The sequence below is a fragment of the Piliocolobus tephrosceles genome, chromosome 4 (genome assembly GCF_002776525.5).
Source record: "Piliocolobus tephrosceles isolate RC106 chromosome 4, ASM277652v3, whole genome shotgun sequence".
Taxonomy (NCBI): Eukaryota; Metazoa; Chordata; class Mammalia; order Primates; family Cercopithecidae; genus Piliocolobus; species Piliocolobus tephrosceles.
In genome coordinates, this window is record NC_045437.1 from 74,261,822 (window position 1) to 74,333,910 (window position 72,089).

Below are 72,089 nucleotides of genomic sequence, written 5' to 3' on the forward strand. Positions count from 1 at the left end.
CAGTCTCATAAAAAACAAAATGACTTCATCTGACCACTGTAAGACCATCCTTAATTTTGCCTGTCTTTACACTAATATAACATTTAATCCTGATCTAAAATGTAGAAGTTTTTTGTTTTGAGACAGTCTCGCTCTGTCGCAGGCTAGAGTGCAGTGGTATGATCTTGGCTCATTGCAATCTCCGCCTCCCAGGTTCAAGTGACTCTCCTGCCTCAGCCTCCCGAGCAGCTGGGACTACAGGCACATGCCACCACACCCAGCTAATTTTTGTGTTTTTAGTAGAGACAGGGTTTCACCATGTTGGCCAGGATGGTCTCGATTTCCTGACCTCGTGATCCCAAAGTGCTGGGATTGCAGGCGTGAGCCACCACGCCTGGCTGAATTCTTTTTTAAGTAGAAGCAGTTTCCAACTTGGGGAAAAAAATTATTATTATTACTTTGAGACTTTTTGTTTTCATTGCTTCATCAAAATGTTCTTAAACTTTTTCTAAATTGAAATGGAGTCTTGTTATGCTGCCCAGGCTGGTCTTGAATTCTTGGCTCAAGCTATCCTCCTGCCTCAGCCTCGCAAGTAGCTGGGGTTACAAGCACCACCACACCTGGTTTCTTTTTCTACTGGGAGCAGAAATACAACAACAACTAGCACAGTTTTGTGCCATCTGTATTGATTCACTCTAAAACATGAGCAGTTTGATCTACTGTTGCTTTTGCACCATCACGGCAAATGTCAACACAGTGAAAAAGGTAGATAACATCTTGTCTTATTATGAAAATGGTTTTAGCCAGGTACAGTGGCTCCTGCTTATAATCCTAGCACTTTGGGAGGGAGCCCAAGAGGGTGGATTGCTTAAGCTCAGGAATTTGAGACCAGCCTGGGCAACACAGCAAAACCCCATTTCTACAAAAAAAAAAAAAAAAAAATACAGAAAATTTAGCCAGGCATAGTAGTGCACGCCTGTAGTCCCAGCTACTTGGGAGGCTAAAGGTGGAAGGATGGCTTGAGCCTAGGAGGTTGAGACTGCAGTGAACCATGATTGTGCCACCGTAATCTAGCCTGGGTGACAGAGTGAGATCCAGTCCAAAAAAGGAGAAGAAAAAGGAAAAAAAAAAAGACAAGAAAATGGTTTTAAACCTCCTGGATCTCTTGAAAGGGGACCCACGGATGTCTGCAGACCACTCTTTGAGAACCACTGCTCTAATAAGCCTATAATTCTTTGTACAGGGAGGGAAGATAATGGCTGGGGGGATAGTGGAGAAGAACTCTTTAAAAACAATCCCGAAAATTGAGGAAAAGCTACTTTGAATATTAATGAGTGTTTAATTCATTTAGCTTTCCTTACAGCTTGACTGATTTTAGGTAGTTTCTTTCTTTAGTTCTCTACCTTGCTTCTGGCCCTGATCTGAGTTTGGCCCTCAATAAGTAGTTTCATCAGAGTCATGATTAGGCAAACTGTGGATGAAATTTCGCAGTTCTGACTACAGTAGCAAATACCTATGAGGGCTTGAGCCCCTTCAGTAATCTAAAGTAAAGGGAAATCTCATGATCACCCGATATTATATACCTCTTTATGTATTTTGTCTATACTAGAATGTAAGATCCTTGAAATAGATTAGGTTTGTTCACTGCTTTATCCTCAGTCCCAAGGGTGGTACCTGACTCATATATAGGCACTCAGCAAATATTTATTGAATGAATGAATGAATGTACCCCATATGAACCTACACAAGGAATAAGCTTAAAATAATGTAACATTATTTTTTGAACACATCCAGATGAGTGTTTCAAAATAATTTAACTTAGAGAGGTTACAATCATTTTATAGTGATGCTGCAACTATCGTTCAGAGTGTTTTTTGAACATCAGAGAGGAGGTAATGGGAAATATGCCACATTTGGATTCAGAAAGACTTTAGTTAGAATCCTGGTCCCAGCAATTACCACTGAAACGAAATTGGGCAGTGACTTAACCTCTCAGATAATCTCCTTAATTGTAAAACTGAAGGAGAAGAAACTATCTCATAGAGACATTGTAAGAATAAAATTAAAGGAAACTACATTTGTGATTGTATCTAGCACACTGCCTAGCAAATAGAAAATAACAAGCACGGGTTAAATGCTAGTGTCTAGACAGTTGGAATTGGGCTATCATCCTTTGATTCCATCTTCCCTTGATAACAATATCACAAGTTGTCCCTCCCCAGTTACCAGTCCATATGCTTTGCATTGAGCTTCAGATCTAGGTTTAGTGACCTGAGTCTAAACAATCAGTGCATCATTCCCCTGAACATACTACTCCCCTGTGCAAGATGACCACAAATCTCAGTCAGTACCAATGAGAGTCAGTGAAATTCTTGTTGGGAATCTTGGGAAAGAGCCTCTCTCTTTTCCACTAGACTTAAACCTGAAAAGATGCAGACAGGAGCTGCTTCAGCCATCCTAGAATCACAGAGAAGACCCTTCTTGAGAACAGAACACAAACAGCAGAAGTCAGAGGTGAGAGATAACAAAGGAAGAACTAGGCTCAGTGAACAACACTTGAGCCCCAACCAAGTAATGCCTGAAGCCAAGCTGGTCTTTGAAGTTATGTGAATCAGTAAGTTTCCTTTTTTTTTTTTTTTTTTGTAACTTAGCTTGAGTTGAGTTGTCTGACATTAACAATAGAAAAGTACAGTCTGATCCAGTATTTTTTGCTTGTTCATAGACTCAACCTAGATTTGCACAGACAATTATGGTTCAATGTTAATGCTGCTGCTGAGAGCAGAAACATAAAGCCAAAGTCTGTCCTGAAGTATTTTAAATTCCTGTGGCCTTAAGGAAACCACAAGTCAAGGAAGCCAAAGTCAAGGAAGCCACAAGTCAAGATTCTCATAGCATTTGGTTAATATTTAGATCAGGCATTCCTGACAAAAGAAAATACAGTAATTTCAAACTTGAAGTCTTTAGACCTTTAGGGATGTGCAATTACTAATATTAGAAATATTAGTAATAGCTTGAGGCACTTCAAGCTATTACCAATGTTTCTAAAAAGCCTAAAACCAGTTGCATATGTTCCTTTAATGAGGTTAACTAAAACATATATTTTTTTTTTCTATTGATAGAATGATGTCTACTCCATGCATTTACAATGGTTATCTCTTGCTAATCGGAAGCTCTTTTTTTTTTTTTTTTTTTTGAGATGGAGTCTCTCTTTCTTGCCCAGGCTGGAATACAGTGGCGCGATCTCAGCTCACTGCAACCTCTGCCTCTGGGGTTCAAGTGGTTCTCCTGCCTCAGCCTCCTGAGTAGCTGGGATTACAGGCACCCATCACCAAGCCTGGCTAATTTTGTATTTTTAGTAGAGATGGGGTTTCACCATTTTGGCCAGGCTGGTCTTGAACTCCTGATTTCAGGTGATCTGCCTGCCTCGGCCTTCCAAAGTGCTGGGATTACAGGCATGAGTCACCACGCCCTGCCCAGAAGCTCTTAATATCAGATACATAGATACCTACATAGATAGCTAGCTAGCAAGATATCCTTGATTGATTTTCCAAATGAGGAGATTATTTAGTTAATAAATGCTATATGATAGGTAAAATATTCCAATACACAGGGTCCCATGGTGGGAAGAGAGGTGAATAATAAAAAGGGTCTTCAGCATTTGGTGATGAAAAGAAGAAAATGCTAATGTAAGAGGCTAGCCCTCTTTCTTTACAGCTATTTGTTGGTGGTCGGGGGAGGGTGGCATGGAGAACACACAATTCAATAAAGTACACAGTGATTTTAAAAGCACTATGCTTTAGGGGCAAGATATATTAAAGCCACAATCCAATAGCATTTTGGGATGATTCTGGTTATTCAACAAATAACTGTCAAGGGTCCACAATGGCACTGGAGAGGAAAGATAATATAGAAAAGAGCAAGACAAGTTTATCAAGAAACTCCGAGTTTTGTGGTTATGGTCACGTATTGTTCTGTAACATTCTCTTGTGGATCATGGCATTCTCCTTCCTCATGCTTTCAGATATAGCTGAAGTGATGTCTTCTACATGGCCTATTCCTAAAGAAAATTTAAAAACCCTGTGCCAGAATGTACTAGTAAACGTTCATAGGTCAAACCCGGGTTTGACCATGGATTAATTGAAATTACTGATCTGTGTACTCAAACCTTAACAATACACTCAAATCACTCTTCAGAATCACACACTAAATAACAACACCCTTGGTACATTCATACAATGGAGTAACACTGAGCAAGAAAAAACTGACACTTGCCACAATGTGGATGAATCTCAAAACCTTCATGCTAAGTGAAAGAAGCTAAACTGAAAGACCACATATTGAATGATCTCACTTATTTGTTATTCTGGAAAAGACGAAACATTTAGAAACAATAAATAGACCAGGGGTTTAAAGCAGGGAGAAGGGATTGACTACAAAAAGGCATAAGGGGATTTTTGGAGTTGATAAAAATATCCTATATATTGATTGTGGTGGTAGTTATATGGGTATGTATGTACTTTTGTCAAAACTCAGAACTGTATATCTAAAAAATTTTTTTACTATGTAAACATTTTACATAGTTAAGGCCGGTTGCGGTGGCTCACGCCTATAATCCCAGCACTTTGGGAGGCGGAGGCGGGTGGATCACGAGGTCAGGAGTTCAAGATCAGCCTGGCCAAGATGGTGAAACCCCGTCTCTACTAAAAATACAAAAATTAGCTGGGCGCAGTGGCAGGTGCCTGTAATCCCAACTACTCGGGAGGCTGAGACAGGAGAATCGCTTGAACTCGGGGGGCAGAGGTTACAATGAGCCGAGAACAAGCGACTGTACTCCAGCCTGTATAGCAAAGTGAGACACTGTCTCCAAAAAAAAAAAAAAAAAAGTTACAGAGTTAAAATTTTCTCTGTCGTTATATTATCTAACTGTGTGTGTGTGTGTGTGTGTGTGTGTGTAAGGCCATAAACAGTGTGTATCTAGTCATCATCTAAGTCAGAGTAAGTTCAACAAGATCATAGTAAGAAAAGGTGTTCAAGAAAAATTCAAACACTAGAGTTCTGGAAGTTCATAAAGATGACTATGGGAAATGTTTCTCTTGAAACCAAAGGAATTATAACTGAAGGCTGAAACTGAAGCATGAAACTAATAAAATAATAAAGTTTGGGGAATGGTAGCATTGGTGGGAACAGTACTATTGGTGGGAACAGTACTATTGCCTAAAATAGTTTTTTTTAATTATCAGAAGAAAAATTTTAGAGTAAAAACCTGACCCTGTATTAAATTTTTATTTTGTCAAGATATACCTAGCCGAGATGAACCCCAAACTAAAGTGGGCCTGAAAGATGAAAATCATTTTATTTCAGCTACTGGGAATCAGTCCCTTGCTTTCCTTCTGACTTTCTAGAGGGATAATAGCATAGTATTTTCTCAAAATCTTCATTAGAAAGAGCTGCAAGAATGTCAGTAAAGCAGAGAAACTATAAATAATATTAATTTTAAATGTATTATTTATAAATGAAGTACTGAGACTGCAAGGGGGTTAAGAGAGTGAGAAAACTAGCCTGAAGATGCATTGTAGAAAAACCTTCACTACAATTTGACTAAGGTTTTGGCACATAAGGATGTGGGAGGGAAAGTCTCTGCTGCTTCAATATGAAGCTACTTTTCTAAATGTAGCTACACCCTCATTTCAAGTTCACCACCCAGTGGCTCATCTCTTCTTACCTGATGCCTCCCTCAGAGACACAGAATGGAAATAAAGTGAAAAGTAATTCCTCCCCAGCTCCTTTTCCTATTCATAAACTTCAAGGCTTAATCTATTTTAAAAACTTTTAAATTTTTTTATTGATTCATAATATTTGTACATATTTATGTACCACATGGGGTATTTTGTCACATGCATAGAATGTGTAATGATCAAGTCAGGGTATTTGAATCCATTACCTCAAGTATTTATCATTTCTATGTTGTGGGAATATTTCAAGTCCTCTTCATAGCTATTTTGAAATATATAAAACATTGTTGTTAATTACAGTCACCCTACTCTGCTATCAAACATTATAACTTATTCTATCTAACTGTACATTTCTACCCATTAACCAACCTCTCTTCATCTCCACCCTTCCCATCCTCTGGTAGCTACCTTTCTACTCTTTTTTTTTCTTTTTCCTTGATGGAGTTTCGCTCTTGTTGCCCAGGCTGGAGTGCAATGGCATGATCTCAGCTCACTGCAACCTCCACCTCCCAGGTTCAAGCGATTCTCCTGCATCAACCTCCTAAGTAGCTGGGACTACAGGCGTGCGCCACCATGCCTGGCTAATTTTGTATTTTTAGTAGAGACGGGGTTTCTCTATGTTGGTCACACTGGTCTCAAACTCCCGACCTCAGGCGATCCGCCTGCCTTGGCCTCCCAAAGGGCTCAGATTACAGGCATGAGCCACCGTACCTGGCCTATTCTACTCTTTATGTCCATGAAATCAGTTTTTTTTTGCTCCCACATACGAGTGAGAATGTGTGATACTTGTCTTTCAGTACCTGGCTTATTTCACTTAACATCATGACCTCTAGATCCAACCATGTTGCTGCAAATGACATGATTTTATTTTCTTCTATGATCAAATAGTATTCCATTGTGTACATATAGCACATTTTCTTTGTCTATTCATCCTTTGATGGACATTTAGGTTTGATTCCATATCTTTGCTATTATAAAAAGTGCAGCAATAAACATGCAAGTGCAGGTATCGCTTTGATATAGTGATTTCATTTCCTTCGGATAAATGCCCAGTAGTAGAATTTCTGGATTGTATGGTAGTTCTACTTTTTGTTTGTTTGTTTGTTTTTGTGAAATCTCCATAGTGGTTGTACTAACTTATATTCCCACCAACAGTATATAAGAGTTCCCTTTTCTCTGCATCCTCAGAAGCATCTGTTAGTTTTTTGTCTTTTTTTTTTTTTTTTTTGAGTCAGCCTCTCACTCCGTGGCCCAGGCTGGAGGGCAGTGGTGCAATCTCGGCTCACTACAAGCTCTGCCTCCTGGGTTCACGCCGTTCTCCTGCCTCAGCCTTTCAAGTAGCTGGGACTACAGGTGCCCGCCATCACGCCCAGCTAATTTTTGTATTTTTAGTTGAGACAGGGTTCCACCAAGTTAGCCAGGATGGTCTCCATCTTCTGACCTCGTGATCCGCCCATCTCGGCCTCTCAAAGTGCTGGGATTATAAGCATGAGCCACCGCGCCCAGCCCTTGCCTTTTTAATAATAGCCGTTCTAACTGGGTAAGATGATATCTCATTGTGGTTTTGATTTGCATTTCCCTGATGATTAATGATGTTGAGCATTTTTTCATGTACCTGTTGGACATTTGTACGACTTCTTTTCAGAAATGTCTATTCATGTCCTTTGCCCACGTTTCAGTGGGGATTATATGGGTTTTGCTTTTTACTACTGAGTTAGAGTTCCTTGCATGTTCTGGACATTAGTCTTTTCTCAGATGCATAGTTTACAAATATTTTATCCCATCCAACAGGTTGTCTCTTCACTGTTGTTTCTGTTGCTATGCAGAAGCTTTTCATAATAGTTTAATATAGTTCTATTTGTCTATGTTTTAGTTGTCTGTGCTTTTGAAGTCTTAGCTATAAAATCTTTGCCTAGACCAATGTCCTGAGGTGTTTGCTCTGTGTTTTCTTCCCGTAGTTTTAGAGTTTTAGGCCTACTTTTGTATATAATAAGAAACAGGGGTCCAGTTTCATTCTTCTGCATGTGGATATCCAATTTTCCCGGTACCATTTATTGAAGAGGGTGTCCTTTCCCCAATGTATGTTCCTGGCACCCTTGTCAAAAATTAGTTCGTTATAAATATGTGAATTTATTTCTGGATTCTCTATTCTGTTACATTGGCATATATGTCTGTTTCTATAACAATACCATGCTGTTTTGCTTAATAGAGCTTTGCAATATATTTTTGAGTCAGGTAGTGTGATGGCTCCAGCTTTGTTCTTTTTTCCTCAGGATTGCTTTGGCTATTCAGGCTCTTTTCTGGTTCCATACGAATTTTAGGATTTTTTTTCTATTTCTGCGAAAAATGACATTGCTATTTTGATACAGATTGCATTGAATCTGACAATTTCTTTAGGCAGTGTGGTTATTTTAATGATATTAATTCTTCCAATCCATAACCGTGGGATGTCTTTCCATTTGTTTATATCCTCATCCATTTCTTTCATCAGTGTTTTGAAGTATTCCCTGTAGAGGTCTTTCACCTTCTTGGTTAAATTTATTCCTGTTTTTGTTTTGTTTTGTTTTTAGCTATTGTAAATGGAATTGCCTTCTTGATTTCTTTCTCAGCTAGTTCTGGTGCTTTACATGCTCAGAGAAACTTCTCTAGTAATGAACTAAGAAATGATCTCTGAAAATATAGTCTTTCAAGGCTGAATCTTTAAAAGTCATCCTCAGTCTTAAACAAACTGGCATTCTCATAAATTGCTATTGGGACTTGTTAAGCCCTTGTGGAGGACATTTTGTCCTTAAGTTGTTAAGCCCTTGTGGAGGATGTTTTGACATTATCTATGAAATTAAAAATGGAAAAGTCTTAGCAACTCTACTTCTAGAAATTACCCAATGAATGTATTCAGGCACATGAAATGATAAATGTTCATTATTCACTACAGCATAATTATAATAGGAAAAGACCAAAAGCAACCTAAATGATCACCAATAGGGGACTCAAGTAATTATACTACATCCATACTATGAAATACTACATAACTGTAAAAAAAAAATGAGAAAGCTCTTTATGTACTGAGGTAGAAATCTCTCCAATGTACACTATATGAAAAAAGTAATGTACAGAACAGGGAAACAGAATGTTACCATTTGTGTACTAAAAGGGGAAAGAACATATAATCAAATTGGTTCTTAATGCAATTTTTAAAAAATCTCTAAGATACACAGGAAACATAATAATGACTACCTATTAAGAAGAAGAATTTTGGTATGGGGGCAGAGGTGGGAGGAAGGCTTTCTACTATAGACTCTTTTATATTTTAATTATTAACCATTCTACCCTCTCCAACTTGATGAGTCAACTTTTACCTCCTAATGAGCTGCCAGAAATGCTACTGATTGAACCAGCCCTAAATAAAATGATGAACATTGTCCTTGGGATCCTCATCTGACCTGGACGGTTTTCTGCTTCTGCTGTGTTAGCATACATTCCGTCTGCTCCTTACTGTTGTCTGCCCTAAATTCTCAAAGCCTTCACCACTGACCTTCTTCTCCCTACCACTCCACACGCCCGAGGATCCTTGCCGTAAGTCACTTCTCTGCCAGATTTCCCAAAGCAGGGGTTACGTATACTCTTTCTTCATTAGTAGTGGGTATTTTGTTGTTGTTGTTGTTTCCCTCTAGGGGTGGCGTGTGGTAGAAGTTGCCCAATATCAACTTTTGTGTATAGTCTTGTGAGAGGCTTTGCTCTACGGGACCAAAAGGGACAGATCCTTTGTTTCTGTACTCCCTGAAAGGCACAGCTGCTTAGAACTCTAAGCAGTTTGGGAGAATGACCCAAAGACAGAGGCTCAGATAGGACTGGTTGATGGAGGAATGCACTGAGGATGGCAGTATCCACAGACACAGCAGCCGGCTAGCCAGATTGTTAAGGCTGCCTAGCCTCTGGGGCCCTCGTGGTTCCTGCCCATTTTCTAAGCCTGTTCCTCCAGCCTCCTGTCATTTCTGTGAGTCTCCATTATCTGTCCAATAAACCCTTTGTGTTTAAAACAACACAATAGGTTAAAAAAACTTTGACCGATAGACTTTAAACAAAAACTTGAGAACCTATCATAACAGAGAAGGATATAGGTAAATAAAATACAAATATGATTACTGTTCTCAAGAAGACTGTCACCTAATTTTGGAAATATAAAGAATGAAAAGAAGTGTGTGTATGTGTTAAGAAATGGTATGGTCAAAGGACAAAGAAAGAAGTCAATGATTTGGAGCAGTTAGGGAAAGCTGTGGCCCTCCCAAGCAGAATTTTCCTTTCATACCTCCCAAGCGGAATTCAGTCCTCTTTACAATTACCCTTTTATATCTGCTATCAAAATTAGCTGTTTACATACCAATCTTTTGCATAGTCTATGAGTTCCTCGAAGACAGAGATTATATGAGCCTAACTAGTGCCAGAAAAACTCATCCATCCATTCATTTCACACACGGAGCCAGAAACTGGTCATAAGGTGTCTGATAAGCTGATTGCAAGGTATTGGGATAAGGGTAAGAGGTGAGAAAAGGAGAGGTAGGGTAAGAAAAGAAAAAAGGCTTCCTACAGGGGAGGAAACAATGTTGGGAAAATAGGGTGCAGACATTATTTAGTGCATGCTAAATATCAGGAAAGATGGCCAACTCAAATGGATACAGGAACAAACAAAGTATAAACGACTGGAGTGACTGAGCTAGATAAATGTGATAGAGGTTGGGTGTGGTGGCTGTAATCCCAGCACTTTGGAGGCCAAGGAGGGAGGATCACTTGAGGCCAGGAGTTCAAGACCAGCCTGAGCAACACAGCAAGACCATCCCTACAAACAATGAAAAATTTTCCAGGTGTAGTAGCACACACCAGTAGTCCCAGCTACTCAGGAGGCTGAAGAGGGAGGATCACTTGAGACCAGGAGTTTGAGGCTACACTGAGCCATGACTGTGCCACTGCATTCCAGCCTACATGGCAGAGTGAGACCCTGTCATAAAGAAAAGAAAAGAAAAATAAAAGAAAGTTTTAAAAAAGCAATAGGATGTCATGCAGCCTGGGGTGAGGTCATGCCTTGCCCCAAAGCATTCAATTAAAAAGAAAAAAAAAAAAAAAAAAAGCACTTTGCCAGTAACTCAAATTTGCAGGTCACATACTACCGAACTATGATTTCTGTAGGAAGGCCATGGAGAACTTTTTGAGTAAGACACAAACAGGATAGAAGGATAGATTAAGAAGGATAGATTAGAAGGATAGATTAAGAAGACAAACCAAGCAGTAGTACATATGGAGAGAAAAGCAAAAAGCTCAGGAGGATGAGCAAGAAAGAATAAGGCTCTGAATTAGGATAAGAGTAACATTATCAATGGGTGAAACTATTATTAGATAAAAAGTTGATATGGAACTAAACAATGAAGGTAAGGCTATCAACACTTGAACCCATTGATCAATTGTAGCATCACTAAAATGAGGAAATAGAGGAAGGTGTGATAGATGCTACAAAGAAAACTTCCACAGGACTTAAGTTATTAGATGTGAGACAGAAGAAGAAGGGAGAATAGAAATTAATGGGCCAGGCATGGTGGCTCACACCTCTAATCCCAGCAATATGGGAGGCCGAGGCGGGTGGATCACAAGGTCAGGAGATCGAGACCACGGTGAAACCCCGTCGCCACTAAAAATATAAAAAATTAGCCAAGCGCGGTGGCGGGTGCCTGTAGTCCCAGCTACTCAGGAGGCTGAGGCAGGAGAATGGCGTGAACCTAGGAGCGGAGCTTGCAGTGAGCCGAGACTGCGCCACTGCACTTCAGCTTGGGAGACAGAGCGAGACTCCCTCTCAAAAAAAAAAAAAAAAAAAAAAAAGAAATTAATGACTATTTCCATATTTTAAGCCTGGTATCTAGACGAATAATGAGGACGCTGAAAGATACAGGGAAAGCAAGATGTAGAAGGAATTTTCAAGAGGGTTACTAGAAGCAGCTGGGTGCAGTGATAAGAACATCAAATTGGATAGGCATTTTGCCAGCTCTACCACTACTTACCTTGAGTAAACACAACCTCTGGACCCTGTGTTCTCCTCTAAAAAAATAAGATTAAACTAGGTCCTCTGTATGATTTTTCCAGATATGGCATTCCAAGGTAAGTGTGGTTTAAACACGGTTAAGGTATCTCAGGATAATGAAGAGGGGGAAATATTCCCTATGGAGTTTTTAAACGATGTAAGTTTCTTTAATATATACATACATGTGGAAAATATATAAAATAACTTCAAAGTATATGCTTATCCTTAGCATATAAGTGGATTTTAAAATACTTTTTGTTGAGTTTGTATATATTTTAAATTTTCAAATAATTGCCTATATTTAGATTCTCCAATTCTACTCCTTCCATTCTCACTTAAATGTACTCCAATCAGGCTTTTGCCCACATGAAACTTTATGGAACTACTTTTTTTATGTGGTAAAATATGCATAAAATAAAACTTACCACCTTATCTATTTTTAAGCATACAGTTCAATGGCAGCCATCCACGAACTCTTTTCTCTTGCAAAATTGAAACTCACCCATTAAAAAATAACTCCCTATTCTCCCCCTACCAACCCTGGCAATCACTATTCTTCTTTCTGTCTCTATAAATTTGACTGCTGCAGTTACTTCATGTAAGTGGAATCATACAGTATTTGTCCTTTTGAGATTACCTATTTCATATAGCAAAATGTCCTCAAGGTTCATCTATGTTGTAGCATGTGCCATAATTTCCTTCTTTTTAAGGTCAAATAATATTCCACTGTAAAATGTTGTTAGGGAATTGTTATAATGGAGATCAAGCTGTTACCATTGCAACCTAGTGGTCAATCATTGGATCCGTGGAAGTACAAAAAGCAAACATTACATGCCTCCTGATGTGAATCTATGAAGTATTCATGCCCAAAATATTGGGCCTAATTCTGATTAAACCTATAGAGGCTTCAGTATCTAACACAGTTACCATGGCCCATGTAGATGTTTAAATTTAAAAAGTGAAATAAAAAAACAAGCTGCTTCATCACAATAACCACATTTCAAGTACTCAAAAACTACATGTAGTCATTAGATAGTGCATACACAGAACATTTCCATCATTGCAAAAGTTTTATTGGATGGTACATTTCTTTTTTTTTTTTTTTTTTAATTATACTTTAAGTTCTAGGGTACATGTGCATAACGTGCAGGTTTGTTACATATGTATACATGTGCCATGTTGGTGTGCTGCACCCATCAACTCGTCAGCACCCATCAATACATCATTTATATCAGGTATAACTCCCCAATGCAATCCCTCCCCCTACCCCCTCCCCATGATAGGCCCCAGTGTGTGATGTTCCCCTTCCCGAGTCCAAGTGAGCTCATTGTTCAGTTCCCACCTATGAGTGAGAACATGCGGTGTTTGGTTTTCTCTTCTTGTGATAATTTGCTAAGAATGATGGTTTCCAGCTGCATCCATGTCCCTACAAAGGACGCAAACTCATCGTTTTTTATGGCTGCATAATATTCCATGGTGTATATGTGCCACATTTTCTTAATCCAGTCTGTCACTGATGGACATTTGGGTTGATTCCAAGTCTTTGCTATTGTGAATAGTGCCGCAATAAACATACGTGTGCATGTGTCTTTGTAGTAGCATAATTTATAATCCTTTGGGTATATACCCAGTAGTGGGATGGCTGGGTCATATGGTACATCTAGTTCTAGATCCTTGAGGAATCGCCATACTGTTTTCCATAATGGTTGAACTAGTTTACAATCCCACCAACAGTGTAAAAGTGTTCCTATTTCTCCACATCCTCTCCAACACCTGTTGTTTCCTGATTTTTTAATGATTGCCATTCTAACTGGTGTGAGATGGTATCTCATTGTGGTTTTGATTTGCATTTCTCTGATGGCCAGTGATGATGAGCATTTTTTCATGTGTCTGTTGGCTGTATGAATGTCTTCTTTTGAGAAATGTCTGTTCATATCCTTTACCCACTTTTGGATGGGGTTGTTTGTTTTTTTCTTGTATATTTGTTTGAGTTCTTTGTAGATTCTGGAAATGAGCCCTTTGTCAGATGAGTAGATTGCAAAAATTTTCTCCCATTCTGTAGGTTGCCTGTTCACTCTGATGGTAGTTTCTTTTGCTGTGCAGAAGCTCTTTAGTTTAATGAGATCCCATTTGTCAATTTTGGCTTTTGCTGCCGTTGCTTTTGGTGTTTTAGACATGAAGTCCTTGCCCATGCCTATGTCCTGAATGGTACTACCTAGATTTTCTTCTAGGGTTTTTATGGTATTAGGTCTAACATTTAAGTCTCTAATCCATCTTGAATTAATCTTCGTATAAGGAGTAAGGAAAGGATCCAGTTTCAGCTTTCGACTTATGGCTAGCCAATTTTCCCAGCACCATTTATTAAATAGGGAATCCTTTCCCCATTTCTTGTTTTTGTCAGGTTTGTCAAAGATCAGATGGCTGTAGATGTGTGGCATTATTTCTGAGGACTCCGTTCTGTTCCATTGGTCTATATCTCTGTTTTGGTACCAGTACCATGCTGTTTTGGTTACTGTAGCCTTGTAGTATAGTTTGAAGTCAGGTAGCGTGACGCCTCCGGCTTTGTCCTTTTGACTTAGGATTGTCTTGGCAATGCGGGCTCTTTTTTGGTTCCATATGAACTTTAAAGCAGTTTTTTCCAATTCTGTGAAGAAACTCATTGGTAGCTTGATGGGGATGGCATTGAATCTATAAATAACCTTGGGCAGTATGGCCATTTTCATGATATTGATTCTTCCTATCCATGAGCATGGTATGTTCTTCCATTTGTTTGTGTCCTCTTTGATTTCACTGAGCAGTGGTTTGTAGTTCTCCTTGAAGAGGTCGTTTACATCCCTTGTAAGTTGGATTCCTATGTATTTTATTCTCTTTGAAGCAATTGTGAATGGAAGTTCATTCCTGATTTGGCTCTCTACTTGTCTGTTACTGGTGTATAAGAATGCTTGTGATTTTTGCACATTAATTTTGTATCCTGAGACTTTGCTGAAGTTGCTTATCAGCTTAAGAAGATTTTGGGCTGAGACGATGGGGTTTTCTAAATACACAATCATGTCATCTGCAAACAGGGACAATTTGACTTCTTCTTTTCCTAAATGAATACCCTTGATTTCTTTCTCTTGCCTGATTGCCCTAGCCAGAACTTCCAACACTATGTTGAATAGGAGTGGTGAGAGAGGGCATCCCTGTCTTGTGCCAGTTTTCAAAGGGAATTTTTCCAGTTTTTGCCCATTCACTATGATATTAGCTGTGGGTTTGTCATAAATAGCTCTTATTATTTTGAGGTACGTTCCATCAATACCGAATTTCTTGAGCGTTTTTAGCATGAAGGGCTGTTGAATTTTGTCAAAAGCCTTTTCTGCATCTATTGAGATAATCATGTGGTTCTTGTCTTTGGTTCTGTTGATATGCTGGATTACGTTGATTGATTTGTGAATGTTGAACCAGCCTTGCATCCCAGGGATGAAGCCCACTTGATCATGGTGGATAAGCTTTTTGATGTGCTGCTGAATCCGGTTTGCCAGTATTTTATTCAGGATTTTTGCATCGATGTTCATCAGGGAGATTGGTCTAAAATTCTCTTTTTTTGTTGTGTCTCTGGCAGGCTTTGGTATCAGGATGATGTTGGCCTCATAAAATGAGTTAGGGAGGATTCCCTCTTTTTCAATTGATTGGAATAGTTTCAGAAGGAATGGCACCAGCTCCTCCTTGTACCTCTGGTAGAATTCAGCTGTGAATCCGTCTGGTCCTGGGCTTTTTTTGGTGGGTAGGCTATTAATTGTTGCCTCAATTTCAGAGGCTGCTATTGGTCTATTCAGGGATTCAACTTCTTCCTGGTTTAGTCTTGGAAGAGTGTACGTGTCCAGGAAATTATCCATTTCTTCTAGATTTTCTAGTTGATTTGCGTAGAGGTGTTTATAGTATTCTCTGATGGTAGTTTGTATTTCTGTGGGGTCGGTGGTGATATCCCCTTTATCATTTTTTATTGCGTCTATTCGATTCCTCTCTCTTTTCTTCTTTATTAGCCTTGCTAGCGGTCTGTCAATTTTGTTGATCTTTTCAAAAAACCAACTCCTGGATTCATTGATTTTTTGGAGGGTTTTTTGTGTCTCTATCTCCTTCAGTTCTGCTCTGATCTTAGTTATTTCTTGCCTTCTGCTAGCTTTTGAATGTGTTTGCTCTTGCCTCTCTAGTTCTTTTAATTGTGATGTTAGAGTGTCAATTTTAGATCTTTCCTGCTTTCTCTTGTGGGCACTTAGTGCTATAAATTTCCCTCTACACACTGCTTTAAATGTGTCCCAGAGATTCTGGTATGTTGTATCTTTGTTCTCATTGGTTTCAAAGAACATCTTTATTTCTGCTTTCATTTCGTTATGTACCCAGTAGTCATTCAGGAGCAGGTTGTTCAGTTTCCATGTAGTTGAGTGGTTTTGATTGAGTTTCTTAGTCCTGAGTTCTAGTTTGATTGCACTGTGGTCAGAGAGACAGTTTGTTATAATTTCTGTTCTTTTACATTTGCTGAGGAGTGCTTTACTTCCAATTATGTGGTCAATTTTGGAATAAGTGTGATGTGGTGCTGAGAAGAATGTATATTCTGTTGACTTGGGGTGGAGAGTTCTATAGATGTCTATTAGGTCCGCTTGGTGCAGAGATGAGTTCAATTCCTGGATATCCTTGTTAACTTTCTGTCTCGTTGATCTGTCTAATGTTGACAGTGGAGTGTTGAAGTCTCCCATTATTATTGTATGGGAGTCTAAGTCTCTTTGTAAGTCTCTAAGGACTTGCTTTATGAATCTGGGTGCTCCTGTATTAGGTGCATATATATTTAGGATAGTTAGCTCTTCCTGTTGGATTGATCCCTTTACCATTATGTAATGGCCTTCTTTGTCTCTTTTGATCTTTGATGGTTTAAAGTCTGTTTTATCAGAGACTAGGATTGCAACCCCTGCTTTTTTTTGTTCTCCATTTGCTTGGTAGATCTTCCTCCATCCCTTTATTTTGAGCCTATGTATGTCTCTGCATGTGAGATGGGTCTCCTGAAGACAGCAGACTGATGGGTCTTGACTCTTTATCCAGTTTGCCAGTCTGTGTCTTTTAATTGGAGCATTTAGTCCATTTACATTTAAGGTTAATATTGTTATGTGTGATCTTGATCCTGCCATTATGATATTAACTGGTTATTTTGCTCATTAGTTGATGCAGTTTCTTCCTAGCCTCGATGGTCTTTACATTTTGGCATGTTTTTGCAATGGCTGGTACCGGTTGTTCCTTTCCATGTTTAGGGCTTCCTTCAGGGTCTCTTGTAAGGCAGGCCTGGTGGTGACAAAATCTCTAAGCATTTGCTTATCTGTAAAGAATTTTATTTCTCCTTCACTTATGAAACTTAGTTTGGCTGGATATGAAATTCTGGGTTGAAAATTCTTTTCTTTAAGAACATTGAATATTGGCCCCCACTCTCTTCTGGCTTGTAGAGTTTCTGCCGAGAGATCTGCTGTCAGTCTGATGGGCTTCCCTTTGTGGGTAACCCGACCTTTCTCTCTGGCTGCCCTTAAGATTTTTTCCTTCATTTCAACTTTGGTGAATCTGGCAATTATGTGTCTTGGAGTTGTTCTTCTGGAGGAGTATCTTTGGGGAGTTGTCTTGGAGTTGTTCTTCTGGAGGAGTATCTATGTGTCTTGGAGTTGTTCTTCTGGAGGAGTATCTTTTGGCGTTCTCTGTATTTCCTGAATTTGAATGTTGGCCTGCCCTGCTAGGTTGGGGAAGTTCTCCTGGATGATATCCTGTAGAGTGTTTTCCAATTTGGTTCCATTTTCCCCCTCACTTTCAGGCACCCCAATCAGACGTAGATTTGGTCTTTTTACATAATCCCATACTTCTTGCAGGCTTTGTTCATTTCTTTTTCTTCTTTTTTCTTTTGGTTTCTCTTCTCGCTTCATTTCATTCATTTGATCCTCAATCGCTGATACTCTTTCTTCCAGTTGATCGAGTCGGTTACTGAAGCTTGTGCATTTGTCACGTATTTCTCGTGTCATGGTTTTCATCTCTGTCATTTCATTTATGACCTTCTCTGCATTAATTAGTCTAGCTGTCAATTCTTCCACTCTTTTTTCAAGATTTTTAGTTTCTTTGTGCTGGGTACGTAATTCCTCCTTTAGCTCTGAGAGGTTTGATGGACTGAAGCCTTCTTCTCTCATCTCATCAAAATCATTCTCTGACCAGCTTTGATCCATTGCCGGCGATGGGCTGTGCTCCTTTGCAGGAGGAGATGCGCTCTTATTTTTTGAATTTCCAGCTTTTCTGCCCTGCTTTTTCCCCATCTTTGTGGTTTTATCTCCCTCTGGTCTTTGATGATGGTGACGTACTGATGGGGTTTTGATATAGGTGTCCTTCCTGTTTGATAGTTTTCCTTCTGACAGTCAGGACCCTCAGCTATAGGTCTGTTGGAGATTGCTTGAGGTCCACTCCAGACCCTGTTTGCCTGGGTATCAGCAGCAGAGGTTGCAGAAGATAGAATATTGCTGAACAGCGAGTGCACCTGTCTGATTCTTGCTTTGGAAGCTTCCTCTCAGGGGTGTACTCCACCCTGTGAGGTGTGGGGTGTCAGACTGCCCCTAGTGGGGGATGTCTCCCAGTTAGGCTACTCAGGGGTCAGTGACCCACTTGAGCAGGCAGACTGCCCCTTCTCAGATCTCAACCTCCGTGTTGGGAGATCCACTGCTCTCTTCAAAGCTGTCAGACAGAGTCGTTCACGTCTGGACAGGCCTCTGCTGCTTTAGCTGAGCCCTGTCCCCAGAGGCGGAGTCTACAGAGACAGGCAGGTTTCCTTGAGCTGCTGTGAGCTCCACCCAGTTCGAGCTTCCCAGCGGCTTTATTTACCTACTTAAGCATCAGCGATGGCGGGCGCCCCTCCCCCAGCCTCGCTGCTGCCTTGAGGTTAGATTGCTGCAGACTGCTGCGTTAGCAAGGAGGGAGGCTCCGTGGGCGTGGGACCTCCCGGCCAGGTGTGGGATATATTCTCTGGTGTGCCGGTGTTACAGCGCAGTATTGGGGTGGGAGTTACCCGATTTTCCAGGTGTTGTGTGTCTCAGTTCCCCTGGCTAGGAAAAGGGACTCCCTTCCCCCTCGCGCTTCCCAGGTGAGGCGATGCCTCGCCCTGCTTCAGCTCTCGCTGGTCGGGCTGCAGCAGCTGACCAGCACCGACTGTCTGGCACTCCCGAGTGAGATGACCCCAGTACCTCAGTTGAAAATGCAGAAATCACCGGTCTTCTGTGTCGCTCGCCCTGGGAGATGGAGACTGGATGGTACACTTCTGTACCTAATTCCATTTAAAAGAAATGTGGAGGAGAAGGGGATAAAGGAACAAGTTAAATGACACCAGAAAGAAGTGAACACAAAAGTTCAGAAAACAGGGCATTCTACAGAACGATAAGTACACGGCAGGAGGAAAAGGGGAGAGAGGAGGAAACTATGCTAGATTTTAAACGACTTAATCTATGAAATGTCCAGACAGTAAAATTTATTCAAATAGAAAGAAAATCAGTGGCTGCCTGAGGGTGAAAGTAGGAGCAGGGATTGACTGCAACTGGACTGGAGGAAATTTTGAAGGGTAATGGTAATGTTCTAAAACTGGATTATGATGATACTTGCCCAACTCTACAAGTTTATTAATGTCACTGATTGTCTAAAAAAGAATAAAAGTCGTAAAACAACTCTGTTGTATGGACCTTGTTTGGACCTGACTCAAACTAACTCTAAAGACATTTTTGAGATAGTCAAATAAATTTGGTTATGGATTAAATACTAAAAATATATCATTTGTTTTATTGGGAGCAAATGGCATATTTGTCCATATTTTTAAAGATGTTTATTAAAATGTTTAGAATGTCTGAGATATGCTTTAATATACTACAACAGATTTTTTTTAAATGGGAAAAAGAATGAATGAAGTAAATAGAATAAAATCTTGACAATTATTGAATCTAGGTGATAGATATATGGTAGTTCGTTGTACTATTTTTTTCTACATTTGAGTATGTTTGAAGTATTTTATAATTTAAAAAATTGATGGTTACAATAATACCCTCTCATGGTCAATACCATAAACCAAGGTAATAATGAGTTTGTGTTATTTTCCAATATTGCCAGCAACTAAGACACCAGGTTATTGTTCTAAGTCTCAGTTTTTAAAATTACTGCAAGTCAAAAAAAAAAAAAAAAAAAAAAGACTGGGTGCGGTGGCTCACGCCTCCTATAATGCCAGCACTTTGGGAGGTTGAGGTGGGTGGATCACTTGAGGTCAGGAATTCGACACCACCCTGGCCAACATAGTGAAACCCTGGCTCTACAAAAAATTCAAAAATTAGCTGGGTATGGTGGCACAGGCCTATAATCGCAGATACTTGGGAGGTTGAGGCAGGAGAATCGCTTGAACCCAGGAGGTCAAGGTTGCAGTGAGGCAAGATCGCACCAGGCACTCCAGTCTGGGAGACAGAGTTAGACCCCGTCTCAAAGAAAAAATAAAAATAAAAAAATAAACTAACTGCAAGTCTCCAAAGCAAAATTTAATTGCTTACCTTTAAGTCATCATTTGAAACTTTCAAAACGTTATATAAACCCACTCTCTCTTTTGTTTTGTTTTGCTTTTTTGCTGGGGGAAGTTGGGGTGGGATAGGAGGTATATGTATATATTTTTTCTACCAGCTCAATTTAGTCTCTCTTCATTGCATACTTTACACCACACAGGTCATGAAATAAATCCATCAGTATTCTCAGTAACTAGCCTGTGATAAATATGCCTGGCACCAATGCAATGTATTTAAGCCCTTTCAACAGCTTTTTCTTTGTGCACATCTGCAGGCTTTCCATGCACATCTGCATACAGAATCCACAACCATGATCTGCATTATAATTAATGTAGCAGCACATCTGACCAGGTCCACAGAGTGTTGATGTATAACCGGTTTTGAGATCTGCAGGGAACTAAGGATGCCCTGGGGAGAAAGTGAGGCTAATTTCAGATCAGGCACTGGACAAGCTGTAAGTGGTAAGATACTTGTTCTCCTGAAACAGCTATGACATCGCGGGAGGAGAATCTTAGTGTGCATGTATGTATGTGTGTTGCACACACATCCATTTACTTCAAGTCGTAGTTTCTCTCCTCTTGCACTCCTTACCACATCCCTCATATACCCACTCTAAATGACCAAGCCACAGCCCAAATATTTACATACAGATACATTAAAACCTAAGTAAAAAGCCTTCTTTGGCTACCACTGATGGAAAATCACTGAAGCATGGATTCTAGTAGTGGTGTAGAGCAAGCACAGAAATATTAGACCTCAACTACACACCCCTCTTATTCCATTCCCTTGGTAGTTAAGACTTTCTTCTTCTTCCCCATTCTGTCCCATTAAAAATGTTTTTACATTAAAATCTAGATAGAAATCTCAGGACTAGGCCAAGTTCCTACTTACGTGCATTTCTTCAAAGGTCTTCAGGGACACTCATTGTCCACTTTCATTGTTCTATTCCACAGCTAAAGCACAGAATGGGGTCCCATGAAACTCAGCAAAAAGCAGGGCAACTTTATTCTATATCTTTTTAGCCTAGAATGCTGTGAGTCAGCACTGTCCAATAAAGTTTTTTGCAGTGATATCCAATATAATAGCCACAAGCCACATGTGGGTTTTGAGCACTTAAAATGTGGCTATTGTGACTCAAGGAAGAGAACTATTGATTTTATCTAACTTAAATTTAAATAGCGACATGGTGCTGGTGGCTACCATATTGGATAACATTGTAGTAAGTGAAAGACTTTTTTTTGGTTGTGTTTTCACTTAGGAGACTTGTTACATACAAAACATTCTTTAAAATAATTTTCCGTTTCTCTCATCTACACACATACACACACACACACACACACACACACACACAGACACACAGAGAGATACATTAAATCTTAACAGCGCTTAACTCTGGGAGAGCGCTTATAGAATCAGACATTCAAATACATTTTGAGTGAATAAATATGCTTATATTTAACAATTTTTAAAATAAACAGGTAATATTTAAAAATCAGAGAAAGCTATAAACAAATATCATAGTCATTAAAACTATGCATATGAAGATATATACCAATATGGAAAATAAACAGAAGCAAAATACAAAACAAAATACAAAATGCCATCTATGTTTTTGGTCATAAGTACTAAAAAATTAGGTAGGTATGTGTCAAAGGATTGAAAGGGAACATAACCCATGAAAATAACCAGATGGAGCAACAGGTTATAAATGGATTTTGAACATTCGTATATAAGTAAAGTTTCAGAAAAAATAAACAAAGGTTGAAAGGCAATGCAATTTAAAGGACTAAGTGTAGGAATAGTCTCATAAAACTTGAATGTTGGAAGCAAATAACTACCCATATGAGTGGCAACTTGAGGGCTGAGGATATGGAGGCTGAAAGAATTCCAGTCATGGGCTGCAGAGGGAGATGTAAGGAGAACTGAGAAATGGATGACTTAAGAAAAAAAAGGAGGCCGGGCGCAGTGGCTCAAGCCTGTAATTCCAGCACTTTGGGAGGCCGAGAGGGGCGGATCAGGAGGTCAGGAGATCGAGACCATCCTGGCTAACACGGTGAAACTCTATCTCTACTAAAAAATACAAAAAAACTAGGCGGGCCAGGTGGCGGGCACCTGTGGTCCCAGCTACTCGGGAGGCTGAGGCAGGAGAATGGCATAAACCCGGGAGGTGGAGCTTTCAGTGAGCCAAGATCGCGCCACTGCACTCCAGCCTGGGCGACAGAGCGAGATTCCGTCTCAAAAAAAAAAAAAAAGAAAGAAAGAAAGAAAGAAAAAAAGGGGAAAAGAAAGCTTGTAAGTGAGCATAAGAGAGCTAATGAGAAATAATGTTAATATTCAGTCAGTAAAAGGCTTAACCTTGTGCCAAGGCCATTGACTGAGTGGCCAGAAAGGCTCAACATTGCTTTCCAGATGTGACCCATTCCTGAGGTTAGCATCAATCATATTTAATTCCCCTGGACAGGTGAAGCAATTGAAACAATGGTTCTCAAACTATAAAATGAGATTCCTAAGCCCCATTCCCAGAGCCTGAGAAATACTGGTTTAAAAGAATAACTTGCTCTAAATGTCTGGTATAGGAAAAAGGGTATGAACACTCTGATGCTCTTTATGGATAAAATCTGTCTTGTATTTAATAAAGATGACTAAACAATTTTTTTTTTTTTTGGAGATGGAGTTTCACTTTGTTGTGCGGACTAGAGTGCAGTGGCGCGATCTCAGCTCATTGCAACCTACGCCTCCTGAGTTCAAGTGATTCTCCTGCCTCAGCCTCCCAAGCAGCGGCACTTACAGGTACACACCACCATGTCTGGCTGATTTTTGTATTTTCAGTAGAGATGGGGTTTCACCATGTTGGCCAGGCTGGTCTTGAGCTCCTGACCTCAAGTAATCCACCTGCCTCGGCCTCCTGAAGTGCTGGGATTACAGGCTTGAGCCACCACACCCAGCCTAAACAAATTTTTTGATGATTTGGGGGAACTTTAGTGCCTTTGACCACAGCCCCTTATTGTTTCACAGAATTTAATAAGGAAGGGGGACCGGAAAAGCTGTCTTTAAACATGTGAGGACCTGTCAAGCAATAAAGGTTGAAGACTTGCTTTGTGGGACATCAAGGATAAGCCAGAAGGGGGATGATTTCAGTGTGATATAAGGATGTTTTAGAAGAAATGGGATCCCATAGAAGGAGGTGGGCATCCTGTCCATAAGCTATGATAAATGACAATTTGGTCTATAATTTGCGTGAAGAATTTAACCAGCAACAGTAAGATTACGTGACCAGTAACCTCCCTTTCTACACTTTGATACAGCCTACCTGACACTAGTAGAATTTACTACTGTTACAAAATAGAACTCAAAGTTCATTTGGAAGTATTTTATTTTACATATAACTGCTTCACGGTAATTGCTTCATGGTGATTATATAAGCAGGTCATATCAATATGATTTTTACTTTTACATGGAAAATACTTTGATTCCTCTCTCACTTTTCTGGTGCCTAAAGTCAAAATTGATATTGCATTTCCCTCACACCATTCCAGGATCATTTATTCAACAAATAATTTTTGCCATCTAATAAGCGTCAGGTACCATGCATTCAGGCCAGAAAAATAGCTAAAGTCATCATCAATACACACAAATTAAGAAACAAAAGTCCTGAATCTGATTCTCCCCACATTCAGGTTTTATTTTCTCAACCTATCCCTGTGTTGCAGGGCAGACCTTCCTGTACTACATCCCTGGAAACCCCCCAATTTTCCCTCTTACCCTCACCTCCGTTATCTGAGAGGTGCTTGAGCAACATGTCCAGCTGCTGCTTCTCCCCAGACCTGACTCCAAGTCCAGGTGTCTCTGATGCAGTGGAGATTGGGGGCCAGGAGGATGAGGACTACCTGTCTAGAGGGAGCAACAGGATTACCGTAGGGAAGGAAGAAGACAACTCAGGGCAGGATATTACACAGTAAGAATGAACTCTGGGAAGTTTAAAGCAGAGGACTAGAGCTAGGAAAGGAAAAGGGGTGTTTTGTTTTGTTTTTAACAAGGGTTAGGTAGTCCTACTGCCAGGAAACAGAGGTGACTCTGGAGCCCAGGGCTTCGCATGGAAGTCAGCAATGCCAAAAGGTGCCTCTGTATACTCAGCAGCTGTGAGGCAATCAATCCCTCGGGGAACCTGTAGGCTATCACTCTAGTAAAGATGATGTTTAAAGAGGGGACCCCAGGGGAAAGAGGAAATTACTACTGGTACTATTTTTCTTATCTTATTGTGAAATATGTCCAAGAAATAAGCATATATAATATACAGTGTAAAGAATAAGAAAACAAACACCTGTGTTCCCACCTCCCAAAGAAAGAATATTTTCTTCACCCCTTTTGCTCCAGCTCCTCGAGCATTCCCAAACAATTGAAGTAGATTCCTCTCAGGTGCGGTGTAATTTCCTTAAACTGCAGAATGCCCCTGTGCAAACTCTACACACAACATCACCCTTACTTGCCTCCCACTGCTTACAAGTTCTTTTAATGAATTAAGATAAAAACATTCTTTCTATACTAAAATTAAAGACTTTAAAATAGAAAGTTAGCATATTGCTGTAAGTCTATTTAGTCAAAATGTAAATGATCCCAGCTAATTTCCTGTTTTAATAGGGGAAAAGAATTTGAAAGATAAGGTCCTATGACCCTGAAAATATTGGGGGATGAAGAAAGCTGAAGGCTCAACAACAACTTCACATACCTCACCAGTTTCCCCTGGACTTGAACAATTAGCCTTCATGCGTACATAAAGAGAGGTTAGGAGCAGAGATACTTCCTAGTCTGTGTACCTGCACTCACCTGAGCAGCCACTAGGCTGCCCATTCTTTTCATTCTCCCATGTGGTCACAAACACCTGGCATTGCCCTGGCAACGAAATAAATATTCTGGAACTGCCCCCTCAGGCTTCTAAGTCGTTGGCCATTTGTTCCACTAAGTTTACACAAGAAACTGGTACTATCTGAACCAAATTAATCCAACCAAAATTTACTGAGTGCTTCCTGTATGAATATATGTCTAGGTTGTCTATTTTCTAATTTCTCCCTTTCAGTTAGATGGTATACAAACCCCATGGCACTAATTCTTTTAGGAATGAAGATTCTTTTGCATGGCCACATTTATCTATAAGAAGTTATATCCTTGCATGTTCCACTCTTTCTTTCCTATACTGGAAAACATTTCCTACACAGTCCCAATCCCTTCCCTGGGTCCTATCACAAGGAGGCTAATGATGTTGTCAGTGGCAGCAACTCTTCAGCAGAGCATTGATATTATGAGCTTACCTTTTCACCACCTTAACACAATGCTGACTTGACTCAGAATCAGAGCCCCTGTCTCCAGATTAAAAAAAAAAAAAAGGGACAATGTCTTAAAAAGAAACAGATTAGACAAAGACCAGTCCAGGCATTTGATTAGGTTTAAACTGAGTTACCCCACACTAGTCAACAATGTTGAGTTAATCATTACTAGAAATGGTCAGCAATGGAAAATAACTTCAGATATTAGATGAGGATATGGAAGTGCACAGCTGCTAAGTGACTGAACTAAAAACACAGGTAATGGCCGACCAAGGACTATATGTTTTCCAAACCATGCATTTCTTCTGGGTCCCCAAATATAGCAGAGTCATGACTGGACAAGGATTGTTTTCTATAACTAAAAAACAATCTACCTCCCTGAGAAGCAGCACTCTCCTAACCTGAACCCAAAACAAGCCCATCAGAAGCTCAAGGTCTTCCTCTGGAGTTCTTCTGCCTAAGGAGAAAATTCTCATCATCACTCTTCAAATCTAAAATGGCTTATGACATACAACCAGTTCTCAAAGAAACCACTAGGTTTAAAATGAAAATGAAGCTCTTAAGTCTTCCAACAGGGAAATCTAAGATAGCCGGTTTCCTGGCAAGTGTGTGCTCCTCCCTCCATTGTGGGAGACAATCCAGTCACTGGAGTTTCTAAAAGTGGCATATTAACTCTTCCAAGATAACAGGGCATCATTCACTAAATTGCCTTTTCAAAGACATTACATGGTACCCCAGTTCTTTGGAAAAGGTAATTAGCTTCCCATGGGTGACTAGTTTACTCCAAGTGAGCACTGTGCTCATCAGAGGACAAGGATGATCTCTTTTTGTGGGAATAAAAACATTATCTTGCTTGTCAGGAGTGATTTATTTTTTACCTTAATAATGATGTAAGCCCTTTATGATACGTATTTTTAATTGGTAACTACCCCACTATGATAATAGATCAGAGCAAGTGCAATAAGCTGGGAGCTTTAACACCAACACATCTGACCTAAATTCAACTTTATAAGCATCTATTGAGCACCTAATATGTGTCAGAGTCTATGCTAGATATTGGGGAATTACGTTGCTCAAATGTATCCATTTGGGGAATATCAGTGATACTAAAACTCTATCAGATCATGAATGGTTATTAAAGTGAGTCTGGCAAGTGGCCCACCATGTTTTGCCTTGGTCATTAGAGATTTGAATCTGGTTAATGGCTCCACATTTAAGAGGCTAGTGGAGAATTTAGTAAGGATATATATAAACACAAGGAACATACTTTATAGATCTGAAAATAAGAGCCACAAGGAAAGGTCAAAATGATTCCAACAGAATAAAACAAAAGTGGAGAATAAAATCCTAAAGGGTGACCTTCTTATCCTAGAAGACCCAGTTCCCCTGGGAAGCCTGGCCAGAAATTCTACCCACAGCAATCTCCTGCTTCTCTGAGTTTCCATTGCATGTGAGATATAGATCAGAGTACTTAGCACTTGATCAATCCATTATAAACTGACTTATATTATTTTCTTTTTAAAATGTATTTGTCTTATCCCTCCAATTATATGATAAGCTCCTTGAAGAGCTTGGATGTTATATATTTCTCTGGTACCCCTACCTACATGCTTTGCCAACAAGCACAAAAAAAAATTGTTGATTTATATATAAGTAGGAAAAACATGTTAAATGAGGAAACTAAGAGTGTTTATCACTGAGAAAATAAGATTATGGCAGAGATATGTTCCATTCACTGGCTATTCATGTGTTACACATTTGCCAGTCCTCTTGCAATTAGGGGAAGCCTTGTAATGATTTCTCAGGTACTGGACCATGAGTAGAAGTTTCTGGACCAAAGCATAAAGAACCAGTTTAAACTTCTAGTTTGTTCTTCCTCCCACAAAGACCACGGAAACCCCATAATGGGGTGATTAAGTCACCACATGAAACCTGCTTGGATCACTGGGTCACCACATGAAGAACAGCTCTCCTAGAGATTTGCTTTACTCACAGTGACATTTGTGTGAGCAAGAAAAAAAATATATATTCCTGGTTGTGTTAAGCCAGAGAGATGAATTTTATCTGGTACCATAGCATAGCCTAGGGGTATTACACTGACTGATATTAATAAAAGAAGACTAAAAAGAAAAATCATTTCAGTAGTAAGAGCTGTGACAGAAAGTCCTTCCTGAGGTAAGATTATAGAAGAAAGAACTAAGAGACAAAAGACAGACTAGGCTCAATGAAAGGAAGGACGCTGGCAAGCCAATAAAAGACATCTACCTTGCATTCAAACAGAGCCTACAAGTCCACTTGGTGAGAAATAAAACAGGGACAACTGTAGTCAAGAAATTTGAATGAGATGATTTCAAGGTCCCTTCAAATTCTAAGATTTTATGATCTATGTTTGGCAATGGATTCCTAATATGTGGAGGCCAGAAAAAGGACATGCAGTTTATGCTGAGTTGTAATTCTTTTAATAATATACAGAAGCAACATCAAAGTATCTCCCTATAAAATCTTGCAGGGTCAGACAAGAAAAGCACCAAAAGACCCAAGGATCCTCTCCTGTCCATCTACAATGACACCCCTTTCAAAGTACTCCTAGGGCTATTTCACAAGTTTCTTGCCACCTCAGCTCAGAGCTTGTGTCACAAGGAGATGACTTCACTGATAAAGATTTCTCACAGGATTAAGAGCCTTCTCGGTGGCTGAACTATCTTGAATTAACCTCTGGAAAGAGGGTGAGGTTCTGTAGGAGACGAGAGTGTTTCTATACTCTTGAAACCATGTGTTATTTTGATGCAGTTAGCACGTCCTATCAAAGTATCCCTTGTTTAAATAACAAGTGTGGACTGTTAAATTTCTAAGTAAAGATATTTAGTTTTATTTCCTGAAAATATTTGAACAGAAAGGGAAATGTCTATATGTTACATACACAATGGTAATGCTTAATGACCCGAAAATGTAACTTAAAGAGTGATCTCTGCCACTTACTAGGGATGTGACCTTTGGCAAGTTACTTAGCCTTCATGACTCTCAATTTCTTCCTCTATACAACAAGGGTTAAAATATCTACTTCATAATGGTGCCATGATTTAAATGAGATAATGAGCTGTGTCAACTAAAAAATGGAGTTCAAATGTAAGGTACTGGAGGTAATGAAATAACACCCTCTAAAAATGTTATTTTTGAAATCAATGTTGGAGTACCTAAGCATTAAGATAATAGACTAAGATAATTAATAAAGCAAGGGTAGCAAAAAGAGAGACCGGTTCAGCTTCACTTAACTCATTCAGAATTGCACAATCAGCAAATCTAAAAAGAACTTACTTTAATTTCAGTATATCTGTTTTGTTTTATAATTTAATATTTTTATTTTTAATTTCATAAAAACCACAATCTTTTCCGTGTTAAAGAGCATCTATAGCTCTTAATCTGACCTTGAGTTTATCTTTAATAGATTCAATAAAGACTAGGAACAAAAGTATATAAAGCCTTAGGACAGTTCAGTGAAAGATGCAAAGAACATATACTATATATATATCATGTGGGTTAATTATATATTTCCTGGTCATTGTGAATTACTTCAACACAGAACTGAGAGGGATTGTGGCAGCATGAGCAACTGCAACAAGTCTATCTCAAATCAAATGGGTCTGAAGATGGAAACTGAGATATATTGGATATTTGATCATGTGGATGGAAGATGCAGCTTAACGGTAATAACAACTAATTATGCCTGCTTAGAGACAGACAACTTATGAACGCGGGACGCGGAAGGCTGAGGGTGTGAACTGCGGTCTCCATGCCATCACTTGTATGGCATGTATGCTATCATCAAAATCAAAAGATGGCCCTATGTGTAGCTCATACCCAAAACTCCTTAATAGCACGTTTTAGTAAGTCTTCTAAATCCATGCCTTGTTTTGATAGTGTACACATCAGAAAAAGCCAAAGGCATTGTTCTGTGTCTCTCTGTAATGGCCACATGCTAAATCGGCCATGGTTCCTATACCAGAAGCTCTGCACTGAGGAGACTTAGCAGAAAGCCAGGCAGGGGGTGCCCCCCTTTGTTGCAGCTTTCATTTTTAAAATAAGTCATAATTTCTGCATTGGATATGAAGATGAGTTTACAGCTATTAGCCATCATATTAATAATTTAGAAAATACATGCCCAATCACTTATGTTCTTTCAATTCCCTATGAACACAGCTGCAACCCACATTAGAAGTGAGGGTGAATGGATATTTTTCAGATGAGATATTTGGGCTGAATTATTAGGGTAGCCTGTACTACAAAATTACTAATAAACATTGCTTCTGGCTCAATTTAGCCTGAACTCAGTGAACCTAGCCAATGGTGACAAATCAAAAACTCCGAAATGCCCAGTGAATGAATCTAACTAATCAAGGAACCCTGTAGGAAGTAGATGCCAGGATTAATGAGCCAGTGGTTTCACCATGCCATGCTGTTATTTCTTCACATAAATGCCCTCAGATGAGATTATCTTTATGTCATGAAAAGGAGAAAAGGAAGGTTACATTATTTCAACTGACAGGTTAACTACTGCCATTACTAGAATACACATATTTGTGGGATTAGTTTTTTCTTTATTCTACAAATTTAAATGTAAGGTCCACAATATAAATTAAAAACACATTTTTATTTTTGGGAAAAGCTGTCATTGGGGGCACCAAACATAAATTGTCCCAAAGTTAGAATTTCCTCTGTATTTCCTCTGCATGTCTATATGCACATCTACCTTGATTTACCCAAATTGCTCTGCATGCTGTTTTGTATTCAGGATCTAACATCATATTCAGCAGGTTGCATTCCCATATCATATTTTTTCCACCATCAACAAAAGGTAAGCTCAGTGCAACATCATTACTATACCATCACTTGTATGCCATGTATGATATTTAGTACCAATACTGAGGAAAAAATAAAGATACAAGGATGAACTTGGATATTAAAATAAATTAATTTTTGGTTACATCATAATGGATTGTTTCCAGCTAGCATGTGGTGACAGTATTCAATATCAAACAGGCTACTCAGCAAAAAGTACAATTATTAGAGGCAGGACATCTAGCATGTTGTACTTACCTACTTTGTGTTCTGATACTATTCAACATTATTGCCTTTATTCTCTTATTAAATTTACTTAATTATTATTAGATCTTTAACAATTTTGAGTCAGAATTACTGTTAATGATGAGTAAAAAAATAATATGAAGCATTATTCTGTTGTTAGATTTTTCTCCCTCAAAAAGCAGAAATCTTTCAGGCTTGTGACTGAGGTTCTTATTCTCCTCTTTTTATCTTTGCTAAACTGTCAACCTTAACAATTTAGGCCAGCTTGCCTTCCCTTAACCTAATGGCATATATGACTTTAAAATGTTCAGGATTCTTAATACAAAAATCTATTGCTATAGAAACAAATATTAGCCCAGAGTCAGGTCAAGTGAAAAACTCTACACTTTAATATTGATAAATAACCACTACATTATGAAATATAAGTATCTTTGAAAGCATCTATCACTTGAGTTGATTTGCAACTTTTCATCAGTGTTCTGAGTTGGCCCATTTTTTTCCAATGAAAGATCCCATTTCCCTTGCCTTTGAGAAATACAATTTTTAAAGATTCCATTTAGCATCCTTTATTGCATTCCTACATCATAAAGTTATGCTTTATAGCAGCATAAAAAGCTGTAAAATTAGCATCCTTGTAAACAACGTTCCATGAGCACTGGTGAAGCAATCTGTAATTTGTACTGATCTCTTAAATGTAACTTGAGATTACAGTATCCACGATTTCAATTTTTTTAAAAAAGAAAAGAGCACTAACATAAAACAAGCGAGCATATGATGAAATGTAAAAACAAGGAAAAGTACTTTTCATCAACTCATATTTTAGAAAGTTGGTGGTTGTGTACTGCTAAATTCTTGGAAGAGTTCTCAAATACAAAAATGTTCCATTCTTGTATGAAATTCAAAATGAGCATGTTTTCTCTTCTTTAATATTTTAATGTCGTACTAAAAATAGTCTTTAGGAAAGTGTGTGTAATATTCTGTGAACCCACCCACCAGTTTACCTCTAATTAAAATTCCTAAGGTAATATGAACAGATTTACTTTATCATTAAAAATAGCTTTTTGTTCTCATCTCTGAGGAGATTCCATTGTGTTCTTAGTTGAATAACGATTACAACAGCTCCTCAAATTCACGCGTAGCCCAGCTGTATTGTATTTTAGCACGAGGGTGTTTTTTAGGGTTTACGCTCTGAGGCAACCAAATGAGAAGTCTTCCCTTGGGAAAAGGGGTGTCTTCTCAATGCCTATAATGACCGTTAAATTTCAAACCACAAGATTGATTTCGGTTAGCCTTCCCAAGGAAGCCTGTGATATCGATTTGCCTCCAAGTTTAAAACACATTGCAACCTTCCCCTCGGCCGACCCGACTGAAGAAACAGCATTTTTTTCCTACTCCTTTGGGGCAGTCCCCTGAGCACTTGGCTGAGGTTAGTAGGCAGCCAGCAGGGACCCTGGGGAAACCAGAGCAGCCCCGGGGTTGGGGGAGCCCTGTAGGCGCGGGTCGTCCTGGACACGCCTCTTCGGGAGAAGCGTGTTTGCCCCTTGTGAGGCCCCGGGTATCTGAAGCGGAGCCGGGGTCTGGGAACGTGAAGGGGCGCCGTTGCCTTACGGAAAGCCCCAAGGAAGGAGGCCTAGGCCGTGGGGGAGGCAAGAGCCGCGGCCTCGCTTCCACCGCTTACCTGGGGCCGGACGCGGCTGGGGCGGCGCCGGAGAGCAGAGCTCCAGGCTCGGAAAGCCGAGGGTGCCAGTTGTGTTCCCCTCGCACCCACCGCCTCCCCATCACGAGCACGCAGCCCGCGAGGGGCGCCCTCCGCGCCACTGCCCCAGGGACACCGTTCGTCCGAGAAAGTCTAGCGCCCTGCGTTTCGCGCCGGCAGCGACGCTCGGAGCCCCACCCGGGCCTTGGAAACCTGGGTTGGCCCGGAAGACTCGGGAGGCTCAGAGCTCGCGTGGGGCGCTAGCGGCGCCCCAACACGCTGCCAGCACGCCGCCCCGTCGCGGAGACCTCACCGTGCAGCCTAGAAACCGAACCCAAGCCCAGTGCAGGGCGAAGGGCCCACGCGTCCCGGACGCCGGGACACAGGCAACTGCAGCGAATATAACCATTCCCAAGACTGGCCCCTCCCCTCCCCCCAGGAGAACCCTCCCGCCGTTCAAGGTCACACCAAAACCCATCATTCTCTGTATCACATACTGAAAATGATTTTATTTTATCCATTTACATTTAACTTGATATAAACTTGTCCGGAAAAGTCAAATAATATGCTTTATATTAGCTCAAACATTTATTAAGAAAACCGAATTTCATAAATAAGCACAGACATTAAGTTAAAACATATCACAAATTGACCAGTATGTAACAAGAATGCTTTATCTACACAAAACATCCTATTTCACATGTTTGTTCATTCTTAGAAAGCGCTTCTGTTCTCTGGGTTTGGATTTGACCAGCACATGCAGAAAGAGCTGATTGTGTTTCTCTGTACAAAGTTGCAGGGTTGTAGATGTCCGAGTGCCCCCATCGGCGGCCAGCAGGTGGCCGAGGGGCACGAGGGACGACAGGACCACCACAAAACAACCAAGGGCACAGAGCAGCGAGAAGAGAGAAACGGAAAAGGAAGCAAACAAACCCCAGTCCTGAAGGATCCAGAAAAGAGATGTGGCTTTTGCTTTTACAAAAGAAAACTTTGCTTACACGTTTATTTTATTCTTCCTTATAAAGACTTATCAAAATGGGTCAGATCACCTCTTCCTCATCACATGACTGCTTTAGTCTACTCCAGCCACCCAATCCACTGTCACGTTACTCCTGAGAAGCCTTCCCTTCTACACCCTCACACAGTTGTGCTTAAGAAAATAAAAATAAGATAAAATAAAAATAAAAGCGTTCTCTTGCAAGCCAAGAGAGGGCTGCACGGATGTGACTGGGTAGACTGGCAAGGGTAGGGTGGTGGGAGAGGAAAGAAAGACAGGATCTCGGAAAGTACAAGGATAAATCAAATTATATCAGTTGGGCCCTCAGATGAGGCGGTTGGTAGCAGATGCTTGTCCTCCTTTAAGACAAAAATCCCTAACATTGTGCTGTCCCTTGAACACGTCCGTGTGTGACCTCGGTGCACCGTGTCTATGCGCGCGCGTGTGTGTAGCGTCTGAGCGTGAGCGAGAGTGCGAGTGTGTGTGTTTCTGCCCACAAACCAGTCCATTGGTGTCTGATTTCAGATCCTGAGTCGACTCCCTGGTACGTAAAATGGCGGGAAGGATGGTTTTTGCCGGGCGCGGGAGGAGGGGCGCGAAGTGTGGGGAAAGACGGGACCAGAGGGGAGGCGGCGGGCGAGGGAGGTCGTAGGCGTCACGTCGAAGGTGTGGGTGGGAACGCCGCCAGTCAGAAGGCCGGGAGGAGGGCGCGAGCACGGCTAGCCCGAGAGGGGAGGCCGGGGTGGCGGGAAGGGTGGGCTGAGGCGCTGGAGACCGGGCCGGGGGGCACAGCTGGGTAGGAAGGGAAGAGGGGCGGCCGGGAGACGGGGGACCGCGGGCGAGCGAAATCAGGTGGAGGGGAGGCCACGCGGGCTAGGGCTTGGGTTAAGCCCAAGCGAATGGAGGAGAGAGGCGAGGACGAAACGAGACCGCATGGAGGCCGGGGCGGGACGGGGCAGGGCGCCGGGGTCCCGGCGCGCGCGGAAGGGGCCTCGGGGCGGCCCCGGGGGCGGTGCTGGGGGCGGAGCGGGCCGGGGCGCGGCTGCATTAAGTGAAGCTCATAGAGACTGTGTGCTCTAGCGCCTTGCGGCGGAGGGAGGCGATGCTCGTGCCCCGCCACACGTCGCTGCTGTCCGGGGAGCTGCAGAGCTGGGGCGAACCGGAGACGTTGCTGGGGCCGGGGAGGGAGGCGGGCACCATGCCGGGGAAGGCGGGCTGGTAGAGGTGCGACTGCAGCCCCGCGCCGTTGGAACCCGCTAGACTGTTGGACAGGCCCATGGAGTTGGGCGGCGGCCCGGCTGCCAGGCTGCACTGGGACAGCGACTGCGCCATGGCCTGCTGCCTGCCCAGCGCCGGCGGCAGAGGCAGCTGTGACACGCCCGGCATGGCGGCCGCCGCCCAGCGGGTGTCGTTGGCGTGGAAAGAGCACAGGCTGTCGCCCATGGCGGCGGCAGCGGCGGCGGCAGCCGACGGAAACTGAGGCAGGCCTGGCGTGGGGAGCAGTGTGCCGGGCGCGCGGAACACGTTGGTCGTCTTCTTGCGCTTCTTCCACTTGGCGCGCCGGTTCTGGAACCAGACCTGGAGCGGGCAGGGCGGGAGACAGACAGGGCGCTATTAACCGGCCCGGTGGCTGGGGAGTTGGAGCTTAAGCCCCAGAAACCCGCCTCGGATACAGCCGCTCTGCCCCGGAAGGAACAAGTGCCACCGGCCCGACAAGCCCCCCTACCCAGCCGGAGACTGTGGCTCCCCACCAACTCCTGCCAGCTGGCGCCCCCTGCACTCACCAAGCACGGAGTCCCGCGGTCCTGAGAGCTCGTGCCCCGGAGCGTTTACGCACTGTGCAAACATACCAAACGTGTGCAGTCTTCACCACGCCCCTGCACATTCTGTGCATTGCACAGATTCACAGGTCTGCAGTCAGACATGTGTCAAAGCTCGACCCACAGGTGTACAAATGAAGATAAACATGTGTATCCATGTGGCTTAATAGCATGCCTTATAACACTGATGGGCTATAGAATTTTCAGAAACGCTGAAATTTGGAAATTGATGACGGGCCGTGGATGACATAGTTTCAAAATCGAAAGACAAAGGAAAACCCCTAACGCCACGGTTGACAGAGCGGAGAGGTTAATACAGTGATCTGCGTGGGAAAGTGCGCGCCACTGAGCTACAGTGTTGTTTGGGTCACCACCATGACTTCCGATTCCTCCCATACTGCTTGGTGCTACTGCCACAACTCTCCGTGCCTCATTCCCAAACCACTATATGGACACCTTTTTCTGGGCTGTACGAGTGTGCTGGAACAAGTTACCGTAGCTCACTGAGCCCCTGGAGGCTTCAAGCCGGTTTTGTTTTGTTTTGTTTTGTTTTGTTTTGTTTTTTTGAGACGGAGTCTCGCGCTGTAGCCCAGGCTGGAGTGCAGTGGCGCGATCTCGGCTCACTGAAACCTCCGCTTCCCGGGTCCCGGCTCAAGCAATTCTCCTGCCTCAGCCTCCCGAGTAGCTAGGATTACAGGAACGCGCCACCATGCCCAGATAATTTTTGTACTTTTAGTGAAGACGGGGTTTCACCATGTTGGCCAGGCTGGTCTTGAACTCCTGACCTCGTGATCCACCCGCCTCGGAGTCCCAAATGCTAGGATTACAGGCGTGAGCGACCACGCCCAGCCGAGTCTATTCCTTTCAGGAACTTACTAAGGGTCCCAAGTAACAAGGCCTCCAGTTCCCTCAAGTCGCCCCCATTTCATCTATAAACTAAAAACAAATTTTCGGACCAATACGAATTAAAGGATGTCACATTTCACCACGAGATGTATGAATCAAATTTAATTTTGCTCAGACAAACCCAAACGTCCTTTTTCAGGGAAATGAGTTGGATAAAATATACTCCAAATGAAAACAGCCTTCCTATTCTTTTTTTTTTTTTTAACAGTAGCCCAGGAGTTACAGACCCTGCCAGGCTAATTTGCCTAGGCTTGTCAAGCCCTCTATCACAGAAGAAGAGTTCTGCCTGAAAGATATCACATAAGCTGCCAATCCAAGATAACTCCCATCTCCCCCTATTTGAATGTGATCTTTTAAAATGACAATAATAATAATAATAATAGTAATAATAATTTGCCAGCAAGCCTGCTTGGAAGACTTGCAGTTTAAAATCTAGTCGTCTGGAGTTTACTCTGCCTAAATATAAATGATGTGGGACAGAACTCAAGTACTGAGTTTCCTCTTAGAATTTGGCCAACGCAATTTGACCACCTTATCCGTGGCAAAAAACGCTGTGCATCCATTAATCTAACCTATTTAGTGTTTACTCTGCAAGCTAAAGTATCAGGGATATGGACATACCTGCCCTCGGTCTCGGTGAGCCAGTAATGTTCAGTGGTGTGTTCATGGCCAGGCAAGCGTAGACGTACTCTACGCTTACCAGTGTGAACGCTGTTGCCATCTAGAATACTCCCCCAACTTGGGGCTGGCCCTCGCCTTTGTACCGTGCCTGCGCCGTCGCCTACCACTTTCTTCCTGTGGTTTCTACCCCATTTTGCAGATTGCTGCCTATCCCAGTGTCAGCGATGGGTAAACAGGCCTCGTCTCTTCCCAGTTGCAGCCCCTGAGCTGGTGGCACAAGGGATTAATGAGGCAGCAGGGCTCTAGATGGTGAACGGGATCAATGAGACCCAATTGAGCTGTTAGCGGTCTTAGGCGGAGAGCAACTCTCAGGAGGAGAGGAAGGCACAGCGAGAAGACCTAAGGCCGCAAGTCGCTGTGCAGCACCCACCCAAGGCTGGACTCGGGGATGGTGTCTGTGACTAAACGGTTCCCATACCTTACACACCGCACCCAGATTATGTTTTGAAAGGTGTGTTATAAAAATCAAGACCGGTTCCTAACAACCTGCAAGTGCCAGTGAATCCCAAAATGTTTGTTCGAGGGAGGGAGTGTGAGGGAAGGAGCAGAAAAAAGAAAAAGGGGGAGGGATAGCCCAATAGAATTTCAATAGAAAATGCGACTACCAGAATGGTTTCTGAATCTAGGATCTGCTCGGGCACAGGCGGAAAAGAACAGCTGTTAAAGAACTAAATACTATAGAAATAATCGAAAAATCGTGCTCAATTATGTTTGAGGGTTAGTAGTCAAATGATGGCTACAAATTTTTTTTATGTTTCATGGCTTACTGGGACTGGGAAAAAAAATCTGCATGGGGTCTGAAGCACCTCCGTTCCAAGCTACGATGCATATGTTTTTTAAATGTGAATGTTTCCACTTGAAAACTAGAGCATGACGGATTAAAATGCAGGCAAAACCTAAGGGAGATTTTTAGAATGCACAGATGACAACTCCAGGAAATATATTAACCACAGCCACGGGCCAACTTTGTATTCAGTTTGAAATGCAGCTCTTCTTGGAAAATGCTTAATACAACAGTGAGAATCTAATGGAGGTTGGAATCTAAAAATCCACTTTCATGATATCTGCTGTTACAGTAATATAGACATACTGTAAATGTATTTTAAAATATATAGCCCGTTTAATTCCCCAGCTATAAATGACTGAGAAATAGAAAAAAGAGGGAGAGAAAGAGAGAATATTACTTTTTCCCCCCCTTGAAGCAAATGCTTTATGAAGATCTCATTGGAATCCAGCAAATGATTAATGTGAAGATTTTGGAGGAAATCTGGGGAACTGTATTAAAGCCTAGATCTCAGGTTCATTTCGATCAGCCAGCCGTGAACTCTGGGCCGAATTCATTACACTTTAATAGTGCTGGGAGAGGAAGAAAATGCAATTTCTCATTCCATTAGAAAACTAGAAAATACTCTCAGCTTGTCCCCCTATTAAGATGTGGCAGGTGACAGGGCCATTCTGGGGGACACGGTCAATGGAATTACAGCACATTATTTTTGTTCGTATAAAATATTGAAAGGCAAGCCTGACTGTGCAGAAGTTATTTCACTGATTTGGTTTTTATGTAAATAAAATATTGAAAGTTAATTAATCCATGCTAGAGACTAATGATTATGCTTATTATATTGCATTTGATCACATAATTTGCATGATTCTCACATTGCTGCTTAATAAGCCATTCCAAGTTATAAATAATTCTGAAATTGGTTTCTAATAATGGCATGCTATAAAAGGAATGGTTTTATTACACTAGCCAGAAAAGAGGAGCGATATCAGACATGGAATTGGCCTCCGTGTGAGTAGAGATGCTTTAATAAATACTTAAAAGTGTGACATATACCAAATAAAGATAAAAATAAGTATATTGGATAATTTAGTCTAGAATCAAAAAGCATCTTTAAAAATATGCAATTGCAATGAATTAAATGTTTAGATAATTTTTAATCAGCGCAGTGGCCCACATACTGAAAAGAATATGTGGCAATCTGTTAACTATAAAGAAAACTATGAAGTACTGATCATATAAAAACATAAACCAATTACTATTTAATTTGAATTTGGTCAAGGAGCAATGGTACAGTGAATTGTGAAGTAAATACATTTTCCATAAATTATTTTTGCATTACATTACATAATGTTAATCATTTTGAAAAGTTAATTAAGAAGGTTATGTTGATCTGATTACTTTTTAAACTATGGAACATTATTTTTAAAAATATTGAAATTGCCATTCTATTAAATTGTGTCTATCAGCAGGCTCAAGCTATTATCTTTGCTTGAACATTATGCTGGAACAATTAGAGTACTTTGTCTCTTTCTTCTTGCACATTCTTTTGTGTACTTTTTGAAAATAACTATTTCTGTTACATAGCTTATATTTTATTTCATTTATAACTTTTTCTGTTAAAAGAATAACTGTCATTAACCTTTGGAAGACCTAACAAAGTTTAGTAGACCTCATTTTCTTTTTTCATAAAATCAGTTTTTCAATTATATTTTATTTGTGATTCTAAGTTCTATTTTAATTTACACTAATTGCCAGTACGTCTACGTTAAGACACAGCATTTCCCCCTTTAAAACAAGAATTAATAGATAGTCTTTCTCTTAAGGGACAAAACCTGCAAATTTATGAATTTCTAACCTGCAAGGTTGAACCTACCAGCAAGCACTGTCATCAGTGTTGATGGAAGTATTGAAATTGTATATTTATGTAAAGGTTCAAACTCAACTTCAGATATTTTTTAAAAGGTGAGAAATAAAAATTTTGAAGAGCATTACTAATACATGTTTACAGTTATGCAATTAGTACTCTTTCGGTGTGTAATTTTAAAAGACCATAGTCTAGGCCTTTCACTAGCAAAACCACCCAGATTTATATTGAATAAAAATGCTAATTATTATGTTAATCAGTATTACTTTATTAATTTGACCATTTTAAATCCCCAATGATATTCATTTGCTATTAGAGCAGAAGCATGCGCTATTTTTTCAGTTTAGACTATCTTTAAAATGCCCAATTGAGACAGAAATATTCAACGCTGTGATTACGGACGTTCTCATCGCTTACTTCTTAGATCATATGTAAAGTAACTAAGATCTTAAAGTTAATTTTATAAAAGTAGGTAGCACTGGTTTAACAAATTGACCAGGTTGATGACACCCAGGATATCGTACAGAAAATACCACCGTCCAAGACGGCAAAGGAAGATTTTTCAGCACCCTGGATAGCTCAAGGGTAAGTACCGGCGCTTGGAATTTCACCTCCAGGCACCTGTCCATAAAATATTTGATATGTTGTCTTCGTTCTTTCAAAAAGAGAAAAAAAAAATCTGGGTTTCACTAGGCTTATACTTTTATTCACCAGTTTTCAGAAAAGTTATAGGTGTGATTTTCTAGGTTATTTATAATTTACAGCTTGGAGAGTGGTTGGAGAATAAGGGGTCAGCAACGATTTCCTCTACTACCTGTCAACCTTTCCCGTTTTGAATGCCCCTTCTTCAGACAGGATATCCACAACAGAAAGCCTTCATTCCTCCTCCCCCACCCCAGCTTCCTTAGAGGACTCCAAAACAAAACAGGGCTCACCGGCTGTGGGAATCCCGTCAGCTGCCCCCAGAGCACTGGTAGACTACGAAAGTTCAAACCCCTTGCAAACATCAAAGCTAGGAATATTTCGCCTGAGTACAGAGGGAGGGTGATACTTAATAAAGCCACGCCGTGAAACCTGGGTGTAGCACTTTTTAAAAAGGCGTCCATTCGCCTTATTTGCTCTTTTCTCTTGTTCTCTGTATAATTGTTGCATTCCTCCTTTTATCCAAACGCTTAACGCAAACTCATTAGGGGGTAATACTTGTCAATAACGCGAGCAGGAGTTGAGGTGCTCGCTCGGCTGGGCCGCCCGGGGGGCGCTGAGGTTGCCTTCTCAGGCGGAGGAGGCGAACCCTGTAGCCCGACAATGCGGGGCTTCGATTTTGAGGAGCTTCTTTCGGGATGTCGCTATACTGGCCGGAGACAGGGGCCTTGAGTGTCCATTGGGGGATAGCGATGGGGACCAGTTTCCGGGTAGAGAAGGAGATAACTCGATACAGGAACGCACAGGCAGCCTGAACGCAGCCCAGGATCTCGACAGGGGAAGGGAAGACCCTGATCCCTTTACCCAAATCCTCCCGCCCCGTCCTTGCCTTCTGTCCCAGAGCCCAAGCCCCGCATACCTGTACTCGGGACTCGGTCAGCCCGATACGCAGTGCCAGCTCCTCACGCATAAAGATGTCGGGGTAGTGAGTCTTGGCGAAGCTCCTCTCCAACTCGTTGAGCTGTGCGGGGGTGAAGCGCGTCCGGTGGCGCTTCTGCTTCTGTTGTCCCTGCTGCTGGCCGGCTTGGCTGGGGTTCGGGCCGCCCTGGGGCCCGGGCTGCTTGTCCGGGTCTTTGGCGCTCACCGCCAGCGAGGCCGGAGTAGAGCCCACTGTGGTGATGTCCTCTCCGGGCAGCAGAGTGGCTCCCTCCACTGGGTCAGAGTTGGGCGCCAGGTCCCCCGGATGGCCCCCGGGGTCGGAGCCCCCCACGCCCAGCCTACACTTCACCGCCTCCCGGTGGCCCAGAAGCTCGGCGGCATCTTTCATACCTGAGGAGGCAAGGGGATCGCGGTCACTACTTTCTTGGCGATGCCAGGAGGGGCTGTTTTCCCCGCGCAGCCTTCCTTCAACCCATCCTCTGCCCCCTCCGCACCCACGCTTGCCCTAAGGAAGAAATTCCCAGGGTACTCTGCTGGGTTCCCCAGAATTTGACAGCCGGGTTGGAATAACACATCCCGGCCCCTTGCCCTCTCCGCAGCCGGCTCCCGGAGTAAACAGCGCAAGCTTTCGTCTCTCCCACAACAAAACATTCCCAGTCCGGGCAATGAAACATGCCTCTGAATCCCTTCCATAAAACGTACCCCCCGCGCCCCAGGAAATCGAGAGCAAATGTTTGAACACAGGGGTGCGGGGGACAGAAAGAAAATTAAACAATTCCTCGGTGCTTCGGCACCTGCGCTTCGACAGCCTTACGAACTCTACCTCCGGCCCTCAGCCGATTCCCTCTTTCGGAAGATGAATAAGCCTTCAAGTTTTCCACCCCCCGAAATCAACCCAAATCAGCTCCGCCTCCCCCTCAAATCAGAGAAAGTGTTTGGAAAATGGAATCACATCCATCACCAAAGATTCCCAATCCGGAAACCCAGAGCCCAGCAACCCAGATAGCATTAAGGAAGCTCGAGTGAACTCTATGGACAACCGTGAATCAAACTTTAGAGATTTCAACTTTTCTTTCCAGAGAAATAAAAGTCGCATTCCTCACAGCCATTGGCAACGCCGAATCCCTTGCAGAAACTGGGGGTGGGGGGATGACTGTGAGATTGAATTTGGCGTCTCTCCTTCTCAACCAGCACACTTAGCAAATCCGCCTTGATGGCAGCAGCTTCTCCTTTACGCCAGATTTTTTACAAATTACACCACACTTAGAAAAGGAGGAGAGAAAAAGGTAGTGGGGAGAGAGAAACGGGGGCGGCGGAAGGAGAAAGAAATCCCAAATCAAAACAAACAGGAGAGAAAAAAAGAAAGAAACACCTCCTAACAAATTATCACGGGGTATATCGCCTTTCAAAAAAAAAAAAAAAAAAAGGTGGGGGAGGGGTGAAGAGAAAAATAAGAAAAACAAAAAGTAACAACATTCCCCAACTCCTTTCTTGGATCTACATATTCCATAGATTTTTTTTTAAAGGAGATGTTAAATCAAATTAAACTTTAATGCAGCACAATTACTTTTAAAGAAATTAGTCCATTTAGGTCGCATTAAGGTAAAATAAGGAACAAATTGACAATTTCCCGCCCCGGCTTCTCCTGGCTGCCCGGGCGAGAGGCGCGCACTCACCTAGCCTGGCGTCCAGGAGGTCGGCGTGAGACAGCATCGCGCACCGCTCCAGGGCGAAAGCTGTTCCCCCCCAAATTTTAGCGGCTTTAAGTTATTTAAAATAGATATAAGCTATAAGCTATACGATATAGATATATATAGATCACCTAAATGAAAGAAAATTCGGTTTGTGGTTAAAAAGGGGGCTTCTTGCATTATAATGTCCTTTAGAGAGACGGGGAGGTGCTTAACAGTTGAATGAACCCGTGAGCAGCTCGGCGAGGGGACCAATCAGGAGGGCAGCCTGCAAATGTCAGCGCCCGGAGAGTCCCCCACTCCGCCCGCCCGCCCGCCTGCGCCCGCCTGAAGGAGGCGGCGGCGGCAGCCCTGGCAGCTCCAGCCCGGAGCAGGAGCTAAACCAGCGTCAGCCGCCTCTGCCTCCCCCCGAGCTTCTGGGCCCGGCTCCCTCTAGTTCTTCCCTGCGATTTTCTCCAGGCTCCCCCTTTCCTTCCCTTTGGCCGGCCCCGCGCGCTTCAAAGGCGTAGCTCTGTGCCTCTGAGCTAGCATCTTCCTAGGGCAGGGGCAGAGCAGGGGCCAGAGCGGGCCATGACCCTGGCGTGACCTGAGAGTCGCCTCGACCTGCGCGCTCTGGGCCTGCCGCTCGGACTAGCCCGCCAGCTCGGGGCGCGACGAGGGCACACCGCGGCCTTCAGACAGCGCCTGGACTTCGCCGCGGCTCAGCAGGCCTGCGCCTAGGGTCCACGCACCCTGGCTGTGCCCAGGAGCCTATACGAACCCCATCCCCACTGTGGGCCTAGAGCGCAAAGAGGAGTCGGCTTCCCTGGCACCGCCAGCGCCTGCTGTCGGCCTCGGGGACCCTCGCGGAGTGTGGGTTCGAGAGCCCTGCACCCTTCTCATCGGGCTTCTTCCCTGATGCTGCTCTTCCGCTTGGCCCACGCCCGCATCCTCGCCCCTAACTCGCTCTTTTGGTCAAAGTTTCTAAGTTCAGCTCGGCTCCCAACTCCACTTAAGGCTGTAAATAAAGTTAAATGCTCTTTATTTTCCTCTTGAATATGTTAAACTACTTGAACAATTTAAAGTGCTTTGCACAAGTGAAGCGAACCATTTCTAATGTTCTGATTTTTCAGAGCCAGCCAACAACAAAGTTTAGATTAGTAATATATTTCTAACCAGAGTAATTTTCAAGATCATTAGGCATTTATGTAATTAGTGCCAAATCTATAAGCTTTTATTACGATTATTAGAGTAAAATCAGTATAAATTTGTACTAATTTACTACTGTTTAGACTTGGCTGTCAAGCCTAGAGGTTCTTATTGTAAATGATAACTGAGGAAATTAAGTGCAAAATTCTGTACCGTTTCTGATCTGCTCCTAAACAATCCGTTTCAATTGTATTTGTAGCAGAACATAATGCCCTTTTAAAGTTATTTGACTTGTATTTTTATTTGCAACACAAGAAAAATGCCCTCTACCCAGTCACAATGAAAACTGATATTTACTACTCCCAACTTGATTAACATTGATTTTTAATTCGAGAGTGATGCAATTAAGATTATTCATTTAGTGCAAATAAACCTTCCACAAAAGGGTGGCCCTATGAAGTCTGTTTTAAACAATACTGAGCAAATGGCTTTTTTTGTTCGCCGTCCAATTGACTTACACAAAACATTGAAAACGCTGGCTGAGAGCAGATGCGAGAGGAATTGTGTGTGTGTGTGTGTGTGTGTGTGTGTGTGTGTGTGTGTCCTCAGCTGTATGTGTGACACCGAGCAAGGAGACAAAGGAGGCGGCAAAGCGAACTCTGGGGCAGTTTTGTTTCCTCCTTCCCTCCTGCAGCTCGTTCGCCTCCTCCCGTGCACACACACGTGCGCGCGCGCACATATGCACACACGTGTGAATGCAGGGTATTGGCGACACCAGCTTCTTCTGAGCTGCGGAGACCGCTTCCCCGGAAGCTCTGGGCCCGACTGGGCTTCAGCGGCCGCTGCAGCTGCTACCAACTCGGACTGTGTGGGGCTGGGCGCCGGAGCGGTGGACTCAGGCTCATGGCGTGTCTGGGAGCCGCTAGGGTTGGTTTTTGGCAAGCGGTCGCGTCCCTTTTTGAGAAACGCTTTGCCTGGGAGGAGAATTCTGAGACCTAAAGCAAACAAAGTCTCCCCAGTAAAAGCTTCCTTTGCCCCCTCACAAAACCTCAAATCTAGAAGCTAGAGCGCTGGGCGCGCACAGCAAAAGGAGGCCGGACAGCAGCCCAGGGCCGGGCGGCGTGCGCTCAGAACGGCGCTCGGGAGTACGCACAGGCCTGCCCACGTCCAGGGACTCGCAGGAGGTTTCTGCCCACCTGGGTGGGGATTGCAGGGTGTCCACACCGGAACGCAGGGGGCAGAAGTGGGGGGAAAGTGGCTGAGGAAGAGACAGGGAGGCCTGGCCCCAGAACCCTGCTCCCATAAATAGGCAGGTCCACCTGGTCCGCACAACCTGGCTCCACACCGTGTCTGGAGGGAGGGAGAAAAGGCCGAGACCTGGGAAGACAAGGATAAGGGCGCGGGGCCGTGCGTCTCCACGTGCGTGAACACAAGCACTAGTGTCCCCATCCCACAGTCGCCCCTGGAACGGCGACGGCTGTGCAGCGTCCTCCCACACGCACTCGCTCATATATTCTGTTTTGTTGTATCTTTCAGGTCGATAAATAAATGTGTAATAGTTAATGTGAAGACACATCAGAGTAATAACAATGGGACGAAATCAAAGGATTATCCATCTCTGTTAGTAACCGCTGAATAACAATGTTGCGGCGTGATTGATAGCCCGCTTCATTTTATGACTTTTCTATTGGTCTTGAATTTTATAGCAGTATAAACAAACTAAATCATTTCTTTCAAGACTTCAGAGCATAAGCGTCTCAGAGAGGGGGGGAAAGGAAAAAGGAAAGGGGAGGAAAAAAAAAAGGAAATTTGAGAGTGGGAGGGGGGTGGTGTGGGGCGTCGAAGCCGGGAGGGCGCAGGGTGGAGTTGGAGCCAGGTGCCGGTGGACAGCAGGCAGGGCGAGGAAAACGACAATGGTTTGGATGTAAAAAGCTCGCCCCTGCACCCGGTTCCCACTCGGCAGCTCGCTTTGGCCAATGTCTGAATCCACCTGGGTAGCGCCTGAGATGTATTTACCAGAGTTTTATTCCCCGTCATCTTCCCACGTTCCTGGGGCAGCCGGGAAAGTGCCGGTCAGGCCCATTGCTGTTGATAATTTAAGGCATTTCCCACTTGATCATGGGAACTGAAGTCCCTAACAAGGCGAGGCTTTAGCACAATGGCCCCCAAATCTTCGGAATGACAAGAATGTCTTCAGAAATCACTTCAAAGCAAAGTAAAAGGATTTTCTATGACGGATCCAGTGATTTTTCCTCAATAAATAGGTTTTAGATTGTTACACACACGTAGAAGTGGAACAAAGGGAACTACCAGAAAATATATTGGTTGCCCTTAATAAAATTTATTTAGACAGTTTACTTCTCATAAAAAATAGAGATTGAATTTTGTACAAGATCCTGCCAAGGGACGATGCACAGGGAAATCATTTTTTTCTTTCTCCTTTTCCCCCTTCTCTTTTCTAACGAAGCACAAAGAGCGTTCACAGTTCAGGCAATCCGCTCCTGACTCCAGCCGCCCTGCGCACCCAGACCCAGCCAGAGAACTATGTAGCTGCGAGGAAAGTCGGCTTGCTGGGAGATTTAAGGAAAAAAAAAAAAAAAAAAAAAAAAAACTTGATGACTGATAACGTAAATTACAAGCACAGTAACTATCAAATCAGTGTCTTTACTCCTGCTTTGCTGTCCAGTTCCAGATCAAGACTTAGAAATGTATGTCTAGACTGGCAAGTGGGGTGGGATGGGAGACCCGGGCAGCTAGTGCCTTCCAGACGAGTTTGTGTTGATTAGATTTGTAATTCTGATTTTCTCTCTAATCGTATTTCTGCATTCATTGTGAATCCTTTGTAGACACAGAAACAGACAGAATAAAAATATATGCCGGGTGTTGCTGAAAGAATTGGGTAGTATGCCCAGAGCCCTAATTGTTTTTCCACTTACAAAAACCTCGGAGGTTTATTAAATGTAACTTTCGGCTGCTTGAGTTGTTTGTAAACTGCTCTCTTTTCTTTGTAGACAGTGGGCTGAAATATGGCTCGTTATTATTCACATTCCTGCTATTAAATGCTGAATTGTAACATTGTTCCCTTTAATGAGGAGCTCCTCCCTCAATAATTAACGATCTCACATTTTCCTATTTTCTTGCCTGATGAAAAGAATCAATTTTAATTCGTGGTAAATTACAGCCATGCTTTTGGGTATTATTTGCTTACAGAAAACAAATCAAGTGACTTGCACACTCCTGTTTACTTTTCCAGATATGTAATAATCCAAAGGCAGTGGCAAATCAGATGTTCCTCAGGCCTACCTCAGAAATGGAAAAGAACAAAGGGTGGGGACACATACCAGAGGAAAATAAGAACTCTCTCAAGTCCACTGTGCTCAGAACAATGGTGACCACTTTTCCCGCACATCCTGCCCTGGGTACCAGAACCTACACTCCCCCCAGCCTCCATTCTCCCCACCTGACCCTGTCCCAGACTGGGGTTGGTGGTCTGCATCTGGCCACTCTGGAGTTTGAGACTGCTTGGTGTATGGCTTATTTTGGGGGAGTCATTTCGAGGGTGGGATGACGAGTAGGAAGGAGATCTGGGAGGGCAGCCAAGTCTCTGTGAAGGGGTAAAAGGCATTTCCATGCTTCTCTGCATAAAAGAACTCCCTGAGGTTCCCAGCAATAGAGACCACAGCGGAAGAGGATTCTTGTCTGAGTGCCCCTGCCCGGCCACTGCGAAAGGGTCCTCCGCTCGCCTTCGGGAGAGGGCTCTGGAGGGCAAAGAGAAGCGTCTTTAATCCCTCTCGAACAGGCCTGAGCCCGGCCCAAATGTGCATCTTCCTGGCCTCCCAGGGCTGGGGGCACATGGACTCCAGGAGGCTCTCTGCCAGTTGTCCGATTGATGTCGCTGAGGGGGTCTTGTGGCTGCAACAATTCTGCCTACGGGACCCAGGATCCCCAGCCTGGGAGTCAAATGCCAAGCAGCGTTCCGGATCCACACTCGGGGCTTGCTTTCTTTTAAGCGTCAGGGGCAGGCTGCATGTGCATGACACGTGTACTTGTGTGTGCTTGTGCGAGCACTGCGTGTTCATTGCTTGTTCACCCACATGGAGGGGGCGTGCCAGGCGCTGCGGAGGGGCAGAAACCTGCCCCAAAGAGTCTCATTTCCTATCCCACTCAGAAGCCTTTGGCAATACAGGAGCTCGACATACACATATTTTTTCTTTTCTGCTGTAAACAGTTTCCCACACATTCGAGTTTGCAAACTTCAACTAGACAGTCCACCCGCCTGACTTTTCGTGGGCGCAAGGGCCGATCCCTTGCTTGTTTTTTCTCTCATCTTTCCCTTCTAACTACTGGCTCCCACGGCTCTCCACGCAGAAAGCTCGACACAAAACAATGACGGATTAGTATCCGCCCCCTGACTGCGCATCTTGCTTCTCTCTCTCTCTCTTTTTTTTTTTTTTTTTTTTTTTTTTTTTTTTGCCTTTCGCTCCGTAATTTTAATGGCCCCAATTAGCCACACGGAATATAATAAGTGACATGGAGATTTTGTTTGCATGTGTTAAGTTCGTTGCTTTTCTGATTTCTATTTACTCAGGATAAATAATCATATATCAGTTATTCAGTTAGGTGACAAGGCTAGTAATTGGAATAAAAAGAAAAACATCTCATCCTTATCTCTTTCTATAACTAGATATAGCGCTAATAAGACTGCATCAATCTTATCTAGCAAATAAATAAAATAGACAAACAAACAAATTCGCCTCCAACAAGTTAATGCGGTGTATCTGAGTGGAAAGTAGATATTTTCACGCATTCTGGAGATGAGGAGTGACTTTTAATAAAATCACAAGAAAAACAAATGTAATTCTGTAAGCCATTTCTTCAAGCCGCCAGCGCTCTCCCACTCCCCGCTCGCTCCCCGCCCGGCTCCTACGTCCCAACCTTTTTCTTTTCGCACGCAGTTAGTGCCAGGTTTGCAACAGACGCCGGAGCACGGCCGCTCCAGCGACTCTACGCTTTGGGGGGTGGTGTGAGGGAGGGAGGTTGAGTCTATGGGTGAAGAGCCTTCCTCAAATAGGATTTCATCTCCCTATCTTTTCCTCCTTGCATCTCCTGCCCTTACTCTTCCCTTTCCCTCTTCCCTTTCTCTCCCTTTCCCCCTTCTCTTTATTCTCTCTTCCTTTTCTCTCTTTGCTCCTTCTCCTCCTTCCTCCTTTCTCTTTTTCTCGCTTTCCGTCCTCCACTCCTTCCTCTCATTCTCTTTTCCATCCGTCCTACCGCCCGTCTCTCTTTCCCCTTTTCTCTCCTTTCTCTTTCTCGCTCCCCTTTTTCTCCTTCCCTCCCTCTCTTCTGTCTTCTCCCTTCCTCCCCCTCTTTTTTCTCCCCCTCTTCCCAGACCCTAGTCTCCTCCCCGCAGCCCGAGTGCGGCTAATTCCGGGCGTCTATATTCACTCAATTAGAGAAATCTACAGAGAAGATCGATCTTCCATCTGCAGACATGCCAGCTTAACAAATTAGATTCTTGTTTCGTGCAGGTGATTTGGTGACAGTTGGGGAATTAGAAGTAATAAGTTGTTGTGTTTGAGCCCGGCCCCCGCCCCCCGCCCGCGCCCCTCCCCGTCCGCGGGCCCCTCGGCCGCGCCCGCCGCCCGGGCACCCCCTACCCGGCCCGCGCCGCCGCCGCCGCCGCATCCCCCGCCGTAATTAGTGCTGCTGCCCTCCATGTGGGCTCGATTAAACCGTGATTTAGCCGAAAGAAATATAATTATGGCTGCAAATAAAATAATCAGCATTGAAGAGCGATTTCCTTAATGAGATGGAGCGGTTGCACGTCACGGAGTAAAGGGGTCTCATTAAGAGGTGGTAATGAGGCTTGGGTGGATGGTGCCGTTACAAAATAGCCCAACTCCTCTGCAGGCCGGGCCCACCCGCCCGAAGTGGCCGCCGCGTCGCCTTCCAGCCGTCTGGAGGTGCCGCGGTCCCAGAGGGCACTCGGGCCCGCCCCGCCCGGCCCCCAGAGGGCGCAGCGCCTGCAGCGTGGCCTCCTCCCAGCGCCTCCCGCGCCGTAGGACCGGGCAGGGGACACAGGCGGCTGCGGCTGCGAGGGAGCCCCGCCAGCCCGGCCCGCTCCGCCTCGGCTGGGTCGCCGGGTTGGCACAAGCAACTGCTAGGCCCCTGGACACTGGAGAACCCGGCCCTAGGGAGGGGGCCCTGGTGCCAAGGGGCAGTCCAGGAAACTTCTGGAGCAGATGGAAGTCCTCCCGGGTAGATGCGAGCTCAATTGGGAAAAGGGTGTCACAAAAACAGGTGCTCAGAGACAGGGGTGCCACCACGGCACCCCAAAACCCCGGGTCGGCTGGCGCGGACACTGCGTCTGGGAGTCCTGGCGTGGAAGGGCCTCTGGGGTTCTCATTCTCTCCAAGTGTCTTTCCAAACTTTATTAAAGTACTGAAAAGGCAACAGCTCTGTTTTTACATTTTTTTTTTTAAGTCTAAAATCAATTATTCCAAAGGTTATTAAACGGGTACCTCTGTCCTTTCCGGTTTATTAGGTCCAGGACGACCTATGAATGCCTTCTCTGCATCACGGTGTATACATGTGCATGCTCCCAATGTCCAGAGGTGGTGATACCTCAGTATTTATTTCTAATTAGGTTGTTAGCCCTCTTCTTGACTCAGTTTCATCATTTAGACCCATTCTCAATGGAACAAGGAAATTTACATTATTTACACAAGGTGACCAATGAGGCAGTTGACACACTTTCCTTTGATCATCCAACCAACATTTGCTGAGCATCTACTACATGTTGGGCACTGAGGGGGTGAGAGATGAACAGAGGGGGAGACGCTTGGCCTGGTAGAGCTCACAATGGCCTGCATTGAATTTTTTTCCACTACGGTAGACTGTGGCCATCAGGATTTGTACCTGTAGGGGCAAAGATAACCCAGGAAGAAGCTCGGTTTGTTTTGGTGAGCTCTCACCCTCTCTTACCTTCTCAGTATGTATTTTCTTCTCACCCAGAAACTTGAGATGTCAAGGAAGAAAGTAACTTGAATGAACTTTCTTAGGTGTTAAGAGTTAATGTAATATCCTTCATGGAATGTTCCCATTTTTGTAAAAGGACTGCAAGGAGAGGCACATTGCCTAGATAAGTGATTTTTCCATATCTGCCTAGTGGTGGTGGGAGACTTGAGACAGAAGGATTTGGGGGTTACTGTTATCCAAATACTGGTTCCCTAATCAGCCTCACCAGTGCTGATGGAAACTCTTGCTTATTTTTAAGAAACGTTTTTTTGGGGGGTGTGAAAGCTAAGGCCCACCTCCCATTAAAATGCATTTATTTACCAAAAACTTTGGGGGGTTCAAACCCCTCTTGAGCTGTCGATGGGCCCCAGGTTATAAAAGAGTGATATTTGGGTGACAATTTATGATTATCATCTTCAGAGAAGAAATAATGCAAATCTCCAGAGGAGTTCTACCAATAAGTCTGAATCTAGGGAACAGTTGGGTGAAGAATCAAAAAGAAATTGTCAAACCAGTAAGTTCCAAGAAAACAACTGGCTAGAAGATGCATGCAGTCTAACAAATTTATAACAATTTCTTATCTTCCATCTGACCAAAATATAGGTTGATATTAATCCAAACCTATATTACATGTTTTCATGTTGCAGAGAATTGTCAGGAAACCTGCTTTGTTGATGGGCAGCTCTTGCTCCTAGAGGCAGGCCCTGGGCAGTCAGCACTCTGGCTGAAGAGATCAGCCTCACACAGTGGTGGGTCATAAATAAACAGACCTAACCCTGGGTGGAGGTGCAAGTGAATGTGATTAAAATTCAGTCGCTGGGACCACAGAGAGTGAAGGGTGGTTAAAGTCTGTCTTAAGCCTACTAAAGCCCCCAAATCCAGACCTTAAACTAATTCTCTCATTCACTCCCCAAAGGCATTTCACACATTAGGGCCTGAAAGCCAGTAGCAGGGCTGCCTTCTTCACCCTCCTGTGCTTTCCTAAGTTGCTGACATATGAAACCAGAGAGCCTTTTCTGTGTAGGAGATAGCTCTTTCCCAACTGCTTTATAACAAGGATTTACTCTACTCTCCCTTAATTTTTGAGAGGATTCCAAGTCACCCATTAAAAAGGAGATGGACTTTTACATATACATTTTCCTAGCACAATTTTTTTTTCACACTCTAGGAAGCAGCTATGGTAGGGAAGGGAATATGTATTAGTTAGGATACACAGGCTGCTGTAACAGAGACCCCAGATTAGAGTGGCTTAGAACACACAGAATTTTACTTACCTCTCACATAACAGCCCATGAAAAACATGCCAAGGCCAATATGGCAGGCAGCTCTAAAAGACCGGGAACCTAGCCTTCTTCTTCCGTGTGTGTGTGTGTGTGTGTGTGTGTGTGTTGACAGTGGCTATTCACAGGCATGATCATAGTGTACTGCAGCCTTGGGCTGAGGTGATCCTCCTGCCTCAGTCTCTCTGGCAGCTGGGAATATAGGATAGGCTTGGCCACCATGCCCAGCCCAGCCTTCTTTTTTGTTTTCTGTCTTCCTTAACACATTTTTCCATCTTGTAGCCTAAGATGGCTGCTCCAGCTCCTGCCATCACCTCTACATTTTGGGTAACTGGAAATGGAGATGAAGAGGAAGGCTCATTCCTTTCTTTTAAGGGCATGGCTCAAAAATGCTTCTATTACTTTCTCTCACAATGCATGGAACAGAATTTAGTCACATGGCCATACCTACCTAAATAAAAATTGAGTGCTATAATTTTTACTTGAGCTGGTTAAAACATGAGAGACAAGGCTCCATGGTTTTCCTGATCTGGGAGGGGACAAAAATGCTATCTTCAATATGGCCCTCATTTATGACTTGGCCCCATCTTCACTCTTCTCCAATACTTGTACTGAAAAAAATGGAGTGTGTTTGCCAGAAGAGGGATGGAAGGTGGAAAGTGGAGGCAGAGGGGCCAGGTGGTAGCCTAATGCAATAATCCAAGGGGAAAATGATGACTGCTTGGACCAGAATGAGAGCGGTGGAGGAGGCGATAAGTGGTTGGAATCTAGAAATATTTCCTAGGAAGCCTAGGATGTGCTTCTAAATGTGGGGTATGAGATTGAAGAGCCGAAGAGAATGCCATTCATTGATTATCTATTCATCCATTGACTGTTTTTTTAGAGACAGGGGTCTCACTATGTTGTCCAGGCTAGCCTTGAGCTCCTGAGTACACGGGATCCTCCCACCTCAGTGTCCTGAGTAGCAAGGACTACGGTTACTCACCACCATACCTGGCTCTAAATTGTTACTGAGCACTGGCTGTGAGCCAAGCACTGAGCTAGGGCCTGTGGATACAACAGGTATAGTCATGCTTTTATAGTTGACAAAAATAGCCAGCAGAGAAGTAAACACAAGTGTGATGTACATAATAAAAAGCAAGTCCCAGAGGCTTTGAGATAATAACTCAGAGGAAATAAACCTAGTCTAGGAGTTTGGGAAGTGATGTCTAAGCTGAGACGTGAAGGGTGCATAGGGAGTGGTCGGGAAATTGAGGTGAGCTGGGGCCATAAGGGGAAGCATGTTCCCGTAGAGGAATTCACTTTAAGCCCTACTTCCCTCCATGCCTTCACGTTGTCTACTTGGGATAGAATGAAACCCTGGACTTAGTTTATGGTTAGTTCATGCTATCTCTCTGAAGAGAAAATGCTTTGCCCAAAGACAATAGTCCATGGTACCATTTAACTGAGAGCAGATAATAAAATTGAAATCATTGAATTTTCGGAAAGGCAGAGTTGTTCTCTATGAGGTCAGGCTAAAACTCAAAGGATTTCAGCATACGAAGATGTGCTGTGGTGTGACATGATCAAAATCTATACAATTCAGGAAGGCAACAAAAATCTATACAATTCAGTATGGTGACGAGAGTGTAAATATAGATTAGGAGACAACCTACAACCTTCGTTTAAAGCATTTAAAAAGTCCTTTATACAGGAGAAATTAAACGTGTGGAATGCATTCCCTCCAAGGGGTGGTAAAATTACTATATTTGTTGGGATAAGAGTTTAGTGGCTATAAAAGAAACAACAGCAGCAGTAACAAAAACCAACAGTGGCTTAAACAAGATAGAGGTTTCTCTCTCCCTTAATAATCTAAAGGTAAGAACTTCAGGACTGTCATGGTTGGTCTACGGTGTCAGAGACCCAGCCCCTTCTATCTTGTTCCTATCTGCTAGGATGTCCCCCTTGTCCATGTTATCTAGGATGGCTCACCACCATGGCGTATTCTAGCCAGCAGGAAGGGAAAAGAGGAAGACAAGAATATCCTTCTTCCTTTAAAAGCACAACCCTAAAGATGCACACATCACTTCTCAATCCCATTGTCAAGAACTTGGTAAAATAACCAAACCCAGCTACAGAGAAGGCTGGGAAATCATATTTTTATACTAGATAGTTGTATTCCATGTGATAACAGAGAGTTATATTATTGAGAGATGGAAAGAGAGAACAGATACTAGAGTCTCTAGCAGTCTTTGTGGATTAAGGGGTTCTTTTTCTCACTCAGAACTTCCAAGGTTAGTGCTTGAAACAAAATTTTCAGGAGTGTGTGTGTGGAGGTACAAGGGTTGGCAGAAACTCCTGAATCACAGGCTTCACCTCCTTCTTTGGGTTCTTTCACGTAAGTTGCTGCTGGCACCCAGGTGCTGCTGCCCTCTTAAATATTTTGGCTGAAGTAAAGATCAAAACCTTTTCCTGGGTTTCCCTTAGCCAAGACTGCATGGAGTTTTCAAAGAGTTTAATATAGATAGATGTAGAGAAGACAAAGAAGAGCATAAACATAGAAAATACAAGAAACATGTAACCTTCCGAGCTTACAAAGTCCAAGATCTCTATCAGCTCTTCCTTACTCTTGGCCTGGAAGGTTAAGTCAACTTCTCCAGCACCTTGACCTCAGTCTTCATTCCCTGAGTCTTAGCTTGTCTCTGCATGGAGGATGATTGCTTTAATATTCACAATAGTCACCTTCCAGGAACAACCTGCAGTAGTAGTTCAGGTGAGGTATCCCTTATACAGGATGAGAAGGAGCTGCCTGCCCTGGACCTCGGCTTTAAACAGCCCCATTTGGACCATCTCCAGCTGCAACCCATCAAGAGCCTACTCTTCCCCCTCTAGACTACCTGGGGCCCTAGAATTCCTTGCCCAACAGTCCTGCTTCTGCTTCCAGAGCTTCTGTGGGTCTCTCCCGCATCTGCCCATCTGCCATGTGCACACTCCCAGGCCCGAGAGGCAGCTGCTTGTAATGAGATGTGGGTGGAGCTTGGACAACTGGGCTGGGCTGACCACTTGTGCATGTGGGAGGCCTCTTGCTGCCCTGGATGCAGCTGGTGGGCAGGAAGAGAAGGTGCAAACCTGGAGCTGGGGGCTGGGACTCCAAACATTATAAATTTGAACTTGAACTTCTAGGTTGTTATGAAGATATAGTTGTTAAGAAGACAGGACATATTTCATGGAACAGTTTGTTAGCTTAATTTATAATTTTTAAATATTTGGACATACAGTATGTGGGCCTCTGTTTGTACTCTTGCTCCAGGTCCTGCAAATATTAGGGTAGGCTTGGGCTGTTTTGCCACATATGTTGTTATCTTTAAAAGTTCCAGCATGTGAGATTCCTCTTCTGCATCCTACACTTCTAATTTCCAACGTGCAGCCAAGTTAGATTATGAAGGAAGGCCCTCCCTGCTCAGATAGAAGGCTGCTACCAGTATACACACACACTAGCCTTTTGCTTTTTCTCGGACTTGCCATTCTCATTCCAACCTCTGGCCATGGTACCTTCTGGTTTGTTCCTTCTTCCTGAAGTACACATCTCTGGACTTCTACGTGGTTAGAGCTCTGTCTTTATTCAGGTCTCTGTAAAATTTTATCTTTGTAGAGATGACCTTCCTGACATCTCCTCTCCAAACTTAAAAGAGTCCCCGCAAATAGTCAAGTAGATCCATAATTCGTCATCCTTTATCTTGCTTTATTTTTTCACCACAGCACTCATCACTATCTGAAAAGTGTGCTATGTGCTTATTTGTTTATTACCTCTTTCCCTTAGCAGAATGCAAGCCCCATAATGGTTGAACCTTTGTCTTCATATCTTAGTAACCCTAGAGCTTTGTACAGTTTCTGATACATAATAATGTGCAAAAAAAGTTTTGCTGAATGAATGAATAAAAGGGAGAATGAATGAATGGTCTAGTTGTTCAGTAGCAGTTGGTAATCAAATTTCCCAATTCAAACTAATCTTAGTAAGCAATCTGAATTATCAAGAAGAGTTTATTATTATTGAAATGTATGCCACCCATTCAGGATGGGGTCAACCTGGCCAATTCCATGTGTGTAGAGCAGTCCAGAATGAGAGTGGACAACTGCCTGACAGTGCGATGTTAAAACGGCCCTGTTGGAAAAGAGCCCAGTGTGGCTTTTACAGATGAATGTGGGTTTTCTCTCTCCAGCTCTGTGCTCAAGGCTAAGCCCTGGAAAGTGAGCCCAATGCAGAGACTGCCTTGTTAGTCATTGGTGGTGAGGGACTCCATTTTTGGACAGGGGACTGGGCTGAAATCTGATACAGATGAAATAGAGGATGCTAAAGTGAAGGGTCTTATACCATCTGTGCCAGAAGAGTCCTTGGCAATTATTGCCTAACATTTGCATCTTTAAAGATGAGACACAGAAGTCGCAAGGGACCAAGGTGGCACAACAACTAAAAAAAAATCAAAACTGGGGCTTGGGTCTCCCAACCCCCAGATCTGTTTTCACTCTCCTGGATTAACCTGATTAGTGTCAAAAAACTGCCAGGATTAGTATGAAATTTCTATCAAACACTAAATGCAGTGACACTCATTAGAAGAATCCCTACTTGCAGAGCTTCCCTAAATGATCAGTGAAAAGGGGATAAGCATAGTACCTGCCTCCTGAGGTTGAGGTGAGTCTTCCTGTGGCGCACTTGCAGTGCTGTGTCAATGATAACTGCTGCTGTGTTTTTTACTAACCCTTCCCATTCCCACCCATTCATGGACACATTTCCCATATCCTTGCTGACAAGTTGTATTTGACTACAGTTTTTATGGAAACAAGAGGATTGGCCTCTGGAACCTTGTTCTAAACCAGAACAGACGTATGGGGAGGTCCACAGAGCGTAAAGTTCCAACCAGGCCTGATGCCAATGGCCCTACAAGCAGCTCTCACAAGTCTGTAAGTGGCCAAGCAGCACAAGCACCCTACTATCCTGGGCAGGTGCCCGGAAACCTGGGAGGTGCTACTTGGCACGAAGTGACTGCTCCTTGCCGGGCAGGGACGTGCCACGGCTGCAGTCCTTTGAGATTCTCGACTGTGAGAATCTGGGAGACTGTTTTCAATTTGGGGCCTTGAACTAAAGAGATAAATTGAGAATATTGATCAGCTCATCAGCTCACAATTAAGATGTTCTTTTTCCCCCTTCTGAAATTTGGTGCATGGCTGTGGTAAAGGGAGGAATGGCTGTCCCATATAGCAACTGCACACAGGCTCTCAAGCCACTTCCAGGTTACCACACATAATATTTTTGTTGTCATTCATTCTCATCTATCCACAGCCATCAAACATCACCTCCTCACATGAGGGGATGGTGCAAAGTGGGCAGACCTTCAAGTGAGAAAGAAACAGGCATAAGCTGCTGGGAAAGAGCGTCCCGCAAACACTTGTAGATCGGGACTGTCAAAGAAGTCCAAGTTCTCTCTTTCTGTGGAGCCACAGGATCTGGAGAAAGGGAAATGTGTTCATCTCAGGAAAAGATCGAGGACTCAACTTTAGAAAAAGAAAAAGGGGGTAGTGGTGGAATAAAGAAGTAGGCAGCATCAAATCTGTTCAGACCACATCTTGGCAGAATACTATGCCTGCTCTCTTTGCTTCCAGAATTTCAAGGCCAGGTGACATAGCACCATAAAGCTTTAAATCTTATTGCTGTTAGAAAATAAACATGTGTGTGCGCATGCACACACACACACACACAGACACACAAATACTACTCAGTCTAAGCTCACAAGCACGGGCCTCATCTGACCCCTGTTTATCTCTCTACCTCTACTTCTGATTGGTAGGATATACATCAGCCACCTTAGCCTCCTGAAAATTCATAAAATAATTTTTCCTCTGATTCAAGGCCCTTACACATGCTGTTCTCTTTCCCATCAACACTCTTCCCCTGTTCTTCACATAGCAGGCTTCTTCTGGGCTTTCAGACCTCAGTTTAAATCTCGCCTTCCAGGCAAGGCCTTTCTCATCTTTCTCCCACCAGGCCCTTTCCTCTCTGGGGTTCCCTTCCATCCCAGGACCCTGCTATTACCCCCATAGCCCTCTCCCAGGGTTATTATTGAGTTAAGTGTCTGTTTGCTTATGTTTGTCTCTCCCATTTCAAAATGACTTCTCTGAGGGAAGGACCATATCTGTTTTCTGCTCAGAATACAACAGATTCTCAAGCGTAAACCCAGCTGCTCCACTCAAAAGGATTAAAGTCACCCTCAAATCATCCCTTGTTACCACCCAGACATAAAATTCAATGCACACCTTCTTGGCTTTATTTTCAAAATATATCCCGAGATCTCCCCACCTTCACGGTCACAGGTTCAAGCCACTATATTGGGTACCTGGGTTACTGTAACAGCTGAATAGCCTCCTCCTCTCGTCCCCACCTCTGTCCTTGCGCCTCTCCATGCTACTCCCAGCACAGCAGTTGGAATGGAAGTCCAATTATGTCACTCCCCTGGGCAAAACTTCTGTCTTCTCATCACACTTGATCAATTCTAACCCCTCACCTCCATGTACAAGGCCCACACAACCAAACCTCTGGCCACCTCCCAGACTAAATTTCTCACTAGCATTTAAAAACCACTAGTATTTCCTTTTTTGTAAACTACCTGATCATTTTTCTACTTGGTGCTTGATCTAATCCTTATCGATTTGCTGAAATCCATAAACTATAGAAAAAGTACAAATGAGTTACAAATATTTTTTCCCTCACTTTGAGCTTTCTTTTGATTTTTCTTATGGTATTATGTAGCATGGTTTATCAATAGTTTCTTCCAGATCGTCTGTGGTTTCCTCATTTTTTTTTTTTTTTTTTTTTTTTTTTTTGAGATGGAGTCTTGCTCTGCCACCCAGGCTGGAGGTGCAGTGGCGCGATCTCGGCTCACTGCAAACTCGACCTCCCAGGTTCACGCCATTCTCCTGCCTCAGCCTCCCTAGTAGCTGGGACTACAGGAGTCCGCCACCACGCCCTGCTAATTTTTGTATTTTTAGTACAGATGGGGTTTCACCATGTTAGCCAGGATGGTCTGTGATCCGCCTGCCTCGGCCTCCCAAGTGCTGGGATTACAGGCGTGAGCCACCGTGCCTGGCCGGTTTCCTCATTTTTAAAATTGAAACCTTTAATCGATTTGGAAGTTATCCTAAATATGGGGTATGAATCCAACTTTGTTTTTCTTCATCTCACATTGCTATGAAATCATTTGTTTCCACAGCTCTTTTACTTTATGATTATTAAAAATTGTGAGTACATAATAGGTGTATATATTTATGAGGTACATAAGATATTTTGATACAGGCCAACAAAACATAATAATCATATCAGGATAAATGGGGTATCCATCACCACAAGCATTTATCCTTTCTTTGTATTACAAACAATCCAATTACACTCTTTTAGTTATTTTAAAATATACAATAAATTATTATTGACTGTAGTCAGTCTTTGGTGCTATAAAATACTAGATCTTATTCATTCTATCTAACTATATTTTTGTACTATTAACATCCCCACTTGCCCCCATCTCCCACTACACTTCCCAGCCTCTGGTAACCAGTCTTCTACCCTCCTTGAGTTCAGTGGTTTTGTTAGCTCCCACAAATAAATGAAAACATGCAAAATTTGTCTTTCTGTGCCTGGCTTATTTGACTTAACATAATGACCTCCATTTTCCATCCATGTTGTTGCAAATAACAGGATCCCCTTTTTTTTTTTTTTTTTTTTGGTGACTGAATAATACTCTATTGTGTACTTGTATCATATTTTCTTTATTCATTCATCTGTTGACGGACACTTAGGTGGCTTCCAAATCTTGGCTATTGTAAACAGTGCTGCAATAAACATGGGCATGCAGATATCTCTTTGATATACTGATTTTCTTTCTTTGGGATATACACCTAGCAGTGGGATTGTTGGATCATATCATAGTTCTATTTTTAGTTTTTTGAGGAACCTCCAAACTGTTCCCCACACTAATTTACATTGCCACCAACATACAAGAATTCCCATTTCTCCACATCCTAGCCAGCATTTGTTATTGCCTGTCTTTTGGATAAAAGACATATTAACTAGGGTGAGATGATACTTCATTACAGTTTTGATTTGCATCTCTCTGATGATCAGTAATGTCGATCAGCTTTTCATATGCCTGTTTGCCATTTGTTTGTCTTCTTTTGAGAAATGTCTATTTGAATCTTTTGCCCATTTTTAAAATCAGATTATTAGACTTTTCCCTATAGAGTTGAGTTCTACATATTCTGCTTATTAATCCCTTTTCAGATGGGTAGTTTCCAAGTGTTTTCTCCCATTCTATGGGTTGTCCCCTGCCTTTGTTGGTTGTATCCTTTGCTGTGCAGAAGCTTTTTAACTTGATGTGATCTCATTTGTCCATTTTTGCTTTAGTTGCCTGTGCCTGTGGTATATTACTCAAGAAATCTTTGCTCTGTGCCATGTCCTGGAGGTTTTCCCCAGTGTTTTCTTGTAGTAGTTTCGGGTTTGAGGTCTTAGATTTAAGTCTTTGTTTGTTTGTTTTGAGACAGAGTTTTGCTCTAGTTGCCCAGGTTGGAGTGCAATGGTTCAATCTCGCTAACTGCAACCTCCACGTCCCGGGTTCAAGCAATTCTCCTGCCTCAGCCTCCCGAGTAGCTAGGATTACAGGCATGTGCCACCACACCTGGCTAATTTTGTATTTTTAGTAGAGACGGAGTTTCTCCATGTTGGTCAGGCTGATCTTGAACTCCCGACCTCAGGTGATCTGCCCACCTCAGCCTCCCAAAGTACTGGGATTACAGGCATGAGCCACAGCGCCTGGCCAGATTTAAGTCTTCAATCCATTTTTATTTCATTTTTGTATGTGGTGAGACGTACGGGTCTAGTTTAATTTTTCTGCAAACGGATACCCATTTATTGAAGAGATTATTCTTTCCCCAGTGTATGCTCTTGGCACCTTTCTCAAAAATGAGTTCACCATAGGTGTATGGATTTGCTTCTGAGTTCTCTATTCTGATACATTGGTCTATGGGCCTGTTTTTATGCCAGTACCATACTGTTTGGGTTAATATAACTCTCTAGTATAATTTGAAGTCAGGTGATGTGATTCTTCCAGTTTTGTTCCTTTGGCTCAGGATAGCTTTGGCTATTCTTGGTCTTTTGTGGTCCCATATACATTTTAGGATTGTTTTTTCTGTATCTGTGAAGAATGTTATTGGTAATTTGAAAGAGATTGCATTGAATCTGTAGATTGCTTTGGGTAGTATGGACATTTAAACAATATTAATTCTTCCAATCCATGAACATGGATTAGGTTCGCTTTAATTTCTTTCATCAATGTTTTATAATTTTCACTGTAGAGATCTTTCACTTCTTTTGTACCTATTGTAAATGGAATTACTTTCTTGGTTTCATTATCAGATTGTTCACTGTGGAAATATAGAAACGCTGCTGATTTTTGTATGTTGATTTTGTATCTGCAACTTTACTGAATTTGTTTATCAGTTCTAAAAGTTTTTGGTGGAGTCTTTAGGTTTCTCCAAATATAAAATCATATTATCTGACTTCTTCCTTTCCAGTTTGGATGCTCTTATTTCTCTGTCTTGTCTGATTGCTCCACCTAGGACTTCCAGTGCTATGTTGAATAACAGTTGTAAAAGTAGGCATCCTTGGCATGTTCCAGATCTTACAAGAAAGGCTTTCAGTTTTCCTCTTTCAGTACGATATTAGCTGTGGGTCTGTTTTATGTGGTTTTTACTGTGTTAAGGTATGTTCCTTCTATACCCAGTTTTTTGAAGGTGTTTATCATGAAGGGATGTTGAATTTTGTCAAATACTTTTTCAGCATCAATTAAAATGAGTATATGGTTTTTGTTCTTCATAATGTTGATATGATGTATCCCACTGATTGATTTGCAAATGTTGAACCATCCTTGCATCCCTAGGATAAATCCCATTTGGTTGTGATGAATTACCTTTTCTATTTATTTACTAATTTATTTATTTATTTTGAGACAGAGTCTCACTGTGTCACCCAGACTGGAGTGCAGTGGTGCAATCTCAGCTCACTGCAACCTCTGCCTCCTGGGTTTAAGCAATTCTCGTGCCTCAGCCTCCTGAGTAGCTGGGAATCCAGGTGCACACCACCACGCCCAGCCAATGTTTTAGTTTTATTTTTAGTAGAAACAGGGTTTCACCATGCTGGCCAGGCTGGTGTAATCTGCCTGCCTCGGCTTCTCAGAGTGCTGGGATTATAGGCATGAGCCACCACTCCTGGTGAATGATCTTTTTAATGTGTTGTTGAATTTGGTTTGCTAGTATTTTACTGAGGATTTTTGCATCAATGTTCATCAGGGATATTAGCCTAGAGTTTTCTTTTTTGGATGTATCTTTGTCCGGTTTTGGTATCAAGGCAATACTGGCCTCATAGTATGAGTTTGTAAGTATTCCCTCCTCTATTTTTCACAATACTTTGAGTAGGATTGGTATTTACCTCTTCTTTAAATGTCTGGTAAAATTCAGCAGGGAAGCCATCAGATCCCAGACGTTCCTTTGCTAGGAGACTTTTTTTATCATGGCTTTGATCTGGATACTTGTTATTGGTCTGTAAAGATTTTGGATTTCTTCATGCTTCAATCTTGGTAGGTTGTATGTGACTAATAATTTATTCATTTCTTCTACATTTTTCAATGTATTGGCAGATAGTTGTTCATAGTAGCCTCTAGTGATCATTTGAATTTCTGCAGTATCAGTTGTAACGTTTCCTTCTTCATCTCTGGTTTTAGTTATTTAGGTGTTCTTTTTTCCTTAGTTGGTCTGGCTAAAAGTTTGTTGATTTTGTTTATCTTTTTAAAAACCAACATTTTGTTTCATTTGAGCTTTTGTATTGTTTTCTTAATTTCAATTTCATTTATTTCTGCTCTGATTTTTATTATTTCTTTTCCTCTACTAATTTTTGGTTTGCTCCTGCTTTTCTAGTTCTTTCAATGCATCGTTAGGTGCTTATTTGGAGTCTTTCTACTTTTTTGATGAAAGTGCTTATAGCTATAAACTTTCCTCTTACTGCTTTTACTTTATCCCATAGGTTTTAAGAAATTTAAAAATTTCCCCCTTAATTTCCTTATTGATCTCCTGGTCATTAAGGTGCATATTATTTAATTTCTATTTGTTTGTATAATTTCCAAAATTCCTCTTGTTAAGGACTTTTAGTTTTTTCCATTGTGGTCAGAGAAGATATTTGATATAATTTCAATTTTTTTAAATGTTTTAAGACTTGTTTTGTGGCCTAACATATGGTCTATCCTTGAGAATCATTCATGTGCTGAGGAGAAAAGACTGTGTATTCTGTAGCCGTTGGGTTAAATTTTCTGTAAATATATTAAGGTCCATTTGGTCTATAGTGTAAGTTAAGTCTGATGTTTCTTTGCTCATTTTCTGTCTGGATGGTCTGTTCAATGCTGAAAGTGGGGTGTTGAAATCTTCAGCTATTATTGTATTGGAGTCTATCTCTTTCTTTAGCTCTAATATTTACTTTGTATATCTGGGCTCTCCTGTGTTGAGTGCATATATATTTACAATTGTTATATCTTCTTGCTGAATTGACCTCTTTATCATATAATTACCTTCATTGTCTCTTTTTATAGTTTTTATCTTGAAATCTATTTGGTCTGATATATGTATAGCTACTTCTGTTCTTTTTTGGATTCCATTTGCCTGGAATATCTTTTTCCACCCCTTTATTTTCAGTCTATGTGTGTCTCCTCCCTCACCATTGGAAAGTTCACTTGGCTGTCACACAGGAGCTTGGCCAAACTCCAGAGTCAAATCCTGTTTATGCTGAAGGCAGAGTACATAACATAGGACATTTCTTGGCAGTGTCAATTATGAATAAAGGGGAAAAAAAAAAAAAACTTTGGTCACTATCTTTCTTGGGCTCTGCAGCCATCTCATTGTGATCAGAAGAACCAAGTTGCTGTCTAGCCCAGAGGAGTCATTTCTAACCAGCAAACTGAAAAATAACTGTGTGTTTTGAGTGGCATCTTGCACTCAACAGGCACTTAATAAATATTCACTAATAACATTAGGCCACTCAGCACCAAGCAGGAAGATAAGGCCATTTTTTGTTGTTTTATACTTGGGTAATTGATAAAAATAATTGCAAAGCTTTAAATGTTTAGCAGTCATTAGCTAAAACCATCACCCTCCAAGCCCTTCCCACTTTGATAAACTCATTCCCATGAAAATATTCAGAACCTGAGGAACAGCAGGGAAAGAAGCCAATAAAAGCAGCTCAAAGAGTTTTACATTATCTCCATAAGCTATCTAATCTAGCCATTTTGAATGATCTATGTAAATTAATTACGCTTTTTAATTAGGTGGTCTTTTAGCTTGCATATTGAAGTTTGCCACTAATTACGGTGAGGCAGGAGGTCACTTGATTGGTATGGGAAACAAGAGGCCTTTATTTCATTGAACTGAAACACTGAACAGTTAATGCTTCGGGGGAAAAAACTGTAAAATTTATGCCGGTTCTCAAAATTCAAACTGTGCAGCTCTTGTTCATTTTTTTTTCTCTCTGACTCAAATCCCCTTCTATGACTCACTGGGGGTTTTTCTTTATAAATATCAGAATGACTTCTAAACACCCACTGACTCAAAAAATAATAGAGTAGCTTGAAAGCTGAAATTTTGCATCCTTAATGCTAGGGGGAAAACAACCCACCCTTTTGATATTAGTCACATTAAATGCTATTTAATTGCTAGTGCAGCTGTTTCCAGATGTGACTTTATTTTTTTCTGCCAGCCAGACAGTCTGATTTTCATTAACTTCATCATTTTTTTAAAAAAGCTTGTGCTATGCTTGATGCTAAGCAGAATACAGTGTTTTTTAACTTAAAAAATATAGTGGTCACTGTAGTGAACAGACTACATTTAATATCTCTAAAATATTTCTGAATGACATTTTATAGCTCTTTTCCTCCTCTGATCTTGCGTCATGCACCAGGATTCCAAATTTTCACTCTTTTTCCACATTTTAGTGACCCGTGTCATCCAATAGTGAATCAGTGGGTGGGGAGTTATGCAAGAAGCATTTGCTGATTTAATGCGATCCTTGGAAATATCAAAATTGCTAATTATAAATCACAGAGTGAATAAAAGTCTTGACCCAGAGGAATTCTCCTGTCTGTCACTCAGACAGGCTCTCATTTTTATGCTGGCACACGCACATCACCATAATCCTGGGAGTTCAGGGAATCTACCGTGGGTGGCATTTCCTCTGGGGCCAAGGGCTATGCTTCTGCAAGACGACCTGCCCAAAGAGTAGGGGTGTATTATTCCAGTCTCTTCCTCTAGCTTCATCTTTTCAAGTTGTATCAAACAGGACAGTATAGTCAGAAATGCAACCACTTGGGCATCAAGAGGTTTTGGCTTGAGGCCTGGTTCTGTCTGCAGAGAGCTGGGTAACTCTGCCAGTCCTTTCTCTTCCCTGGTGGCTCCTTCTTTCCTTGTCTGTGAAATGAGGGAAATCCATTTCTCATGCTCTCTCAAGTTCCTTCTAATAATGTACAAGGCTGCTCTGCTGAAGCTTTTACCGCATTCAATTCATTGAGTATTTGTCTATGTAGATGGTAAACTCTTAGAAGGCAAGGATCAGGAAAGGATTTCATTGATCTGGTAAGAATTTCATTGATCCCCAACACCTAAATACTGAATATTGTAGAAGTGCATAATATTGGTTGAATTAATGGGACTGTGAAAAATCAATAATACATTTTATTTATTTATTTATTTTGAGACGGAGTTTCGCTCTTGTTGCCCAGGCTGGAGTGCAATAGTGTGATCTTGGCTCACTGCAACCTCTGCCTCCCTGGTTCAAGCGATTCTCCTGCCTCAGCCTCCCAAGTAGCTGGGATTACAGGCATGTGCCACCAACCAGGCTAATTTTTTGTACTTAATAGAGATGGGGTTTCACCATGTTGGTCAGGCTGGTCTCGAATTCCTGAACTCAGGTGATCCACCTCGGCCTCCGATAGTGCTGGGATTACAGGCATGAGCCACTGCACCCAGCCCATTTTATTTATTTTTAAATATTTATTTATTTATTTATTTTGAGACAGTCTCACTCTGTTGTCCAGGCTGGAGTACACTGGCACGATCTCAGCTCACTGCAACCTCTGCCTCCCAGGTTCAAGCAATTCTTGTACCTCAGCCTCCCGAGTAGCTAGAACTATAGGTGTGCACCACCATACCCAGCTCATTTTTGTATTTTTAGTAGAGATGGGGTTTCACCATGTGGGCCAGGCTGGTCTCAAACTCCCGACCTCAAGTGATCAGCCCTTCTTGGCCTCCCAAAGTGTTGGGATTACAGGTGTGAGCAACTGCGCCTAGCCAATAATATATTTTATTTTATTTATTTATTTTTGACGGAGTTTAAATTATTGAAACAACGGAGTTTGTTTATATTTAACAACGTTGTTAAATATTTAAACAACGGAGTTTCACTCTTGTTGCCCAGGCTGGAATGCAATGGTGCCATCTCGGCTCACAGTAACCTCCACCTCCCAGGTTCAAGTGATTCTCCTGCCTCAGCCTCCCGAGTAGCTGGGGCTACAGGTGCCCGCCACCATGCTCAGCTAATTTTTGTATTTTCAGTAGAGATGGGGTTTCACTATATTGGCCAGGCTGGTCTCGAACTCCTGACCTCATGATCCACCTGCCTGGGCCTCCCAAAGTGCTGGGATTACAGGCGTGAGCTACCGTGCCTGGCAGCCAATAATATATTTTATTAACACTACTAGTAGTTGTGGTAGCAGCAGCAGTAGTAAACATTTTTTTTTTCTGAGCACACACTATAAGCTAGAAATTGTGCTAAATGCTTCAGATGGTTTGTCTCATTTAATTGAAGGAGACAAGCTCATATTTTCTTTTTCCCTCTGTGGCAAACACTACTAAATATAATCCATTTGCACCTTCATCCTTATTAATAGAACCTCAATTTTGTTTGGGGTAGCAATGTAAATGTTAGGAACAATTACCTCCCCCAGATACCCTTCCTTGCTTCTTGGGGTAAACCACTGGGCTCAGTTCTGGCTAATGAGATGTAAGCAGAAGTCTATTGGGTAGGATTTGTAAGAAAGTTATTGTTTCCTGGACTAAAAAAGGGGAAATCTTAGCTAGAAATTGACTTTTCACCTTCTCTTAATTTCTGCCTGGTATTAGGATGCACTGCCTGCTGGCAGGTGAATTGGCCTTCTTGCTACACCATGGACTAAAACCTGTGAGTAGGAAGTGATATGGAGCCTGCATCCTTGTTGACTTCCTTGAGTGGAGGCGTCAGCCCTACACTGCACCTCCAGACTTCTGGTTATATGAGAAAGACAAACCTTCTACTAAGATATTCTACCTTGACTACATGCCATTCATGATGGCACAATGATGGGTGTTTCCCCAAACATGGGCATTCCTGGCCTTTGCTTTTATAAGCTCTGACTTCACTCTTTCTTTCAAGGGCCACCTCACTCTTGCCTCATTGCCTGCTTCTTCATGACTCTCTACCTCTCTATCTTAGGCTTCGACCACTTTTATATTAACTATGTTTTCTCATTTTCTGACTTCTTGATGCTCTGGCATTTGCAGCCTCACTGACTGGGGAAAGACTGCCTCTCCTAGGGCTAGCCATTTCTTAGAGACAGCAGGCAACCCTCTGGGAAGTGTGCCTTTCATATGTGAACTAACCAGTCCACAGCCTTTAGTCTAAACCACCTTCTCTACGTAGCTTTTGTATTTCAGGAGCCAATATTCTTTGAATCATCCCAAGCTCAGATACTGGACAACTTAGCAATCACCCCTCTGTCCCAGAGCCTGCCAAAATCCTTCAAAGTATCCAGTCCTAACCCTGCTCAACTGCTCACCCTGCCTCATCATGGAACCACAGTAAAGGATTTTGCATAGTCTGTCCTCTTGATCCTTCTTCCTCTTGACCAACCCTGGTGCTTTTCCACAGGGTCCCACCTGGTTTGGCATGACCCTCTTGGGAGCTGTAAGTAACAAACCATCTTTTCAATGCCAATAGCCTCCTGATCTGTAGGCATCCCCAAACCTAAATGAAACAAAAATTTTAAGACCACTTCCAACGGCTTTACCCAACCTACCTCTCTCATCCTGTCATTCCACATGTTAAGACCAATGCAGCTAGGCCAGGAAGAGCTACTGCTTTTTTTGCACTTGCTATTCTTGTTCTATCTTCGGTACTGCACTTGGTCACCACTGTTGAGCAAGGATTATATGCCCCTTAATAACTGGGAATAATTATTGCCTCTCTTGATGAATTAAAATGTTTTCTTTTGCAAAAAATCTCAAGTCTCTACAATGTAGGATGCCTAGTGATGACATAATTTACACTAGCAAACAGGCAAAAGTAATAAAGAAACTGGGCACATGGATTCTTAGAATGTTAAAACTGAATGGGGCCTTAGGAATCATCCTGAGAACAGACTCTGTTCTACTCCTGGGACCCAGGAAGGAGAAGTGACTTATCCCAAGGTACACAGGGAACTAATAAGATTCAAACGTATAGATAACTTGCATGAATGACTTCCTTCAATGTTGAGCAGTTAGTATGTACAAACTCAAAGGTAGATGCTAGGAAGGAAGTGGTGGGTGGACTCCAAGATAAAGCAGTCCTTGATCCTGCCCCCAAGGAAGCTGCTATATCCTAGAGGAGAAAATAAAAACTGGTGAATAACTAGAGCTCAGGATAGAAACAGGGCTTCTGGGTGCAGATAAGGAAATTGACCACATGCATTGATCTCCTCTCTTTACTAAAAGCCTACTAAGAAAATACTAAATAATTTTAAATGACTCACAAGGACAACAACAGGACAGGAGGCAACAGTAGATGAAAGACTTAAACACAGTTTTTTAACAATGATAAAACAGAAAGAGCAGTGGTAACTGACTTAGCAGAACAGAGAAAGTTACAACCCAAGTACTTACAGGGTTAAGTACTTCTTAGTGCCAAAAAGGAGAAGTGAAACCCTTCGTGCTATAGCATGATAGAGGAGCTCACAGCTGGAATAAGACACATCCCCTTTTCAATGCTGGCACCCACTCAGGTGACTACCTCAACCTTGCCAAGAAGTAGAAAGTTTATTCTCTAGATAACTTGAACCAGAGGCAATCTGAATTTGGAAACTATCAGAGAGGCCAGGGATGAGTAGGCACTGAAAATAGTGGAATTAAGTGAAAAATGGACACTTAGCTCCCAATCTGTCTTTCCCATTCCTAAAATGCCAGTCTCCTTCCCCAACTACTTACCAAGACAGCAGTCTGGAGGATTCTTCTCTAGAGAAACAAAAAAGTACAGAGCCAGAGAAGAAGACTCCATAACTGACACTTGGGGAGTGGTGGTGGTATCTCTCAAAGAAAGTTTAGTTTTCCACCTCAGCAACCCACAATAAAGACCACCAGAGAACAAGCCAGTGCACACAACATTCCAGGAAGCTTTCTGGTGCCTCTTGAATATGAACAAGAAGCTTTAAATGGTTGAGGAAAGCCTCCAAGGTGAAAGATAGAGACCAAATCAAGAGAATGAAGCAGGCTGTAACATACTAGAATAGTGCAGATTGCAGAATAAAATGTCAAGAGAACTAGAATTACAAAATCAGAGAGATGAGAAAATACTGCATTCATAAACTAAGTGTAAAATGATACATAAAAGGAAGGATGAGAGATCAACAAAATACTCTTGGAAATTAAAAAGATGATCACTGAAATGAAATAAAAAGTTTAGTAGAAGGCTTGGAAGGTGAAATTAATGAAATTTCCCAGAAAAGAGAATAAACAAAGGGATGGAAAAATAGAAAAGATAATACAATCAAATATGTATTGCAGTGCTATGCAACAGGAATACACTACAAGCTGCATTTGTAATTTAATTTTTCTATTAGCCACATTAAAAAGGTAAGAATAAACAGTCAGGATTAATCTTTATAATATATTCTATTTAACTCAATAAACCCAAGACCACATCATTTTGACATGTAATCAACATAAAATTATTAATGAAATATTTACAATCTTTTTGTCAAACTATGTCTTACAACATACTTCAAGTTGGATAATATATGTTTCAAATGTTCAATACCCACAAGTGGCAAGGGGCTACCATGTTGGACAGCACATATACAGATCAGTCCAGAAGGTCTAATATCTGTATAACAGAATTCCAGAAAGAATAAAAAACACATAGACATGGGATTCTGGGAAAAGAGGGCTCACTACAAGGGAAAAAGAGACACCATCAGGAGGACAAGTGTGTGGCAGAGAGCTGCTCCCAGTTCCAGGTGGAGCCAGAGGAGGATGGAGGCTCCAGGAGGGAGGGCTCTGTATCAAAACACTAATGTGATGTAATTCACCAGTTGTTTGACAAATCTGTTGAAGCATCTGGAAAAAGTTAACGATGGATTTATCTATTATTTATTATTATTTTTTGAGACAGAGTCTCACTTTGTCGCCCGGGCTAGAGTACAATGGCACGATCTTGGCTCACTGCAACTTCAGTCCCGGGTTCAAGCAATTCTCCTGCCTCAGCCTCCAAAGTAGCTGGGATTACAGGCACCTGCCACCATGCCCAGCTAATTATTGTATTTTTAGTAGAGACGGGGTTTCACCACATTGGTCGGGCTGGTCTCGAACTTCTGACCTCAGGTGATCCACCCACCTCAGCCTCCCAAAATGCTGGGATTAGAGGTGTGAGTCACTGTGCCCAGCCTAGTGACAGATTTGCAGAAAATTAAAATGTAAAGTATTGAGGCTGTTATTACGTATGAGGAAAATAATTGTGTGAGAAATCAAACGTAATCACAGTACGCTAATAGGCTTAAGAGAATGAGATCCTCAGTTATCACAGGAAGTTAATAAATGTTGTTGAGCATGGAGAAACCAAGAATCAAGCAGCATAAGCCTTGATTTCTGTAAGTGATTTTTATAAGAAATATGGAAGTAAATACCAGAAGCAGCGGATGGAAGAGCTAACTGTGGCTCTGGAAAGCGAGATTGAGAGGATGGTGGGAGTCTGCTGTGTTTTGCAACCTTTTAATATTTGATTTTTAAAAAGCTCTATCCATGTAATATATTGATTAAAAAACAAGTAATACATACATAAGAAACTAATAATGTTAATATAGATACATGCTAAGAGAATTAAGACTGGAGAGATTACATGCTTCCAGAAAGAGGAGAGGAGAAAATGCTTTTTGGAGGAGTTGTGATTTTTAGTCCTCCTTGAAAGATTATTACAGTGTCTAGTATAGTAATTTCCAGCTTCTTCCCCCCAGCATGGGGAGATGTTTAAATAAGTAACAAACATCGATCCACAGATGTCTATGAAATCAGAGGGAAGGATGGTGAAAATACTACATCCTTTGTGGTTATGTTTCCTTTTTGACTGCTCAGGTTGCTGTAACTGGTGAGCTTGCTTTCAAAATTTGGAGTTAGAAGCATGTTAAAGATGATCTAATTTTGTAACCCCCAGATTGGTAAATCATGATACTCACCCGGGGGTATTTAATACAAGTCCTATTCCTGGGCCCAGCCCCAGACTCACTGCATCAGAATCTCCAGGGGTGCAGCCCCACAGTCTGCATGTTTACAAACCTCATGGAAGGATTTTGACAATTAGCCAGGAGTGAGATGATCACTCCCGAATAGCTACATCTTCATTTTACAGTTTGGGGAAACTAACACGTCAGAAGTGACACCAGTGCTTCTCAAAGTGTGACCCTTGCACTGGCATCTTTAGCAACATCTGGGAACTTGTTAGAAGTTAGAATTTGTTAGAGCTTGTGAATTCTCAGGCCCCACTCCAGACTT

General features: G+C 42.4%; 1 protein-coding gene across 1 annotated transcript; it reads right to left on the minus strand.

The window, feature by feature from the left end:
* Positions 1-32,933: 32,933 nt before the first annotated feature.
* OTP (orthopedia homeobox) lies at positions 32,934-42,963 on the minus strand. The gene is made up of 3 exons (XM_023215069.3): positions 42,763-42,963; positions 41,067-41,476; positions 32,934-35,028 (listed from the first exon to the last, which is right to left on the minus strand). Exons 1-3 carry the CDS (start codon positions 42,797-42,799, stop codon positions 34,498-34,500), a joined length of 978 nt encoding a protein of 325 aa, XP_023070837.1. The 5' UTR covers positions 42,800-42,963; the 3' UTR covers positions 32,934-34,497.
* Between the last annotated feature and the right edge of the window lie 29,126 nt (positions 42,964-72,089).

Bases quoted from the DNA above. Each gene is read 5' to 3' on its own strand.
- OTP (XM_023215069.3), bottom strand. From the start codon at position 42,799: ATGCTGTCTCACGCCGACCTCCTGGACGCCAGGCTAG. The intron at 41,477-42,762 runs GTGAGTGCGCGC...TTGCCTCCTCAG, and splicing joins CCTCCTGGACGCCAGGCTAG to GTATGAAAGATGCCGCCGAG. The intron at 35,029-41,066 runs GTATGCGGGGCT...TGCCCGCTCCAG, and splicing joins TGACCGAGTCCCGAGTACAG to GTCTGGTTCCAGAACCGGCG.